The following is a 72089-nucleotide window of genomic DNA, read 5'->3' on the forward strand; positions in this document are numbered from 1 at the left end:
ATCAACAGAAAAATGGAAGACAAAACCTCAACTTCCGGCTTCCAAAATGGCCACGACGATGTCACTTCTGGTGGACCCGATGACATCACTTCCGGTTTCCCAGATCACTTCATTCCAGTCATTTCCTGCCAACCATTTCCTGTCCAAATAATCCTTTTTGTATATAAACACCATTTTCATTCAGTAAAATTGTTCACTTTAATTCAGCTACATTGAATCGATTTGTTTCTTTATTGTCTGCATGACAATATACGGGGACGGTCCCAAAACTTTATGATTGACTGTGTGATATTTTTTATTCGCGAAGACTCTTTCACTATATATATATATATATATATATATATACAATAACTATATGTGTTATGAAACATGGTATGCTTAACTGAATAATGATCATTCATCCATTATGTTGATGAAACCTATGGTAATAAGATTCTTGTTAGGCGGGGGGGTGGTTGGTACAGTATGTCTAGTAAGTTGGTGTAATTTCAATAATGACTTATATTTGACTTTCAGAGATAGAGAGATATAACTATGCATGTTTACAGTATGTTGTTCTGGAAGAGGTTGTAGAAACAGTGACTGAATCAATAATAATCTAAATGTCAATGTTGTTGTCTATTCAAAATGTAATTAATTCTTATTTCACACTTTTAGGTCGTTCCAACTGGATACCTGATAGATCTAAAAAATTATTGGTGCTAAAATTGATGAATTGATACACATGTATCAGATGGTTAGAAATCACTTCACCTCATGACTACCACCCGGGGCCTTATGGATAACGCTGTGCATAGAATTCACACTAAAACATGGTGTATGGACAAAAGCGGAAATGTTCGTACGCACAAAAAAATCCAGATGCATAAATCTGTATGAACGCCAACTTCCACGTTCTTTCGCTCCATAAATCCCGGTCAGCATGAAAAGTAACGCAAATGCACGTGCCTGCTGATACTCCCCAACTCCTCCCAGAATTATACCTATTTGAATATACAAATCAATATAAATAGCCCTTAAGCTCAGCGTTCTGAGAAAAGGCAATGGCAAAAGCACAAGGGAAAACAGAAGAATTTCAGTGAATACCAAGTGGAGGCAAGGAAAAATGTACTATTTGTTGGTTTAAGCAGTGGTATAAACAACAAAAGGAAGCTGATCGAGTGACATAGAGTGTCGGAGAAACTCGAAAGCTCAAGTTCACAAAGTTGCACAGTGCCCAAAATAAAAAAGAAGTTGTCAGATATCAAAATCGCTGTGAGAAGGTGAGTCGTAACACACCATCTGAGTGTCATATTAAAGCTTATTAGGGTACAGAGAAAAGAAAAAAAATAGGTACACAGTGAGAAAAAAGTTCAAAATGTAAACTTTAATCTCGAAATTTCCACTTTAATCACATAGTTTATTTTGTCATTAAAGTGGAACATAATAAACTTCATCTTAAAATCGTTTAATTTACTAGTTTCTCAAATCCCATTGTAACTAAAGTAGCAAGTTAAATGCTTTGTTTTGTATGTGTTCTTCTGTGTGCCCTATGTGTGTGAATCACTACGTGCTTCTTAAATGGACTTTCTCTTCCTCCTACAGGACACAGAATCCATTATATACGTGATATTACAGTTCTCTGGATAATTTGAATACTGAGATGTATAAGCATGTATTAAACATGGGAACATGGTGGCGCAGTGATAGTGACAAACTGGTGTCCCATCCAAAGATTGTTCCTACCTCCCGCAAGATGCTTACTGTGCCGTGCGCTACCTTCAATGAAATTATTTATTGTAGTAGTACTGTCTCTTTCAAACGTACTAACCCCCAATTCTTGTCCTTCCTTTTCTTTCTCCAGGTACCCAATCGCCACACAATCAGCTCAGTAATAGACATTAAGCCATCTGAAAGCTTAGAACTCTGATTCTTCAAAACTTTTAAGGAACATTGAAATATCTTCATAGTACATGTTTAATTATTGTATCTATCTATCCTTCCAGTGTCGTGCCAGCCCTGGCAAGAATACAGCATGAGGCAGGAACAATCCCTGAACAGGCTGGCAGCTCTTTGCTAGCGCTGTGACAACATGTCCTCACATGTTTGATTATTAAAAGTGTAGATTATTTAAATGATGTTAACATTTTATCAGTGTAATGTAATAAACATATGTTGCTGCATTTCATCTTAAAAATGATATCGTCATCATATGTAAATACGTGCTTTATAAAATGGCACAGGTTATTCAATATTATAACTGTATCACAAGTTTACAGTGACATAATTGTACTTATAGTTGCAAACAGTTCTGTAAGGAGCACTTGATGGACTGATTGAGTGCATTTATAGTTCTTGGGATGAAACTGTTTCTGAACCGCAAGGTCAGTACAAGAAAGGCACTGAAGCGTTTGCCGTATCAGAGCAGTTCAAATAGGCAGCATGGCTGTTCTGTGCTAGATGCTGTATCCTGATAAGTCTCTTTCTAATAAGCTGCTGTAGAGCTGTGATTCCACACTCGGATACAGTTCTATAAATATTCCGAGTGGTGCAGTGAGAGTATTATGGAAAAAGATGATCTGCTGTGGCTACCCCTAACGGGAGCAGCTGAAAGAAGAAGAGAAGGTGCAGTGGGAGTAACAATGCTAAACAGCTATTGTATTAGGAACAGTTTGGCCATTCAGTGGACCATTATATTGTTACAGGTTAATTACAATCAGATGCCTTAACTAATAAACAATATGCGGTTAATTTCAGTGTATATGAAAAAGCCGTGTCAGGGATGTGTATCTAAAACAGAAAGGGAAACCACACTGGAACAAAAGCACTGCGTTGGGTGCCGCCAGTTTGCAAAACCGAGCAGAGAGCTTGCGTACGCCAGGGATTGAACTAGCGTGAAAGTGTGCATGGCTTTACGCCAAGTTTAGGTTTTATACATCGCGATTTGAGTGTGGAATTGGGTGTACAGTATGCAACATTTTTGTGCGTACACAACGTTTATACATGAGGCCCCTGGAGTACTTCTGCACACTGTGTTGTTATCATATGCAAAGGCCTGGACACATTCATCTAGGTCTGTGAAGAGAAGCCATCCCTATGTTTAAGATCTCTATGTGTTGGCACACAAACTCAATCAATAGGTGGACAGCAAAGGGATAAACAGCTTGCAAAAAGGATGTGTAGCGTGTGAGCCAATGAAAACTATATTCTTCAAGCATGTTGAGTTATAAGTGTCCTGTGTGGAAGTGAGCTTACCTAAAGCCAAACAGAGATATTATAACTAACCACTACATTGCAGAGATTCATAGTATCTATACAAATTGTTTAAACATGTAAAAATGTTAGCAGATACAGTATTTGAAGGTTTCTACACTGTTTGCCAGACATATCTGTAATGTTACAATTAAAACTCCTGTATTTAAAAAGTAAAACAAACAATCTTCACTTGTTAACTTTGAGGGTTGGTTTGGCCCACCAAAAACAATAATGTTACCAGGCCATAAATGGATGCCTACTGGCTCTTGGTATTCCTGCACCTCAATGCTCTGAGATCCTTCTCAACATTTTTTTTTCCAATAAATATCATGCTCTCAGAGATTTCCCTTAGGAATCTGTGCTGCCACCTGTCAGCATATGAAGTGTACTTTTTGCTTTCCTGGAAGCTTAAAGGGTTCTCATTTTTAGTGCTATCTAAAATCTATGTACAAATCCCCGGCTCCTTTTCCTGGTATTGTTATGTTCTAAAGTTGTTTGCTGTTTCTATATTTTGGTAGATGTGTTCCTTTTAACATTGTTTTACCTGATAGCAGTTTTCCATTATCCTTCATTAAACTCCAGGATCCCAGATGGCCATGATGTAAGCACACTCAATGAAGTGCCATTCTTTTTATTATAAAAGAAGATTTGGAGGAAAACTGTATTATGTTGTATTATATAACAAAAACTACAGTGTTCTTATGTTGACGTTCCTTTTCCAGAAAGTTGTTGACATTTTTATTTCATGTACAAGTTTTCTTTCTTTTCCAGCATACTTTATTCTATTGCTATAGTGTAGTGCATATTTTATGCTCGCTTACCAGCTAGTTTATTAGTCAGGCACTCAGGTCTGTCCACATAGGGGAAGGACAGTAACACACAAGCCCTTGAAGCATAACACTAAAATTTTCAATTATTTATTTTTTAGGTCAGCAGTTTGACCTGTTAGGGGTTTTAAAAGCATGTTTTTTGTTTGTTTTGTCTCATTTTCCAGGTGATTTCACCAACATGTTGTGTGCCTTTTAATTTTGATTTACTTATTGATTTAGTTTATGCCAGATAAATCTTGACAGAGTTATGAGATCCCACCACAGACTGTGCCTTCTTACAGCACTCCTAAAAACTAGCAATTTACTAGGACTCCCTCATTCTTCTTTGTCATTGCTTTCTTCCTTGTCTTCCATGGGAAAACCTCCACCAATTTGTGCAAAAAAGTGAGAGCTTTAGTAAATCATTAAATAGACTGAAAAGAAAAAAAGAAATTAGAAACGCTATAAGTGCAGTACTGAAAGTAAAAGCAAGCTATTCAGAACACAACAAACAGGAATGCAATTAATCATCCTGTATAAATTAACTATAATATGCTAGCACAAAGGAATTGCATCTCTCTCATATTGATTTTAGGTCTGAGAGTCAGCTATCCATTTTATTGTACCAAAGACAGCTTGTGGACACTAGGCTCTAGCTGTTAATGGAAAAGTGATTTTAGACCATGTTTAAATTTATCAACAAAAGCAGAAAACACTTACAGGAGTGGTCACTCATCACAGTATAAGTATAGTGGGCAGATGTTGTTCTTTGATCAAACTTAATCTTCAAAATGTATTTGTTCTTCATCTTTCTGGTGATGCTAAATGTACTATAGTATTATACTGTACATTTTGGTCCCTTTGGCCTGTGTTGATCAATTGTTCGTTGTTTCTACTTGTAGAAAAACAGGTGTATAGGTTCACAGATTTCCTCAGGACATTTATGTAGTGAGCATCATGCTTGTTTAAAGCTGCTAACTTAATTTACAGAGTTTGATCTGTAAACTCATCAACTTATGGGGGTATTTGTACAAAATGAAAATTGATAAAACCTACTTAAATATTTAATTATTCATAAGGCAATTCCCATATAAATAATTCAAATAAATAAATGATATAAATAATACTTGAATTAAAACTATAATTTCCATAATGTGAACAGCTGAAATGAAAGCATTGCTGTATCATGACTAAGATTCATAAATAAATAGATAAATATATAAAAAGATTCACACACTAGTGAAAATAGTGGCAGAGAGACCCAACTAAAGCTTCTTCTCAACAAACACAAAATACCAAAATGTTAAAACAAAATGCTACAAAACACATGCTACATGCTGCATGTTTACTAACTAACTATCTACTAACAACATGCCACCCAAAAAAAAAGGACACGTCAAGGAGGACAAAAGACACAGACACTCAAATTGTATATAAGCAACATCTCCTGGAAGAACGGTCAGCTCAGCAAGTAAACATCAACAAAAAAAAGGCTGAAAGACAAAGAAAAATACGAGCAAATAGATCGATTGTAAAAAAGAAAACGAGCGTCAGAATATTCCCCGTATTGATTTGGCTCTATCCTCTAGTAATTTACCCTTTACCATAAGAAGGCGACAATTTCCAGTTACATTAGCCTTTGCCATAACAATTAATAAAGCTCAAGGGCAAACCTTAGAAAAAGTTGCCATTTACTTGCCAGAACCAGTATTCAGCCACGGTCAGTTATATGTTGCATTATCAAGAGTTAGAAGTTTTACAGATGTTGTTGTCAACGTTGTAGATGGTCCTGAACAAGAGTGTTTACAAAAAATGTTGTCTATAATGAAATTTTATTGAAAAATTTCCTGAGGTAAAAAAATAAAAACATTTTCCTAAATATCTTCTTCAGATATTGTGTATTACAGATTGTTATACAGTTTTACACTAAGGCAATATTAATTATATTTACTGTATTGTTATATACGTTTCTATTTTATTTTTAATATTATTTTACTTTAGGCTTCTTGCAAAAATATTTTTAACAAAAAAATTAAGACAACAAACAGAATGAAGTCAAGGTCCCTTGCCATTTAATATAGACTGTTCCTACTAATGTTTATGCAATACTGTTCTAGCGCCCGTTATTGTAACGGGCTTAATGTCTAGTTAACAAATAAAATACTAATAGACCAAGCAAGAAATAAACAACTGCTTTAAGTAATGATAACATTTATTTTATAGCACATTTTCATAGAATCCATGTAAAGAAGTTAAAGAAAATATAATTACAAAGAATAATAAAACACAATAAAAATGTTATACATAAAATAATAAAAACTAAATGCAACATTTATGGGTGGCACGGTGGTGCAGTGGGTAGCGCTGCTGTCTTGCAGTTAGGAGACCCGGGTTCGCTTCCAGGGTCATCCCTGCATGGAGTTTGCATGTTGTCTGCGTGGGTTTCCTCCGGGTGCTTTGGTTTCCTTCCACAGTCCAAAGACATGTAGGTTAGGTGCATTGGCAATTCTAGACTGTGCTTGGTGTGTGTGTGCCATGTGGTGAGCTGGCATTGTGCCCAGGGTTTCCTGCCTTGTGCCCTGTGTTGGCTGGGATTGGCTCCAGCAGACCCCCTTGACCATGTAGTTAGGATATAGTGGATTGGATAATGGATGGGTGGACAACATTTATTTATATAGCACATTTTCATACAAATAATGTAGCTCAAATTGCTTTACAAGATGTCAAAGAGAAGGTTAAAAGAAAAGAAAAACAAATAAGATTAGAGAATAATTTTAAAGAATAAGTAAAAAGAAAAAACAAATCTGTATGATCTTAAAAAACCAGACAAATATCAAGTAGAAGAGTAGAGTCCTTAAGTACAATATCATGATGTACGGTAAGTCTCTAAAGATAAGACCTATGATAAGGTCAGATGACTGGGAGGAGAGAAAAAAAGAGAGAAAGAGAAAAAACAAAATCTGCAAGGGTTCCAAGGCTAAAAGACCGCCCGACCCCCAGCAGTCATTCTGCCTAACATAAATTTTATTAATTCATTCCTCTTTGTTTCCAGGTTTCATATGAGGTGATTTGAAGAAGTCGCTTTTGTGGACAGCTGAGGCACCTTCATTCCAGCATCATAGGTGGCTGCATTGTGCCTTAATCAGGTGGTGGTGGCACAAATCATGACCACAGAAGAAATGGAAAAGACAGAATAAAAAAGTAGATTATTAAAGATTCCAAATCCCTGAAGAATATGAAAATTCAAGGCCTATATAGTCTGTTATGAGTACAACTGAAGTACAAAAAAAAAAAATTAAAATGGATTTTTAGCAGTTTTTTTTTTTTAACATTCTCCACAGTAATAGCCTGCCAAATTTCTATTGGTAAAGCATTTAAGATTTGAGGTGCATAACAGCAACAGGTCAATTTACCACTTCTTTTAAGCTTGGCTCTTGGAATAATAAGCAGACCGCATTCAGAAGATCTAACACTACAACTTGGAGAGCAGGGGACAGGAATTCCAAAATATAGGAAGCAGCAACATTATTTAAGGCTTTATACACCATTAGTAGTTTTTAAAAATGAATTCTAAATGACATGGGTCACCAGCGTAATGACGCTAAAACAGGTGAGATGTACTCTTTCTAATTAAGGTTTTGGCTGCTACATTCTGCATTACTTGAAACCTAAATGATTAGAGGCCAATGTACTCCTAAGCACTGCTCATTTTCTACAGGCCTCCGTGCTAGGTTCTGGGCTACCTGTATTTTCAGACAGGTAGCAGGCATCAAGCTAATCAAGGAGGAAGTTAGTTGCTTGCATCTCCTTGTCTGAAGGATCTTTTTTGGCCTTATGCTAGTTTTTCATTACCACACCCCACCTTCTCTTGCTGTATGTATCTCTGAGGTCTTTCCCTAGGAGTCTTATTGCTCAGTCTGTCAGAAATAGTATTTGAAATAGTTCTCAATCTGGCATTATAAATTACCAGGCCTTGATGTGTCCTTCACCAATCCCATGCAACTTCTATCCTTAACAATCCATTGACCAGCTGAATGGCCCACTACAATACATATTACCTAAACACAGGTATTTAATTTATGCCAATTTCACAGTTTCACATGTAACATATATTCCAACACAACTAAAATTCATTTTAAGCAACTTTCACTCTCTATTAATATGCTCTAATTTACTGGAGAGGTTAATGAAAAAAATATTTTCCAGCCAATTAAGCTTCATTTGACAGATCAATTATTTTTACTTTATAAAGTGGCCATCATGCCAAATTACTTTACATAATAAGATGCAAAAAATATCAATAAAAAGCTATAAACAGCAGCAAGAGCAAAATAATTATAAATAGATTTATCCTTTGGTAATAATTATGCTCTTCATCTTAGCAGTCATTTTGGAAAAAATCTAAAACAAATAGTGCACATTAAAGAACAAGAAAATAAAATTAATTATTATGACTGCATGATGCATGTAATTCCTAAAGAATCAAACCTGTTAGATAAAGTAAGCAATGTTCAAAATTGAAAATTAGAAAAAGTGATCAACCTGACAAGTTACTGGATAAATATACTATAGAGTGAATTCTAATGTTTTAAGGAAATCATAGCCTTGGGAATACTCCGGCCTTCCTTGTCAGGCCCTGAATCTCTAAATACAGAGGCAGTTGCTAGTCCACTTATCCAAAACAGTAAATTCTAGCCTTGTCTTCCTCCTGTCAGGTGAATGCTTCTACTCCTTCCTCTTTCCTGTATAATTGATAGCCATTTCCTGGGCAAATGGTAATAAGGCTTATCTGTGAGATACATCTGGATCGACCAGAAATCACCTCTGTTACTTAGAAAACTGCAAATGTAACTGCCTAGAATTCTGTCTAGTAGCCCCTGGCTTCCATGCTCCCATCAGCCAACCCATAAAGACCTCAGCATCAAGGGTAAACTCCAGTTTGCCCAGTATAAGGGATGTCACTGCCTTTGACGGAGAGCACCTTTTCCTATGCCACTTCCTTAGGCACCATCAAAGTTTGCTGGGGAACATGTTCATAGCAACCAGGAGGTGTGGTCTCCAGTGCTTTTCTTCTGCCTTTAGAATACACAAGCTTTGGTGATCAAGCACTCCAATATACCGAATCAGCTGCTAATTACTGTCAAACATTAATAGCTAATGTCCCATATGTCAAGATCTGGGCCACCTATTGCATATGGGTCAAATGTTCCCTCAAAGGTCATGCCCGCTTTTCCCTTAAAGACCTGTATTACCGTTATCCTTAAAAAGAGTAATCTTCCAGGTGCTACAGAGTACATGCTGTGTGGTAAAATGAAGCAGCAATGGCACCCTTGTTCCCAAAAAGTGAAATGGTTAAAGGTTTCATTAGAATTAATCTTTTGTATCAGGTTAAATTAATATAATATTAACATTATGTAATGCTATTATATATTGTCTTCAAGATTAGTTACAAATGTTTGTCTGTTTTTTCAATTCAAAAATACTCTACTGTATAAAATGGACATTATTAAAAATTAAAGAATAGGAATATTAGTGCCTGACCACTTTTTTCCTTCCTCCACAACATATGTTTTGATTAGCAAGTACCAGGATGAGTGTCCGATGTCATTAAAACATGTCACTTACAGTGCCTTCAAAAAGTATTTTCAGATCCATTCACTTTTTGGGATGTTACAGCCTTGTGCTAAAGCATTTCAATTCATTTTTTACGACATCAAGCAACACTCAATACCCCAGAACAATAAAACAAAAACAGGATTTTAAACATTTTTCCTATTTTATTGAAAAAGAAACTTGAAATATCACATTGACACAAGTACTAAGACCCTATGCAATGACACTTGAAATCTTTCCCAGGAGCATCTCATTATATTGATCATCACTGAAATCTCTCTACAACTTGTTTAGAGTCCATCTGTGGTCAAACGGAAATGACTGAACATTATTAGGAAAGGCACACAGTTATCTATATGATAGCTCTCAATTGGTAATGTGTATCAGAGCAAAAACCAAGCCATGAGGTTGAAGGAATTGCTTGTATAGCTTAGTGGCAGGATTGTGTCAAGGCACAGATCTGGGGAAGACTACAAAATATTCTACATTATTGAAGATTCCCAAGAACACAGTGCCTTTATAATTCTTAACTCTTCCTGGAGCTGGCTACCTGGTCAAACTGAGCAATCATGGGACTATGGCAAGGGTATGAGAGGTGACCAAGGACCTTATGGTCATTCTGACTGAGCTCTAGTGAACCTGTGTGGTTATTGGCCGAGCTGCAGTGAACCTGTGTGGAGATGGAACAAACTTCCAGAAGCAAAACCATCATTGCACTGTACCAAACTGGGCTATATAATAGAGTGGCCACGCTGAAGCCCCCCTCAGTAAAAGAAACATTAAGTCTCTTTGAATTTGCAAAAAGGCACCTAAAGAACTCAATGACTGTGAGAAATGACATTCTCTGCTCTGATGCAACCAAGAGTGGCATCAGCCATTCAAATTTTGAAAACAGGTCTTACAGACCTGAACACTTCACAAGGGTTACCTGAGGCTGTAACTTAGCAAAATGTGTAAAAAGCAATGGGGTCCGAATACTTTCTGAATCCATTGTATGTTATGGTTTAACAAAACTTAGGTGTTATTAGTTGTTTGATTTTCTCCATTCATGTGGAATTCTTTTTCCTCCTTGACTATTGAGTTTGTTGTCACTGAATCTTTGTTTTATTTATCCACTGTATCATTATCTACAATACTATTATAATCCTGATGTTTGCTGCAGGTGTCTTTATAACCATTACTTAGTTTTTTGATTTTATAGTATTTTTGAGGCCAGTTGGGCTTTCTCATTTAAACATACGGATTAACTATTAAGCACAATAAGCACATCCATAGGGCGCCAAAGGAACAGAGTTTTCCCTTCTAGCTATCCTGCCTTTAACTCTTTCACTGTCACATTCATCATCCAATTTATTTTTTGTACTTGTCCTTATCCGCCGTGTTCAATTTTAATCTGCATTGTAGAAAAAAGTTTTGCTACTGTGAGTGACTAAAATTTAAAAGTTTGATTTGAAGGTGTCATCAGATATCACATTTGTTTCTATCTCATGGTGTAAGAGACAAAAACCAGGGAAAGGGGCAGCCACCCGTATAATGTCCCCTGGCTGCAAAATCTGTAAATTGATAGCACTGATGTGCACAGATGAGAGTCAAAGATAGAATTGATGAGTTTTGTAGAATATGGTGGCTTTAAAGGCCAGAAAGGGAAGTGAAATCATCAAGGGCAGAAGCGGAAGGGTCCTCTTCCATAGGCTCAGACCCGGACATGATGTTATCCAAGGGCCCAAGACCGGAAGTGGCATCATTGAGGTTGGAACCAGAAGTGACATCATCAGGGCCAGGCAGAATTTCCCATGAACGGTCTGCAGGAAAGTGAGAAAAAAGGTCAACACACTCCGCCACCCCCTGGTCTGCCACTGAATTATTGCCATTTATACCCTTTAGCTGCCTCCCATGCGCACATGTGTGACAGTGTAAACACGGTTGATGGGGCTGACTAGCATTTAACTCTTAAACTGATTTTTGTGATTTGTACATCATTTGTTGCACCCTAGCTAACATATGACATAAAAATTGCATCCATCTGTCACATAACATCTATCATCAATTTTTAAATGTTACGTATTTATCTGTTTCCTCTGATTTAATTGAGTCCACAATCCCATGAAAAAAATGTGTAAAATATATTTGATATGAAAAAGAACTTCTTATTCTGTGGGCATTCGTCACTGAATATTCCCTTCTAATGGACAATTCATAGTGTGACAAAAGCAACTATATCAGCACTCAACCCGGCACAGACAGATGCAGGAGACACATTGATAAAACAAATAAATGTTTTTATTTTATTTTCTTCACCTGTTGGCAACGCCTTCCCTGCTCCCATAGGCATAACACAGTCCTCATAAGCACAATCCAACACAATTCTTCTCTTCTCCACCACTCCTCTCCAGCAAGCATCATCTCCCTCCTCTCGACTTTGGCTCCCAGAGTGGTGGCTGCTGGCTTCTTTTATAGCCCACCCGGAAGTGCTCCAGGTGTTTGATGACCTATTGCACTTCCGGGCGGAAGAGCCACCCACACGGGCTCAGGAACCACTGCAGCACCCCTCTGGTGGCACCCAGATCCCAACAGGGATGTAGAGAACTCCATCTCCCATGGAGCCATGTGGGAATTCAAGGCACCACTGCCACCCAGGGGGGCTGCAATTTAGCATCCCAGGGGAGGTACTTTTCAGTCCCTGCTTGCTCCCCGGGATCATATAAAGAAGAGGTGCCCTGGCCAGGCAAGGGCCTGGGCCATCCGCCACAATAGTAGGTTCCCAGCCTACTTCTTTCAGAGTTTATCATTGTGAAAACTTAGATACATTGATCACTGCATGGTATTTTTCAAATTTTTTAAAATTATCTGAAACAGTCCGTTATGTGGGCACAATGAATATCATAATAGTTCTCTGGTAAAATTATGAAATAAAGAACAATATAGGAGAAAAAGGTTTTTACAGCAATATCCAAAATGGCATTCATTTTCACGGCCGTTTGCCCAATGACACTGTCATACAAATTCAGAATTAAAGTATGGATTTTTACAAGTGCTTTGTAATTTTTTGTTGTTACATTTTTATTTTTTTCTAGAGTTGGCAACTTATAGACCTTGATTGAATAGAGCCTTCAGGAAATTTGTAGGGCTAGAATATTGTTTTGCTTTGTCCAGCACACCATCTGATGACTGTTTTGTTTGCATGCTTTATGTGCTTGATGGCTTGGCTATATTTCACAAGTACCAGCTGTGTTACCCTTGTTTAACTGGCTGTCTCGTTGATCAGCAGCTGTTTTAAATCCTAGAGGTCATTCAGTTTTGTGAGTTGTTTTTCCAGTGCTACAAATGTCTCTAACTGTCAGTGGTCCAATTTCCCCTGAGCCAACCAGAATACTTTTCTTTTCTTTGGCACCAGTGAATTCAGCCTACCCTTGACTTTCTCCTCTTCACTTTTTCTATGCGGTCTGCTAGTTTCCAGTCAATGAATAGCTACAGTGTACCATGTGTAAGTGCAGCTACTTAGTTGTCATTCTTAGAAACTGCTCTTCTCATTGATGTTGCTAAATCTAGTTGCTCAACAACTGCCCCCTCCTGCTTGTCTGAGCTGCAGGTGTGCCCACCCAACCTTAGCTTCTTTGTATGTTTTTGTCACTCTCTTTGATATAATGTCTTTATTTTTCTAATGTTCTTTCTCACCAACATCATTAATGACATTTAATTGCACACTTACATCAACGTTCTGCCTACACATGAGGTCCACTTTTGAGTTCAAGCCCCAGCAGTTTGTATGTATGTGGATTATGAAAAATGCACTGTACTACAGTATAATAAAGAGATGTACTTTGGTAGAATTCTAAGACTAAAATACTGTAAGTGTTGTGGTTGAGTGAGGTACGACACGAGATACAAAATAAATTTTAGGGTGCCAGCCAGGTCACCCCATTTAATAATGGTGCCAGTAGAATCAGGAATAGCACTCGGTGGTACAAAAACACAAGGCTGCAGTGCATGTGTTAATTAGTCAGGTCTGGGGTAGAGCTCCGATCTGTGCTGAATCTACATCGAAATGAGACACTACCTTCCAGGAGTGCCTCTGATCGGAAGGAAGATGCCCTTATTGGGCATCTCCTCAGAGCAGTGGTAACATAAAACATGATACTGGCAGCAACAGTGCCCCCTCTCATCCTGGTGTGGTACTGCTTTCCTCACATGAGCCCAGAAGGTGACCCTCTGATGTACATGTGTGATAATGTATGTAGCTGCGTTTTCCCAAAATTACTAAAGTTCAGCAGCTTCAACTCAAAAAATGGGATTCAACAAAAGCCTGACGAGCAGAAATCATTCCACAGGCAAAATATCTTCGTTTTTAAAAGTTTAGTTAAGTTTTAAAGTAAAACAGTTCACACAAAAAAGGAAAATTAAAATAGGAAAAAAATGGAAATTAATGTTAAGAAAAGTTAAATTCTAAGCTTAATCTTGTTATATCTCAAATCATTATTATTTACTTAACATTTCTGAACCATTTCAAAACAGTCGGAAAACTGTATGCTTTTCCCATTTCTAAGTTTAAAATGAGTCTTTTAAGCCCCTATGTACTGGGACCTGTACTAAACAACAACTGAGCTTATTATCACACAGTTTCTCAGTTACAGTAAGAAGGTTCTATCTCTTGCTAACTTACAGGGGGAAAAGACTATACCATAAGTTATGACTATCAAATAAATTTATATTCTATTCAAATTAAGCAAACATTAATATGAGTTTAACTTAAAACTTTAACTTTCTAAGATTGGCTCTTACATTGTATAAACCATTATTTTTTGTGATAAAGGGATCACTGAACTAAAACAGAAATGTAAGCTTTTTATTTCTTTATTCAGTAGCCATATGGTGTGAAAGCTCTAAAAAACAATTACACTCATTGATTAAAAATGGGGAAACACCCAAGCCTTTCTGTAAATTTCATTGTCATTTCCTAAGGTTAATTTGCAAAAAGCACTGCAATAAAAAAGAAATATTAATACCGATTTAAATATAAGCATCATAAATGATCCAACTAAATAAATGATCCACTTAAAAAAGAAATTCAAACATTATGTTATAAGAATCCAGGTGATATATTTCAGGTTGTGTTGCCATTGACCCATGACATTATGCAGGGAAACAAAGAAAAGTTATACTGCCATAGAATTATTTATGATGGTATGAAGACTTAATTCTAGGGAATAAGACAAACAAGGTAAACACAGCCAAAGTTTAAAAAGCATACTCTGGTGATATTTAAACTTTTATCTTTAATGAAGTAAAAGATATAAATAGGCACACTTTTGATAGTATTTTTACTACCAAAAGTGTAATAACATGCACATTCTCATATAATACGCTACCATGGCTGTCTGTTTGTCTGTCCAGGATTTTAAATCACCTGTAGCTCGCAAACCGTTGGTGCACATAAACTATGTGACGTCTATTGTCCGCTTTCGGGGTGATGATTGACCTCCAAGGTTATTCCTCTTTTTATTTTTATTTTATTTGATTGTAGAATCAACTCTTGGCAGCGGCCAGCAGGGCTATGCGGCGTGTGTGTATGGGCGCCATTCTCATCCCTACCACTTTCGCTGTCACTTCCTGTACCTCTTCATATCTTAAATCATTCTTGAGGCAGATTGAAGACTTAAGTGCCAGCTTAAGTGAAAAATTAATGAAAACATACTAAGTAACTGCAACACAAAAACTGACTTAATCCATTTTAACGCAAAAAGATGGCGACGAAAGAAGAAGAGAAGCGGGCTGCTAGGGTGGAGAAAAGAAGAGCTGCTTAGGAAGCAACAAGTACATCAACCTCTGAGCAAATGAATGATAAACATACAGAGAAAGAGAATGAAAACTATAAGTCAAATGTATTCACTACACGTTATTGTGCAGTACACTGTTACTGGTAAAGCTATAAAAGTGACTAGGTACCTATAATAATTAATCTCTAATTTTTCATTTATAAACAAAACCAGACTTAAAGACTGAGGAGTTAACCCACTAAGTCTGCATTCCCTATTTCAAAGCAGAACCCTGATCTAATTAGCAACATTCATGCCCATCTCTTTTTCCACTCAAGTAAGCAGACCAAGCGTAGTATCAAGTGTTGCCAGTTCCCGGTATATTCTAAAAACCCAGAAAGCCAAAAGACGTGGTTTGGTACAATGCCAGGCAGGTTCAGTACATGAGTGTAATCAGTCAGGGAGGTTTTGTGATATTACATGTAGTGGTACTTTTGTTAATTAAATATTAATTATTTTTTCATTAATGTTAAACTTACTTTCACAAACTGACACACATTAAAATGCGTTACTTCACATGAGATTTTGTGGTTCCTGGTAACAAATACATTATGCAAAATTCTAAAACTTTTCCAACCTAAAAGATAAATGCATCTTTTCGAGCCCTCTCTGTCATATATAATAATATGTACTACACAAATATTCTCTCAAATGTAATCTGATCATTTCATTTTTAATGTGTAAAGATAAAAAAATGTATTCTCTGACAACTTATATATGTGACTATAGTTATAAATAGTCAGAAAACTATAATTTATTCATATGAAAATTATTTTGCTTTAGGACATTCCAGAATTTTTTACATTTTTGTCTGGTAAGAACATTCATTTGTTCACTTTTGATTTATATTACTTAATTGACAGGTCATGCAATTGAAAACTGTTAAGATTTATTTATAGTGCTAACTGCAAGAAAGAAAGGGAAAAATGAGTACCATTATTTAATTTTCTTGCTATTTAGTTATCTCAATTTGCATATCTTAACATTATTACTTAGGATATCTGACTTTGATCTTTGCTTGGACTACTGGGATTTCATTAATTAAACCTTTAGAGACACACAGTTCAATAATATCAGTAATTTAATATGGAAGATTCTGTGGGGTTGTTAATGGGCAGTAGGGAAATTCTTCACCTGGGAGAAATACATTTCTCAGATCAAGTCATATATTTTATTTAGGCAGAAAGACCAGCTGAAAACAGATGGTCTTGTACAGGTAACTCAAGACAAAAGAATGGGGAAATCGGCGAAATTTGCTGAAAAATTATTTAGTATAAGTGGTATTAAAGTTTAAATAATATAAATCAGAATTTAGGGATTAAAAACATTACTAAATAGTATTGAGGTCTACAGATTATTATTGCTTCATATACAGTATAGGATAACTTACTAACAATGCAGGTTAGGTGCATTGGTGATTCAAAATTGTTCCTAGTGTGTGCTTGGTGTATGGGTGTGTGTGTGTGCCATGCGGTGGGCTGGCGCCCTGCCCAGGGTTTGTTTCCTGCCTTGCGCCCTGTGTTGGCTGGGATTGGCTCTGGCAGAGCCGCGTGACCCTGTAGTTAGGATGTAGCGGGTTGGATAATGGATGGATGGATGGAAATGCATAGTGCTTTTTAGCATCTTTTATTTATATACCTTAAAGGTGGATATATAGTGTACAACTAACATTATTTAGTGTGATAGCAAAGCCTGTTTCTGAGAATACTTTTTTTGATATAAATCAGGGCAGAAAATGTTACTTCACAGAGCCAAGTCGAGGCAAATGGCAAAAGTACGTCAGTTGCAAATTTTTGAAAGTTTGGGGTACTCTACCTTAGCTAATAACCAAAACTCTGACAACGGGGCTGAACTGAAAATTGCTTTCATTGTGCAGTTACTTGAAAGGTTCAGAGGAGCATTTTGTTGGTCTGATGACAGTTGACTAGCGGGACAATAGCGGCACGCTTAGACGCTGTGGCTGTTTACTCTCCGACTCAGAGTTTGGTTTTTCCACCCTGCCTGGATAAACACACGTATAGCCGGCAGGATATTTTATCTATCGGCTTACGGAGTGAGAGTTGCTCGACATCCGAGTTTCTTCGCGTGCACAACATTCTGGATGACATCGCACAGACACCGGGCTCTCCGTGGATTACAATCCCAGCTTCGAGGAACGGCGGCGGCGCCGCAAAGAATGTAAACAAAAGAGGGGGTGCCAAAGCGCCGTGCTAGCGAGGCTAAGGAAGCAGCCACACAAACCACCACTTCCAAGCATTTTCTCCTCAAATGTGAGGTCACTGGCAAGAAAACTGGAATCAGTAGAAGCTGTAGATTGCAATGGAAAAGATCATCATGGACTGCTGCATCCTGCTGATCACGGAGACATGGCTTAATCCACTCATACCGGACACAGCGATCAAGATAGCAGGCTACACAGCACATCGGCAAGACAGGACCGAGAGCTCTGGTAAGAAAAGATGAGGGGGGCTGTGCATTTATGTGAACAATAGCTGGTGTACGAACTCCACCATAGTCACCAGACACTGCTCTCCGGACGTGGAGTTTATGACAATTAAATGCAGACCCATATACTTCCCCCGTGAACTCAACACTGTACTTCTTACTGCTTTGTATATAGCACCAGGTGCTAATGCTAACTCGGATCTGGGGCTTTTGCATGAGACCATCAGCAGGAAACAGAGCAACTATCCTGAGGCTGTTCACATCATTTCTGGGGACTTTAATCATGCAGATCTGAAACTAGTTCTCCCCAAATTCCATCAACACATAAAGTGTGCAACCAGGGGAGTAAAAACACTGGACAAGCTGTACACAAACATCAGACAGGCCTATAGGGCTAAACCCCTGGCATACCTTGGCCAGTCTGATCAAACGTCCTTGCATCTGATTCCTGCATATACCCCCCTCAGAAAACAAGCTCCCACTATGACCAGGACTGTTATCATATGGGCCAAGGAGGCCTCCCAACATTAGCAGGACTGCTTCCAGAGAACCGATTGGGAGGTTTTCAATCACCAAGACTTGGAAAACCACACTACGGCAGTCCTGGATTACATCAGGTTCTGCATGGACAACGTCACCAGGGCCAGATGCATAAGGATGTATCCTAACAGGAAGCCCTGGATAACGAGGGATGTCCAGAGTCTGCTGAAAGCCAGGAATACTGCTTTCAGGTCTGGGGATGGGGCTCTTTACAGTGTAGCCAGAGCAAACCTGAAGAGAGGCATCTGAGAGGCCAAGGCAGCATACAGAAAGAGGATAAAGGACCATCTGAGGAGCAACAACACCAGGCAGGTGTGGCAAGGTGTCCAGCACATCACCGGCTACAAATCCAGCAAGTCCTTGGCCGCTGAGGGAGATGCTTCTCTGGCAGAGGAGCTGAACATCTTCTTTGCCCACTTTGAGGCGACACCAACAGCAGCTCTATCACAGCCGCCTGTTCACAACAGCAACATACTCATGGTGGAAGAGTGTGAGGTGAGGCAGGTGATGAGGAAGGTGAATCCGAGGAAGGCTGCAGGACCCAACGGTGTGGCTGGACGGGTGCTGAAAGACTTTGTGGATCAACTGGCCGGAATCTTCACTACTAGCCATCCCCCACAGCTCCACCCATGTAGTAATGAAACAAGACAGTCAGGAGAGCCCTGCCCGGCTCCCCAGTCCTGACGCCAAGCTTCCCCCTCCCCTCGGCCTGCAGCCTCTGTTTCAAATTAGCGCAAATATATCACTGCTGCAAGCTCCCTCCATCATGCTATTCTGCTGATTTCTCGTCGCACTGCCTGCTCATGAGCCCACCTCCAACTCGTCCCTCGAGACTTTGTCGTCTTTGCACAGTCCAGATGCACCTGTGACTCACGTAGACTTTTCATTGCTCTGTGCGGTGTTGGCTGCCTTTCTATATATAATCAACCAAGACACTTGACCACGGTAGTAGCGAGGTGGGAGGGGGGTGTGCACAAAGTGCAGGAGCATCTAAGAAGACGCATGTTTGTCACGGATGCGAATTGCTGTATGTAGCGTGTAAAACAGTTTGCTATGGTGCACGCGGTCGTGCGTCATAACCGAAAACTTGGTTTTTAAAGACTGCTTACTTGATTGTGTATACAACTGTAGGTGAATGAAAAGATGTAACTCTGGAGAGGGCAACATACAATACAGGGTTTTACACCCTGCATACAGCGATTCACATCCGCGACAAATATGAATCTTCATAGATGGTGCTGTCGCATTCACCCTCGCACTCGAAGAATACACACTGCCTGGTCATGTGCCCGGTTGCAAGAGCAACTGACAGAGACCCGGCCACCAAGTCTAAGACCATGGGAAACCCCTCGGAAACTGTTTTACACACTGCATACAAAGATTCACATCCACCACAAACAAACTGTTTTACACGCCACATACAGTGATTTGCATCCGTGACAAACATGCCTCTTCTTAGATAGTCCTGCCGCGTCATGTGGTGCCTCTGTGTGAACCAGTCAGGCACAGAGAAGGTCAGCTGCTGAGAGAGCGTCTCGACTGTTGCAGGGCCTGCAATGGTGAAGCAGGTGAGACGATAATGAAACAGAGGCACAGGGCTTATTGGTTTTTAAAGACTGCTTCCATCATTGTGTTTTAACCTCAGTTTTAAAGGATTGTTTTAAGGATCCCATGGGATACGCCTCGCAAACTGTTTTACACGCTGCATATAGCGTATAGCGTATATATAGAATATAGAATATATATATTCACAGATGCTTATATGCGAGTTTCCTCTTGGGAAGAATAAAGTATCTATCTATCTATCTATCTATCTATCTATCTATCTATCTATCTATCTATCTATCTATCTATCTATCTATCTATCTATCTAGAATTTCAGAATGTTAGTAAATCTAAGTAATCTTCCTTGTCTGAACCCATGCTGACTGTTCAGTAAAACACCTGTTCTTGCCATGTGTTGCTCAGACTTTTCCTTAATAATTCCATCCATTAATTTACCTGTGATGCATGTTACATTCACTAGTCATTGATTACTTGGATCTGCCCGACCACCCTTTTTATTTAATGGGATAATATTTACCATTTTCCAGTCTTTCAAAATTTTCTCACTCTGCTGTGACTTCCTAAAAATATGCATCATGGGTTTATAAATGTACTGGCCAACTTCCTTAAGCACTCAAGGATAATGAATATCTTTCCTGGTGATTCTATCCTGATTTTAAAGAGAAAAATGTATATTTGCAAAACGATAAATTATATTCACAAATATTGAAATTAAAAGTGAAAAGTTACTAAATTTGTCATTTTTGCAAAATATCACATGATTATATTATTTACTAATCTACAGAAATGCTACCTTATAGTTTTAAAATTAAAAATGTCATATTAAAGAACTTGCCCATTCCCAGTCACTTTATTTTCTTTACTGAAACTATAGCTTCTTTGGAGCAGTGGGAGGATTAAGAAAAGAAATGTCATTATTACTGAAAATAATTTTTTTTCTTGAACTGTGAAAGATATAATATGTGTTGATGTATTATCTGAATATGGCTAAAAAACTATTAGTGTTAGCTAATGATTAAAAAAAGCATGTACAGAGGCTAAAAACTATAAGAAGCATCAGAAAGCAAAAAGTAGTTATACCTGATTGAGCAATAGATAGATAGATAGATAGATAGATAGATAGATAGATAGATAGATAGATAGATAGATAGATAGATAGATAGATAGATAGATAGATACTTTATTAATCCCAAGGATAAATAGATGGAGGAATACTTTGAGCTATGTTGTTAGGGTTATAACATGTTCTTTTAATAAAGGTAGCCTTGGTAGCATAAAGTATTCAAAACTGTGGAATAACCTACTGTACCTACTGATATTATACATACTCCAGCATTCTTCATTTTTGAAACAAGGTGAAATTTTAGTGCAGTATACTCTTGTTAGAGCTGCTACTCTGGCTGCTCATGTTGTCTTTTAATAATTGTAGCAATCATTTTGACTGGTTGTTACTGAGTCTCTCCCCATTTTTTTTTCTACTGTCACTGTCATTTTCATCAAATTATTTTGCCTACTCTATTAACATAATTTTAGAGTGGATGTGTCATTGTCAATGATAGATTCAATGACATTTGTCATAATCTGCTGGGTGATACAATGCAGAGCGTTGCAACTAAAATTTTATTTTCTCCTTTGTCCTTTGGTTATTTTAATAAACTAAATGGGATTTTAAAAAGACAAAAAGGAAATATTTGCATGTGCCTTTAAACAATTGCCTCCAATCAATAATAAACTGGAGCAGTACTGGGGCTCTTCTGCTTTCATGGCCTCACAGCAGAAGTTACTTTATACTCCAGGCTGCAGAGGAAGGTTTTGTCTGAGATGCAACCAAAGAAACATGCTAGATAGAAGGGTCTGAAAGGATTAAGTACATTATTTAAAACTGCATGAAAAAAAGTAATTTAACTCAAGACCTTAATATGCAATGATGAAAAACTAACATCTTACTGATAAATCCAGTGTTGTTTGGTAAAGAAGTTCAGTGGTATAACATAAGTAATCTTTAAAATAAATAAATAAAAATTAAGTAAACTTTGCAAATTCACAGTACACTTGATAAGAGTTAAAATGCAGCTGCTTAAAATTTCAGATTACAGCACAATATACAGTATCGATCACACCAGCTGAAAGTACAGTATGTGAAATGTTTCATATGCAGCAAGAAAAAGACAACATTTACAGTGCCATTTCACAAAGTATTAAAGAGAGTGAAAGGTCACTGACGAAAACAAATTTAGATTTATTATATTCAAAAATTTTATTTAATATTTATGTATATTAATTTAATTTTTTAAACGTAACTAGACAGTTTGTTTAGGTTTTCATATAGTTGATAGTAAATCTTCATTTATAAGATGATGCTTTCTTGGATATTAAAAATGAAAAACTAGATTATGGCGAGTGACGTTGGTCCTGAAGGGCCACAGTGACTGCAGGTTTTAGTTGCAACCCTAATTTCTTAATGAAATGTCAATCATTGCTGTTGAGGCACTAATTGCACATGCAACATTTTTTGCTTCATTTTATTGGTCTCGCTTGTTAAAATTTCCCACCCTTAATAACTTATTTTAGTTTTAAACAGCTGCATTTACTGTTTCTAATTGCTTTTTATTTGCAATAAGATGCAAATGACAAAAGGAACCAGAAATTCTCCATCTGTCTTATTTCCTTTTACACCTGTGTATATTCATCGTGAACTGTCTGCTTTACTGAAATATTTAGAAAGAAACTGAGAGAAAAAAGTGAAGGAATGACAGTTATTCATCCATTTTAGACTTCAAATCATTTAGATGATATCCTTAGAAAGGAAAAAAATCAACAATTTAAGAATGAACTCACATTACAGAGTTCAAACACTTGCATATCCCATGTGGTCTGTGTGTGTATACTTGTCTTTCCTATCACTGTGCTCATTACAATATATAAAATAATCATTAAGCTTCATTTAACTTGTGTTACTGAGATCTTGAATTGGTAATAGCAATTTTAGCTTTCTGTTTTCTCTGTGTCGTTTTTGGTTTATTTTCTTTTTCTCGCTCCTAGTCATTAAATGTTATTTTACATATTTTGTGAATACATAAGTAGAAATTGTACACTGCAACCATGGCTGTTTAAATTGTATGGACTGAAGTAAATCTGGCAAGGTATTTTTTTTAGGAAGAAACCCTGTGGGTGCAGTGTTTACAGTGGCAGATTTCACCAGTTTTCATATTTTAGTGCACTGTTCCCAGACATGTCTTTTCAGACTATCATGTCTGGTTTTGCAAGACTAAGTATTGACAAAAAGACATAGAACAGTTGGAAATATTTTATGCAAAACTTAAACTAAAAATGTATGATACCTAGTTGGACTACAGGAATACAATAATTTATTGCAGTTAAAAATAATTATAATAAAATGTATAGTAAAATTTGAAAATGTATTCTACTTTGGATACCCTATCAATATGATTCCTGTCGGGGAGAAACACCTGTAGCCCCAAACACCAATCCTGGGGCCTCATACATAACATTGTACGTAGAATTCACACTAAAACATAGCATACGGACAAAGCAGAAATGTGCGTATGCACAAAAAAATCCAGATTCATAAATCTGTGCGAAGACCAACTTCCACGTTCTTCTGCTCCATAAATCCCGGTCAGCGTGAAAAGTAATGCATGTGGATGTGCCTGCTGCCCCACCCCAACTCATCCCAAAATTATGCCTCTTTGAATATGCAAATCAATATAAATAGCCCTTAAGCTCAGCGTTCTGTGAAAAGGCAATGGCAAAAGCATAGGGGAAAATAGAAGAATTTCAGCGAATACCAAGTGGAGGCAAGGATAAACGTACTATTTGTTGGTTTAAGCAGTTGTATAAACAACAAAAGGAAGTTGATCGAGTGACATAGAGTGTCGGAGAAACTCGAAAGCTCAAGTTCACAAAGTCGCACAGTGCCCGAAGTGAAAAAAAGTTTTCAGATATCAAAGTCGCCATGAAAAAGCGAGTCGTAGCCCACCATCTGAGTGTCATATGAAAGCTTATTAGGGTACAGAGAAAAAAAAAAAAATAAGGACACAGTGAGAAAAAGGCTTTAAATGTAAACTTTAATCTCGAAATGTCCACTTTAATCACATAGTTTATTTTGTCATTAAAGTAGAACATCATAAACTTCATCTTTAAATCGTTTTATTTACTAGTTTCTTGAATACCATCGTAACTAAGTAAGGCATCTTTTTAGCACCTGTCTAATTAGGAGCCTCATCTCACAACCATCAAAATTAAATAATTAATAACAAAATTGAGGAAATAAATTGAACTAACAGAAGAAATTAGCAAAGGCCATTTACAAAACAATTAACTAATAAACAAAACACCTGACAAAGCAAAATAATAAAAAATATCATATATACTCGCGGAAAAGTTCTCCCACAAATAAGCCAGGACTTGATTTTACCATATAATTTCTGGTATTTTATAATGTCGGTCATATAAGTCAAATGCGGAAAACTCACGCTATTAGTCCAAGAAATTATGATATGCTAACGCCCACCTGAGAGAGTAACCACGGAGCACATGACCACATGGTAATACCCAAACTATTCCAAAGCAACGTTTGCACTGATTTGTGTTCTTTGTATCTTACACCCTCATACACCTTTATTGTAAGAGCATTCTATGAGCATTCGATCAGAAGAAAATATGAAGCTGGTTTTAAATTAAAAGTCACTAAAGTGGCGCAAGAAATTGGTAACTGCGTTGCTGCAACAAAATTTGATGTGTCTGAGAAACTGATGTGAGATTGGAGGAAGCAAGAAGTTGTAATTAAATTAATTATTATTGTAAATTAAGTGTTGTATTTTTGAACGGGCGTATATACTGTAATTAAGAATGAGCAAAGAGAGTTTATCAATAGAGTAGAGTAATACCTGTGAGAAATAGGGTGTTGCAGTCATATGTGACTAATAAATAATAAATCAGTCATTTCAGGTAGTAATAGCCATTTGTAACATTACTAATATCTTGGCTATGTTTTTAAATCAATTTCATGGAACCTCGGGGAAAAAAGTATCAATTTCTACTAAAAATGTGAAAATTTCTGGATGATTTCAAATTTGTGTACCATGGTATATGATGCAATTTTTTTTAGCAGTATGGAGAATTTGTGATTAATGCTGTTGCCTCGTGGCTCCAGTGAGCCCATTTTCTGTTTCCAGCTTAACAATCTGATTGGAGTCTGCAAGTCTTCCTACGTTTAGATTGTTTTTCTTTTGTTACTTCCCATAACCCTAAGGTGTACGTTTTAGGTTAATTTGTACCTCTGCCCTGGAGAGACAAAAATCACTATGTTGTGATTGCAAACATTTTATTAAAAAAACCATAGTGAACTGTTTTCTGCTGCATGTTTTGCTCACACCAGCTATGGTGAACTGCAATTGAACTCCAAACTCTTTATTACCTACAAATCTGGAACTCTATTTATAGATGTTACATACAGAGCAACACTGTGAGATTTTATTTAATATTTAGCTCGTAATGTTATGTATAAGTTAAGTTTACACATATTTTCTTTTTTTATTTTACCTCAGTTTTTAACTCAAATGTTAGATGCAAGCATTTATCTCAAGGAAATTTGATTAACACTCTTGACAAGATAAAGTGTTTTGCATTGTGTCTGGGTACAATAATGACAGCTCTACAATAATGAAAATATTGGGCAGCAACCAGGTCGTCCCTTTTAATATTTACAGTTTCAAACCAAATAAACACCCTTGGGCGTGTTAGCGCTTCAGCACCAAAAGAAACTAAAGGTTTCAGCTGGTTAGACACTGACACTTGGGTCAAGTTCACTGGAGCTCTGTCTGGTGGGTAGCTCTTGCATGCCTCCTTCTGGGATCCCTAAGTTTTTATGGAGTGTGAACTGCAAGGGGCGGACTCGGTTGCCATTACTGGGCAGTTTCTTGGCACTGTGGAGAGAGAGGGAGATGGCAATATTAGTGATAGTGCTCCCTCTCAATTGTTATTAAATACCGTGACAGAACCTTTAAGATGATCCTCTGACGTACATGCTTGACAGTTAATATTAAAGATTCTGGGTCAAGCTGTCCATCATCAGAGTAGTTAGCTAAATATCTGTATGTAACATCATGAAGTCCAGAACCCCACCTGGTGTTTGGCTTAAATTATGGATCGTCCAAGAATGAAGGAGAAACTCCATTCCATCAGAAAGATTTCATCCAGCTGGACCTGAAAGGCACTGTCAATGCATTGACCTGACTTCTGAGTCAAAACAAACCACTAGGAAGATAAGCTCCCTCTCTCTTCTTCTCTTGCTCTTCCACACAGATATTTCCTTATGTGCTATTCTTCAGCTTCCATTCCCTTAGTGGGAGTGTTGTTTAAGATTTGTCACTTTACAACAACTGTGTATTTAGTGTTTTACCTCCAGATGTTATTCAATGTCATTTGTTATAGGGTTTTACATCCATACTTTGCTATTTTTCATTGTTATTTATTTAACATCTATATATATAATTCACTAAGGGCACGCAAGACAGTGAGCACAAACAAGACATAGAGCGCACGCAAGACAGAGAGCCACGCCTGCCAACTCACAGAGTCCCGCCCACCAACTCTAAGACCATGGGATACGCACTACAGAGCTCTGCCCGCCATCTCTAATCCTACTTCCGCATCCACTGTTCCTCTTGATCAAACAGCAATAATTAGCAAACAAACAAAGATAACTGGCAGTAACAGTGCAAAATTCACAATTGATATGCCAGTTTGAAAAGATAAGTTTTGAGGGTAGTTTTAAAATGTGTTATTGAATCGAGCTGATGTATATGAGGGAGAAGAGAATTCCCAAGTTGAGGAGCACTATGAGAGACGCTCGAGCTCCCATAGCACAGAGTTTGACATGTGGTACAGAAAGTACAGCTGCAGATGAGAATCAGAGTGAGTAAGACGTGTATCAGTCTGTAGGAGATCTGTGAGGTTGTGGAAAGCTTTAAATGTTAAGAGTTGTATTTAGTATTGTATTCTGTAGTTAACATGGAGCCAGTGAAGTTGAGAGAGAATAGGTGTAGTATATTCAGTGGATTTTGAACAGCAGGTTATTATCCAGGCAGCAGAATTTTGAATAAATTGTAAGCGATGGATACGTTTTTGTGGGATGACAGATAGAATATCATTACAGTAATCTATACGTGAGGTGACTTGGGCATTAACCAATACTTTAGTACTGTGTTGCGTAAGAACAGGACAAAGTCTAGAAATGTTTCGTAGATTGAAGAAAGCAGTCCGAGAAATGTTACTTATACGGGAGGAATTATTTAATAATAATAATTATTATTATTATTTAATAATTGCCATTATTAGTGTATAAATGGATATAAGTAATTGCATGTAAATGATTCGTCAAAATCTGTTGTATGTAAACGATACTGTTTAAAACGTTATTGTGTTTTCATCAGAAAACCCGGTTTCCACGTCTACCTGTATTAGTTTAAATGGCACTTTTACCACTCGCAATAGGGTGGACGTGCTGACTTATCGTGTCGACTGGGCAACACAGTGAATGCGGCGTCTATCTATATATGTCTATGTTTTCCATAGCCTGCTACAGGAAGGTACTCTCTCAACCATTGGCATTGGTTTCACTCCTTGGTATTTTCGACGGTGGTTTCCTAAGCCTTTGTTATACTGAATTCCTTTCTCACCGTTTTCTGTTCCTATTCTTACACCGCCGTATGCTACAGTGGGCTTCAGCTAGTACATTATATATTTGTTTTTATTATTAATATTGTGACATGTGAATCACTGTCTTGTACCCTAAAGGTGAGGATTAGTCTAAGGATTTCAGGAAAACCAGCTTTATACAGCTTGAAACAGGAACAGCAAGGTTATTGATTGCAGCGGGAGCTACCACTCTACTTACTACACACAGACACAGCAAAAGGGCAGGGCTGGGACCAATTCAGTGGCCAAGTCATAGTGTTCCCCACATCACCCACTGGGTGACAGACGCAATGCACAAGGAGGTGGGGAGTTTGCTGTTGCCTCATTGGTGCTGCGAACATGCAAGGTGCTATGAACCAGCGGCTGCTCGGCGACAGACAAGTCAATCGTGCTTGCATATGTCGCCCTATTGAGGAAGGCCTCAAAAGAATTAAAAAATCTCACAATATTAGTTATTATTCTATTCTATGCTTTGCTTTGCTTCAAATTTCCATGCTCAATATATTTCTGTCTACACATCTGAGGTAAGTACAGGGCACCTGTTGTGGATAGGCTGCCACTGCTTTCCTACAGGGTTTGCAGCTATGGAGGAACGCCTTCAGTAGTGAGTAGGACAGAAAGAAGTAACTCAATATTGGTAAGTGGTGATAAACTTGGTGTATTCTCCAGTGTCTATGGGACATCCAGTGACACATGGCCAGTCTGATTAAGCCAAAGCTAGTGAATCCCTATGTGGAGCAATGAGGAGTGTTAGGCCGTGCAGTGATTACTAGTAATCAGTTCTAAAGAGTAAAGTATGGGTTTTCTGTGTGTGTGAGAGTAGGGTTAGGTATATTTCGCTTTGTAGTAGTAAGTTATTTGTAAGCCTCTCCTTCCCACTCATTTATTAGACGAATGATTGCACTCTCCACCCTACTATTAATTTTACTTGATTTTTTCACCCCATCTTTTCTCTCCTTCATTTCTGTGTCTTTCATAAGTTATTATTCTTTAAATTATGTTTAGATTCTTTGTTTAATTCTCTTTTTCCACGAAATTGTCTCCTGGTTTGCTTTAGCAACTGTATCATGTTGTTTCAATAATCAAAATGGCATTTACTTTACTCCTAATTGATACTTTTGGGTGGGAGTTGGGGGTTTCTCCTGGACCAATCATATTTTTTTTGTTTGTTTATATTCTTTATAAATCTTTGTAACTTTTCTTTTAATATATTAGGCTTTTCAATATTTTCTTCTAGAAAGTATTTTTCATGTTGCATATTTCTGTATAACTTGTCTCATTCTTATATCAGATTGTTAGTGTTTGTACATCCTCTTTGATTTCCTATTGTTTGTTAATTTTTTTATAAGTTTATAAAGTTCTAGAAACTGTGTTATTTCCTTTTTTGTATTTTATTCTTGTTTAAAATGTGTCCTATGTATTTTATTTTCCTCTAAGAGTTAGGGTTAGAATATAATTAATAACAAACTTGATGAGTCCAACAGAACCAATGATAATACAATCTCAAAGTTCCTGTCCAGAGCTGAGTCCTCCTCTCTGGCGCTCTGTGATTTTATACTGGACCAAGTGGTTAAACAAAACAAATGGGTCTCTAATATATAGCCTATATGTTCTGGAGTTTAATTGCATACTAACATTTTCAATTGCACTCCCCTACACTTTCATTTTTAATAAGGAAGTAGCTCTGTAAAAGGTTCTCCATGTTATTTACTTAATAATGAAAAATAATAATAGTAAACCAGCCTATATGCACTTACCACATTATCCTTAATGTGCCTTTCTCCCTGCTTCCTGATGACCCAGAGAAGCCTCATATAATCTTTAGAACAACCTGTACAAATTCACATAGCAGAATTACAACATTTAGAGAACAGGAAATCTAAAATAAAAATAGATTTCTAAAAGTAGCTACCTGAGTCATTCCTGAATAAATCTCATTTAGCATGTTTGCTGCAGGTGGCTTTGTCACTAGGCGTATGGTTAGACAAATTAAACAGGAAGCAGCAAAGTGATCTTTTTAAAAAAGTAGTAAACGAGCTATTGAACTTTTACCTGAAATAGTAATTCCATTCATGCAATGTTGACACTAACCAAAAGTAAACATATTTCCGGTAGCAGAAGGAGCAATGGATGTCTACTGCCACTAATTAGATGGACCCTTTGTTTTAGACAAGATACATGAAAATTTACTTTGAAACTTGGCTAGTTTCAAATACAGTGGAATGAGGCATACAAACAAATTAAAATACATACTGTAGATTATAGATTCTGTAGTTAATCATGAAACAAATACATCTTTAAAATTATGGCAAAATCTATACTGGTTTTTTAAATGTAATTATTATTAGATTTTCCTTGAATTTCCCTTCAGTCTCTAAATACATTCGAGATAGTACTTAATTTACCAAATAAATGCTTTAACAACCTCTAAAAAGAAGACAATAAACAAAAACAGGTCTTGGGAGCTATAGAGTAGCTGCATTCTCAAAGAAGGAATAAAACAATTCTTGACAAAGGAGCGGTGCCATAATGGAGGTAAGCATCTAGAATGGCCGGGTCATTTGAAGATGGTATACAATATGTTTATAACTGTCCATGTTTGTTGAAGCAGAAGGGGCACAGTAATTAAGTTTGGCTATAAAAATGAGAAAGTAGGTTTGAAGTGGAGAGTAAGCAAAATTTTTTAAAGGAATACCAAACCTGTTATTTCAAAGATAAATGACACCAGCCCACAGAAAGAGTATAGTGAACTGTATAATAAAGATTATGCGTCTCTGACAAAGGCAAAGGATAGTACTTTAAGACTAACAGAAATTTTGGCTGCAATCCGATTGAAGAATAGAGCAACATGCTGCTCTTATTGCCAAAACAGAATGACTATGATATATAACATAAAATTGTATGTCCTTTACAGCAAGCAAAAAACTGCAAATCAGTAACAGTAGTGCCAAAGCAAATGGAGGGGGTCAGGTTAGGAATGTTTTCCCTACTCTGTGATGCCTAAAATAATCTACCATTAGCAAGAGCGTGACATTCTTTGGCAGTTTGAACCTGGAGCAATTGATAGTCTTAACTGACGCTGACACAGTGAAGAAGAGTTGATGTAAAATGATAAGTACTTTTATTAAAGCAAAGTCTTCAACAGTAAAGAAAGTATGTTGCAATCAATTCATAAATGAATAATCTAATAAAAACAGGTACTAAGTGAAGATATAAAACAATCGATAAAAAGATCCATAATAACTGAGGCAGGAATCTCTCCATTCATTTAAAAATAAAAATTGAACCACAGCACATCATTCTTAAACTGAAACCTCTGCTTATCCCTTCAGTGCTTGCAGCAAGAGGAGATCAAGATCAGTCCACCATTAAACCTGCCTTGGGTCCCCATCACCAGTCCTTCTGTTTCCATGATGTGCTGTGTCAAGCACCACACTCGCCTCCTTTACCCAGTCCTGTAGTGTCTGTGGGAGACACAGCATAATAATAATGGGCCATTCCTATTCCCACGTGTCACTCGATTTGAGCATCCCCTTTAGCCTTGATGAGCATTGACTATTCCATTCCTGCCTCCCACCTCTCTCTTCACCTCCATTCATTCTTTCCTGTTCTCCATCTCCATTTTTCTCTTCCTAGACTCCCTCTTAATCTGTATCCAAGCACAGGTTCAGCAATCACCAACTCCAAGGCACCTGAAGTGAAACACTTGACTGACCAGCTATACATGTAAATGTATATGTGATCAGCCAAACACCCCAGTTACCCTCGGAGTGGCTCGTGCATATTTTCACATGCACCTGCCTGGAGTCTGTGTAATCTGAATTATTTATCTCACTTATAAACAAACAGCACCATGAACCTTTCTCATCACAAAGGTTCTAGTTCTACCTCAAAGCCACAGTGGCCCATTTATAAAGTGGATAATGGATAAGCACTGGATAAGATCTATGAAAGCTGCTGGACATCACCTTGAGCATCTTATAAGAGATCTGTGCTCACAGTGCATTGTCTTGCTTACACCAATCATATTAAAGTATATCAAGATTTTCTTAATGCTTCTAGATCAGTTTATTCTTTTAATATTATCAGTGAGGACAGAAATAAACCGAGCACTCTTTTCATTTTCATTAATAAGTTTCTGCACCCTTTATCTGCTACTGTGATTGGTTCTGTTACACTGATTTTTCTTCTTTTCGTTTAAAATAAAATTGACAATATATATAAGCAAATTCCTTCATATCCGAATTTAATATGTTATCAATGTGCTCTAAGACCAATGGTGCCTCTCCATTTCAAAATTTTACTCTCACTGAATCATCTTATATTCATGAATTGGTCATAAGATACAATGCTCCCACACACTTTCTTGATCCACCACCAATAGCACCTCTCAAAACTTGTCTTCCACCTCTTTCTTGACCTATTTCTCAGATTGTTAACAGTCCTCCTTCCTCTGGTTTGGTTCCTCTCTGTTTAAAAACTGCAACTGTTACTACAATTCTTTAAGAACTCTTCATTGATTCTTCAGTTCTTTGCAATTGCAGACCAATTTCCAAACTTCTGCTTTTGTCAAAGGTCTTGGACAAAGTGGTTGCCTCCCATTTACAGGCATACAGTATATGCTCAATAACAGCTTCCTTCAGCCTTTCCAGTCAGGCTTTCACTGTCATCAAAGTACAGTAGTACTAGGGTGTTGTACCATGTTAGCCATTATGAATGTAGAGAAAAGCCAAGCAAAATGACACCTTTTATTGGCTAACTAAAAAGATTACAATATGCAAGCTTTTGAGGCAACTCAGGCCCCTTCTTCAGGCAAGGGGCATGAGTTGCCTCAAAAGCTTGCATATTGTAATCTTTTTAGTTAGCCAATCAAAGTACAGGAAACACTCTTCTTAGAGAAGTCGGTGATTTTCTAGTTAATATTTTGCTTCTTATTGATCTCTGTGCTGTATATGATACAATCAATCAAACTATTCTACTCTTCCATCTCCAGTTACATCTTGGAATTTGTGACATTAGTTTGGCAATCATAATGTACCGATAGGCAGCAATTTATTTCTATTGGGAAACACAGATATGTTACTTCTGCATTTACTCAAGGTGTTCCACAAGGCTGTGTTTTAGGTTTCTTCCTGTGTATCATTTACATTCTACCCATGGCCTCCATTATTTGTCAGCATGGCTTACAATTTCATTTCTATATTAACAACACACAAATTTACTTTTATACCAGTCCCATCCCACAGGTCAGGTTCCACCTTCCTCCTTTAAGCTTTGGATGGCATCAAACTAATACTGAACAGTGAAAGAAAACTCACATTATTCTTGTTGAAGCCAGAGCTGCTCTTTCTCAAAGGTTAATGACTTCTGTTTTAATTTAGACAGAATTACAATCTCCCCCTCTAGTGCAGTTTGTAGCTTTGGTGTTCCTTTTGATCCTACACTTTCTTTTCAAGGACAATTTCTTCTATGACTAAAGCAGCATTCTGTCACTTAAGTGACGTTGCCTGCCTCTGTTCTTCTCTCAGCTTTCATGACACAGAAAATCTTGTTCATGCTTTTATCACTTCTCATTTAGATTACTGTAATGTACTTTTTTCAGCTCTTCCCGTCTAATCTTTTAATAAACTGCAATATATACAAAATTCCTCAGCCAGGTCACTATCTCGCACTAGGAAATCTGTACATACTGTATCACACCTACTTTATTTCAGTTACACTGGTTTACTATAGCAACTCATGTAGAATATAAACTATTTGTCCTCCTTTTTACATTTCTGAACTTCTCTACCCCTACAAACCTGCACATTTACTCATATCCTCAGGCAAGGGTGTTCTTTCCATTCCTGTAACATGCCTGTCTGCTGTGGGAGACTGGTCTTTCAGTGTTGTTGCTCCTACACCATTGACCAAATTTCTGCAGCATCTATGTGACTATAAAGTGTATCCTCATTTATGTTCAAACTCTCTGAGGAGTAACTACAGACACAGACTTTCTGAGGGCCTTTAAGGTTTGTTTTGATTGGCACTTCTCCATGTGCCTAATTCTTATGGAATTGACCCACTCTGCCTTCCCTTACATCAGGGGTGTCAAACTCCAGGCCTGGAGGGCCGCAGTGGCTCCAGGTTTTCATTCTGACCCTTGTCCTATTCAGTGACCAGTTTTCACTGCTAATTAAATTTAGTTTCCCTTCATTTTAATAGCCCTGTTTTTAAGGATTCAGTGCTCTGAATTGATTCTTTTCTTCATTAAATTAAAGCCAAACAGAAATGAGATATGGAACAAGCCAACAGATGACGAGCTAAATTGGGGCTTCAAACTCCAACCAATTTCACTCCATTCATGTTCTTAATGAGAAGTCAATTCTTGCTATTAATTAAACTCGTTATTTAATTCCACAGCTTGTTGCTGCTCTCATTCTGCCACAGCAGACATTTACAAAACAGTTGATTTTCTGTTTTTCCTAAGAACACTGTCAAGGTGTTTTGGTGACCTGAGAGATCAACCTTACTGAGACCTCCACCTTTCATTATTTTTGAGATGTTGTGTGATGGGTGCAGGTGAGCTGGTCATGTGGCGGCTCGTTTTGTGTCTCATTATTGTATGGCTGCTAATTAAGAAAAAAGAAACAACTAAGGGGGCCTGAGTCAAGTTAATTAAAACTAAGGCAAAAGAAGTTAATTAGTAGCACAAACTGGTCACTAATTAAGAAGATATTTAGAATGAAAACCTGCAGCTACTGTGGCCCTCCAGGACTGGAGTTTGACACCCGTGCTTTACATGGACACTCAGTTTGTGGCTGGTAAGACTCAAATAGGGGTTTGTAATGCTCTGTACCACCAAATAAAACACATCTACCGTGACCTGCACCAGACCCACAGAGCCTTAATTGTAATGACCTGTAAACTTTTGACTGATAGATGTCTAAATGAACGGTTCCAAATGTTGGCACATGACTGAATTGCTTTTCATTTATTCTTTCAACTCTTTGTGTATTTTTTACTCTCTTTTTGGTTTCTGCTCATTGGATTAAAGACTTTTAGATATACACTTTTGCCATCTTTTTTACCTTTTCTCTTTGTCATCCTTTTTTAAATTTACATAAATAATTTTTTGTATTTATAAATATTCTTGTTTTGAGTTGTCTAATCAAACCAGAGTTCATGGCTTCCATCTTCCAAAGCAAATCTTTACTGAATCAACAATCTTTTAATGGAATTTTGTATCTCAGAATTTTTTATTTATTTTTTTGCTTTCCGATTTTATTTTGGCCATTCCTTTAAGTTTCTTTACTTTTTGATTCATGAATTTTTTTTTTTATTTTAATGCTTTTTTTCTTACTTAGTACATTTCTTTGTTTATACTTCAGTTTTCTGTGTCACCAGGGTTTTTTGATGGTCTCCTGGTTATGACTTTATCTTGGTTTCCTGACTTTGCTCAATTTCCTGTTTCTAATTTTTAAAACAACTGCTGCTGCCCTGTGCAGTCAGTACATTTGCTTTGCATATGCTTGTAAAAATACATATATCAGTCTTTGGCTCAGAACATACATATTGGTTTATCAAGAAGGGAGACTTCAGGGTTCTTCACTGAAGCTTGCATAGCTTTCAGGCTGCACCAGACAAAGTCTAGCTCTCACAAATGAGATTTTATTATCTCATAAGCTGTTCAGATTTGGAGGAAAGCCAATTTACAATTGCATTTAGTGCAATAATCATGTTTGGAAACACATGTCTTTAATAATAAAGCTCTTAATACTGGTGAGCATCCCATCTTTATCTGTGTTGGTCCGCATTAGGTATTCATACACTTGGTGATCTTTTTGGGCATTGAGGGTCTCTTTTCTTCTGTGATTTTTTCCTCTTTTTCACTACCTTTCTGCACTTTTTACTTTCATCTACATTGTCCTCAAAATATGTGCCATCTCTTTGTCTTCCCTTGTCTCATCTCTTTCTTTTTCCAATTTTGTGTTAACAACCAGTTTTCAGTTAAAACCTGTCTCAGTGCTGTAAGTGCATCACTGAGATGCCAGTAAAATGCCTCTCGCTATTTCTGTTAAGTGGGATTCAGATCTACACTTCTTTCGCCTTGAACAGATTCAATCTTTACCAAAATCAAAAAATGTTCCAAATGCTTGATTAACCAGTTCATTCAGTATAGAAGTGTCCATAGAATTTGTACAATTCTAAGATGATGTTTAACCTCTTATCTATTTTGTAATTTATGCTCTGTTAAAGTGCCTGGATCCTTTTTTCATATCCTTTGGTCCTGCCCTTCAGCTGCATCTTTATGGACCTCTATTTCCACTTCTCCTTGCTCATTTTGTATGTCTTTATACCTTGCTCTCCCCAGCTTTTTTTACTTCCTCATTTTTCATCATCCTCCTTTTTATCCTCTAATAAGAAATTCATTTCAGTGAATTTCTTACATTCTAAAATCCTCCATGAAACTTATAGGAAAAAGCAGACAGAGAGGTGCGAGTGGATTTAAGGTGGGCTGGACTTCCAAGTTTTTTTCGCAAGCTTTGGTAATTCTAGTGTTAATTTATTTGCTATTTAAGATCCAGAACCGTTAAATCAGGGCTGACCAACTTCGATCCTAAGGGGGGGCGGAGTGTTTTGGTGGGGGATGGGAACAGTGGTTTAAGATTTTTGTTCCAACCCAATTGCTTCATGAGAAATGCATTGCTAGGGATAGGGGTTGATTTGTTTCGAACCTATTTCTGTAAAACTTGAGTTATTTGTATGGAATGTTATTTGATTTTAATAAAATCAATAAAATGAAAAAAAAAGAAATAATTCATTGCTGATGAAGCATTACTGTCCCATTGATATTTTTCTGCTTCGTTTTAGTTGTCTCGCTTGTTAAGATTTTGAACCATTAATTGCTTATTTTATTCTTAAACAGTTGTATTCATTGTTTTAGCTGTTCCTTATTAGCAATATGATGCAAATGACAAAAGAACTAGTAGTTCTTCATCTGGCTTGTCTCCATTTCCACTCATGTGTGTTCATCATTCTTCATCTTCTTTTTCTTTTGGCTGCTCCCGTTAGGGGTTGCCACAGCGGATCATCTTCTTCCATATCATCTTGTCTTCTGCATCTTGCTCTGTTACATCCACCACCTGCATGTCCTCTCTCACCACATCCATAAACATTCTCTTAGGCCTTCCTCTTTTCCACTTTCCTGGCAGCTCTATCGTTAACATCCTTTTCCCAATATACCTAGCATCTCTCCTCTGCACATGTCCAAACTTTGTCTCCCAACCTTCCAACCCGAGCTGACCCTCTAATCCTGTCCATCCTCGTCACACCCAATGCAAATCTTAACAACTTTCTGGTCAGTGCCACCATCTCCAACCCATATAACATAGCTGGTCTCACTACTGTCCTGTAGACCTTCCCTTTCACTCTTGCTGATACCCGTCTGTCACAAATTACTCCTGACAATTTTCTCCACCCATTCCACCCTGTCTGTACTCTTTTCCTCCTCTCTTCCAAAATCCCCTTTATCCTGAATTGTTGATCCCAAGTATTTAAACTCATCCACCTTCACCAACTCTACGCCCTACATCCTCACCATTCCACTGACCTCCCACTCATTTACACACATGTATTCTGTCTTGTTCCTTCTGACCTTCATTACTCTCCTCTCTAGAGCATATCTCCACCTCTCCAGGGTCTCTTCAACCTGCTCCCTACTATCGCTACAGATCACAATGTCCTCAGCAAACATCATAGTCCATGAGGACTCCTGTCTAATCTTGTCTGTCAACCTGTCCATCACCATTGCAAATAAGAAAAGGCTCAGAGCCGAGCCCTGATGTAATCCCACCTTCACGTTGAATGCATCCATCACTCCTACTGCAGTTCTCGCCACTGTCACACTTCCCTCGTACATATCCTGTACAACTCTTACATACTTCTCTGCCACTCCCAACTTCCTCATACAATACCACAACTCCTCTCAAGGTTCCCTGTCATGTGTTTTCTCCAGGTCCACAAAGACACAATGCAACTCCTTCTGGGCTTCTCTATACTTCTCCACCAACACCCTCAGAGCAAACCTCGCATCTGTAATGCTCTTTCCTGGCATGAAACTATACTGCTGCTCACTAATCATCATCTCCCTTCTTACCACAGCTTCCACTACTCTTTCCAATAACTTCATGCTGTGGCTCATCAATTTTATCCCCCTTTAGTTACTACAGCTCTGCACATCCCCCTTAATCTTAAAAATCAATACCAGTACATTTCTTCTTCATTCCTCATGCATCTTCTCATTTTCCACGATTCCATGAAGTAATCTGGTTAAAAACTCCACTGCCCTCTCTCCTAAACACCTCCATGGTTCCACAAGTATATCATCTGGACCAACGGCCTTCTCATTCTTTAACCTCTTCTTAGCTGTCCTTACTTCTTCCTTGCTAATCCTTTGCACTTCCTCATTCACTATCTCCACATCATCCAACCTTCTCTCTCTCTCTCTCATTCTTTTCATTCATCAGCCTCTCAAAGTACTCTTTCCATTTGCTCAACACACACTCCTCACTTGTGAGTACATTTCTATCTTTATCCTTTATCACCCTAACCTGCTGCACATCTTTTCCAGCTTGCTCCCTCTGTCTAGCCAATCGGTACAGGTCCTTTTCACCCTCCTTAGTGTCCAACCTCTCATACAACTCATCATACACCTTTTCTTTAGCCTTCACCACCTCTCTCTTCACTTTGCACCTTATCTCCTTGTACTCTTGTCTACTTTCTGCATCTGTCTGACTATCCCACTTTCTCTTTGCCATCCTCTTCCTCTATATACTCTCCTGTACTTCCAAATTCAACCACCAGGTTTCCTTTTCCTCCTTTCTCTGTCCAGATGTCACGCCATACACCCTTCTTGCTGTCACTCTTACTACTTCTGCTGCAGTTGCCCAGCTGTCTGGTAACTCTTCACTGTCACCCAGTACCTGTCTTATCTCCTCCCTAAACTCAACCTTACTCGGAAGAAAACTGAAAAGAATGTGAAGAACTGAAAATTACTCATCCGTTCTAAGCATTCAAATCAATTGGATGATACAGTACATGTATAAGTAGAAAGGAAAAAAATCTATAATTTTAAGAATGAACTAACATGGTACAGTTAAAACACTAACAAGCCATGAAATTAAATAAGCTTTATTATTAGTGATGATTGGCTTCTAATTAAGCAACTGGGTTGAAACAAAAAACACTGAAGCTGCCCAGGTTCGGAGCTGGCCACTCCGGTCTAGATCTTAAAAAAAAAAAAATGTCAGAAGCAAGCACTTCAGGCAGTTTCTTACCTTACTTTGCCAACTGCAGAAATTATAAACTTTTTAACATGTACATGCTTTTAAAACAAGTATTCAAACAGAAGCATAGTAACATACTGTAATATTCTGAAACTTAATAGAATTCAGGGTCATGGGGGTGGAGTCTATCCCAGCCATAGATAGAGCAAGGAAGGAACAAGCAATGCACAGAGTAGCAGTCCATAGCAGGGGAACAATAGAATGTAAACTACAAAACCTTCAAGTGAATATACAGCTGCACAAGTGGTATTTTCTTCTTGTTACTTCAGCATTAACATATATAAACTGTATACTTATTTGCTGGAAGATTTTGAAGTGTATACACTTAGATTTGTCTTCATCTGCTTCATCTACTCTCTAAATGTATTAACATACATTTAGACAAGACAAGCTCCACAGTATGTTTCTGTTCCACATTTAATGTGCAGCATTTTTCTGGTGATTAAAGTTGAATGATTAATCAACTACTCACTGTGTCTCATCTTTTAAACATTTTAAACAAGAAGTGTTCTTGCTATGATGGTCTCTTCGTTTTCTGATGTATATTTGGTTAACACTGTCTCAGATAAAATAGTAATAAAGTATGAATGAGTTAATAATAGATGTTATTAAAAATGAGGATATAAAATAACTTTTGACATTGATTTACACATGCCATTAATTTTAAGACCTTCTGACATTTAAGAAATATTAAAAAAAACAACTTTGTCTCACTTAATGCTTATGAGTTATGAAAAGAAAATAATAACCCAGTGGGCTAAAAAAGCAAAACCAAGAACTTATTTTGCAATTTCTTTCTTTCTTTCTATTCTTTCTTTTATTTTATTTCTTTTTCTTCATTTGTTTTTTCAGTGAGCTAAAAATAAGTGTAAAAGTGTAATAGTGTGCTATCAATATTACTGCATCCTATGTGTATGTGTGCACTTATGTGTGAATTCACAGGTGTAATGCTATAAATCTGGGTTATATACTGAGCGCTTTTACTTTACTTTCTTTAGGTGAAAAAAAGGAAAAAAAAAACAGACAAAAGACACTTTTAATTTTGTTTTTGTTTGTCAGGGCATGACTATTCATTTGCTGCTTTATTTCGATTGTTAGCTTTACTTTACTGCGTCAAGCAGAAGACCATGAGGAAGAGGAGGAGGTTGGGAGCAAGTGCTGATAGCTTGTTGCCGCACCCACCACACGATGCATCATGTGGATTAGTAAACTGAGTGCAGTGGGTGTCAAGAAGATCACTTTTGATTTTGTGTTCATCTTGCCAAACCTTAACAGTAGCCAGTTTGTTCTCTCAGTGTCAGTGTTTTTGTATTTTTTTTGTTTCCTGGAAGCTCATGCCTCACGGAGCTGCAACTTTCTAGCTTGTAAGAAGTTGTCTTCATTGCACTGAACTGCAATAATCCACTTGATTGAGCTGGGTGTTCAGTTTATAGTGGCTATTCTGATTTTGATTGGCCATTTTCTCAGCAAGGCTTTATAGACTGTTTAATCCTCTTTGTCTACATGGCTTTTGATAGCTGTGCAAGAGCAACTTGTATGAATATATGGTAATGTTGCAGAATTACAATACCTTGTTTTACTGTGATTTTGTCTAGACCTTATGCACATACTGCTGCAATTTAAATATTACTAAAGAGCTACAGATGGGGCAAATGAAAAAAATACTTTTCATTTATTATACATTTTATAGTTACAGAGAGGTTGCAAGAAAAATGTAGAAATCCAATAGCTTGTGCATGGTTTACATATTTGCATTGTTTTCTGCTTGCACTACTCGACAGATTTACTTTCACACTTCTTTACTGTTAAAGAACTTTAAAAGAGCTCTCATAAGTAATCCTGTAGTTTATTATTGTAACAGTGCACATGGGACATTCCCTTTACAGTGCAGTCATGACACCATCACTTAAACAAATGTAGTTTAGTTTATGGCTGATCTATCCTTTGTGTGTCCGCTCTGCAGTACAAGTGGGAGCGCAAGTCCTGGTCTTTGATTCTGGATGGCCGGGTGAGTGAGCATGTTGGCAGAGATGGATTATAGATTGCTATATGAGAAAGAGCCATATTTTGGTCCCCCATTTTTAGCCAAACATGAAAAAAAAGGTTGAAGGATGACCAATAGTCTACAATTCTACACTATTTTTAACAGTTGTGTCACAGTGCACTAAGAAGTGTGACTCTAAGAATAGATAGATACTTTATTAATCCCAAGGGGAAATTCACAATAATCAACAGTCATGGATAAGCAGAACAACAATAAGCATGGTGCCAACACATATCTGAACACATTTTTACTGTTTGTGTCTTGTTTTTTTTTTTTTTAGAACTTTTATTGTGTTTTAAGTTTTGTTTTTTGTATTGCCACATATTGATGAAATCACTGTACATGCAGTGAATGCTATATTGTTAGGTGTCTTATGTTATGAACAGCGTGAGCTGAACTCTCTTTTGAATGGCACATCAGTAGACCGTGGTCTTGCTATTCTGAAATGTGTTTTCCGGTTGGATGGTGGTTGGTGGCTAGCTTGTGGTCCAACAAATGGCCCCTTGTTAAGTATGCAGCATTTAAAAAATTGACCTCGACATTCTAAAATGTTGTAGTAAGAAGCTTTCATCAAAATGTTTTTCAATAACAATCTGATAGCACTTTCTGACATATCATCTGTGGCTAATTGCACATTAATACAGTAGGCGTATTATGTAGGAATTTCTTTATTTTGTTGCTGGCATCTCTGGGTGTTATCATCTATGGCAGTTAGGTAATATATTAAGAATTAGTAGAAACTGTAGTGTTTGTCACTCGTTCAAGTAGGATGTGGAAAACCCTGAGAAGCCAATGGTATGTAATTTATGATGTACTGTACATTTAATTGAGGGTGAAAACACATCGAATTTCTGAGACACAAGTTTTTTTTAAGAAATGACATCATGATGTCACTTAAAATCATTGTATGATTTTTTTCATTTTATAATTTGTATGGAAACTGATCAAAGGCAAAACTCACAGAGTTATTTAATACATTTTGTTTTTAAGTTTAAAAAGTGCTTATTTAGTTGATGGAAACGTAGCAATTGAAAGAAATTGGGAGCAGTCAAGAACTAAAATGTAATTACTTTGATTTGTTAAGATCAGGAATAGTTATTTATAGTAGGGTATTGCAATTAAAAAAGAAAACTTTTGTAATTGATTTTTTTTTTCTATTAAATACCACTTCATTTAATTTGTTCATGTTAGTGGTTGGCCACTGAAAATCCATAACATTGGGTGTACTTTATTTAATTTTACAAGGCTCATTCACATTAGAGGAAACTGTATAAGTTCATACTATTGCAATAAAGCAACTGGTGTTTCTTTATTTAAACTTAAGCAGCAATAGTGCATGTCAAACCTGCAGCACGCAGTGACTACAGGCAACATGCCCAGTCAGAAACCTTTATTTCATTAGTGATAAAGGATGTATTACCTTTTAGATTTACCTTATCTCTATTTTAATTTAAAACATTCACAGATTTCTTCATTTTAATATACCATTCCTTTCATTTTAATATACTAGTGATCCATTTTTCAAAACATTCCTAACTTGGTTACAAAAATAATACTTTTTTTTCACAAACAGGAGCAAAATCGGCGATATTCATAAGGATATGATGTTAGGCATTGGAAGAGTGGGGTGCTTTGTATTTTTTATTAGTTTTTTGCAGCTTTTCTAAATTTATATGTTGAAAACAATAGCATGCTTTTCATTGTAATCATTTTTGTGTTAATCAGTAATATAAAGAAGGCACTGTGAATTTCTTTGACTGATGAAGAAAGAGTGCCATAAATAGGCAAAGGCACTGAACTCCTATTGTGCTAATTATAAACACTCCAGGTTACTTCTTTAATCATAGGAATCTGCAATTACTTTTTTTTTTTTTGTAAAAATTCAAAATTCCATCTACTCTCATAAAAATAAGAAAAGTTAAAAAAGCAATGGGTGTTCACTTAATTCGAACTTAAAAGACCATCATTTCAATAAACATTTTTTCATTTTACACTTAACTTAATTCCAAGTTAAAAGACCATAATTTTAATAAGCATTTTTTTTTTACTTTAAACTTAACTTCTGCTTACATTGGGTGGTTTCAGAAGCTTTCTGCAGCTGTAAAATAAACCATATTTAAAGTTACTGTAGATCCACTACTGAGCTTGATAATATGCTAAACAATTAAACCATAAATGTAAGCTTTTGGACTGAATCTAAAGACGCATACATGTACTTTTGTAACTCTTTCTGATCAGTTTTTTATTTGTATTTTATCTTTTGACTTCCAGCTCAGTTGGGCGCAACATTTAACCTGGTGTCCCAGTTCAAGGAACAGGCTTGCCTTGAAATGGAATGTGATTCAGTGGGAACCAGACGTTACCCTAGAAGTACATATGGGCTGCAGTTTAAAAAGGACTCCTGGCTACAATGCCTGAAGTTGGAAAAGAGATGTGTCTTAAAAAGTACGGTTTAAGAAAAGGTAATCGTGTGGTAAAACTAAAGAGTTGTCAAAAACAAAACTAAGATCTTGGCCAAAAAGTCAGAATGACATGACAAATAGCATATTTAACATTGCCTTCTTATTTCTGATATTGTACATCTATCACAACCTCAGACTCTTCAAGTTTATTTAAATTAAAAATAAAAAACTAAATACTGGATATCTGACCACAGGTTTTTTTGGAGATGTTGGAAAAACTATAATGACGTGCATCAGCCTATCTCAGCCTAGCTTGCATGTACTTTAAAGTCCACTTTTTATACATTTACGCTTCCATAATAGTCTCACTATGATAATTGATTACAATCTTAAAAATGGTATAGAATAGCTGCATTTATTTGACCATTTCATAAAATACTACATATTTTTTTCTAAACCATAAGGTTACTTTAGATGGAAAATTTCGATCACTACACTTTTGAATGAGGCCTTCAAATTTATTTGAAATATTAATATAAATGATGTTTATTCTTTCCGCTTGAAAGATTTTCTGCTAGTGTTGAGTGTCAGTCACGACCAAGCAACCAAAAAAAAATTGCAGACGCATATAAATTGTGTGTGCTCCTAAAACATATATCTCTTCTGAACAAAAGAATGAACAGACAAATAACAACATTTATTTCTATAGCACATTTTCATGCAAAGGATGTTGCTCAACATTCATTAGAACACGTCAAAGGAATAGTTACAAGCAAAGAAGTCCTTTAAAACATCTGCAGCTTCATTGGAGAAATGTTAAAGTAACAGTTGAAATCCACCTTAACAAAATTAATTAACTTTTAATTCTAACTTTTTTAATTCTCCTCAGCATCCGTTTGCTTAAATGATAAGATTAAAATTCTTTGATCTTTTTATGTCTCATACATTGCAGTCTTGGAATTGTGCAGTATCTCATGCCCGGCCTCTTGCCATCTCCTTGGGAACAAGATGACCAAACAGCACAACAGCATTCTAGATGTGGCCAGACAAGTACAATGTACAGTTTAAGCTGTTGTCTTGTAGTTCGCACAGCACCCTATATAATCGAAAATTTTAATAGCCTTTAAAAAGGAATTAACACACTGACTGTTGACCACCTGTGAGGCAAGGCAAATGGATAAGAAAGATGAAGAAGGCAACGGAAACATGACTGCCACTAATAGTTTTAGATTTGGCCAGCTGTGCAAAACAAAAAGAACAAAGGACTACCTCAGTAAAGAATGAGAACTGGAAGACTTCAGATTTAGTCCATAACTTTGCTTTTTTTTTAGATAGCAAACTTTATACCAGTCTGTTCTTTTGAATACGTTTTGCAAAATAAAGGCTGTGTGTAATAGTCACTGTCTAGAAACTACATACACTATCATTAGATAATAAATTACCCACTGTTAGGATGTAATGCAGATGAATAATTGTAAATAATCTTGAAAAACAGATTTAAGTTGGACTCAAAGGAGCATGGAATTATATATAATGCAAAATCACTACTTTTAAAACACCAGTAATGGTGCACTGCATGATAATGTTTAGTAAATATGCTTGACTTGAGCATTCCTAGCATTCCTACATCTTTCTCTGTATGTTTAGCATTCATTTGCTCAGAGGTTGATATGCTTGCTGCTTCCTGAGCAGCTCTTCTTTTCTCCACCCTAGCGACCTGTTTCTTCTCTTCTTTCGTCACCATCTTTTTAGTTAAAACTGATTAAACAACAACATTTATTTATATAGCTCATTTTCATACAAAAAGTAGCTCAAAGTGCTTTACATAATGAAGAATAGAAAAATAAGACACAGTGAGAAAAATAAAACAAGTCAACAATAATTAACATAGAATAAGAGTAAGGTGCGATGGCCAGGGGGGACAGAAAAAACAAAAAAACTCCAGACGGCTGGAGAAAAAAATAAAATCTGTAGGGATTCCAGACCACGAGACCGCCCAGTCCCCTCTGGGCATTCTACCTAACATAAATGAAACAGTCCTCTTTGGATTTAGGGTTCTCACTGAAGGATTTGATGATGATGGTCACGTAGACTTCTGGCTTTTAATCCATCCATCATTGTTGGAGCATCATGATGCTTTGAGTAGGTGGTGGTGGCACAGGCCGCCACCACAAAGAAACCAGAAAAAGAAACAGAAGAGAGAGTAGGGGCCAGTACGAATTTTAGAGCCACCATGAATAGTTATTATGATGTATTGAACATACAGAGTATCAGGATTAAGTTAAAGTGAAGTTATGAAAAGGTCATGTTAAAGTAATGTGTTTTCAGCAGTGTTTTAAAGTGCTCTACTGTATTAGCCTGGCGAATTCCTATTGGCAGGCTATTCCAGATTTTAGGTGCATAGCAGCAGAAGGCCACCACACCACTTCTTTTAAGTTTAGCTTTTGGAATTATAAGGAGACACTCATTTGAAGATCTAAGGTTACGATTTGGAATATAACGTGTCAGGCATTCCGATATATAAGATGGGGCGAAATAATTTAAGGCTTTATAAACCATAAGCAGTCAATTTTAAAGTCAATTATGAAAGACACAGGTAACCAGTGTAGTGACATCAAAACTGGAGAGATGTGCTCAGATTTTCTATGAGTTAAATTAAATCAGTGTTTGTGTTTCAATTACTAAGTACATGTTCCTTAATTTTTCACTTAAGATGGCACATGAGGCAGATTGAAGACTTAAAATTAAATAATAATTTAAGATATGAAGAGGTAGGGGAAGTGACGGCAAAGGTGATAGGGATGAGAACGGCGCCCGTGCACACTGCCGAGAGTTGATTCTACAATAAAATAAAATAAAAATAAAAAGGAATAACCTTGGAGGTCAATCATCACTCCGAACGCGGATAGCAGACTTCACATAATATCCATCCACCCATCCATCCATTGTCTAACCCGCTGAATCCGAATAGGGTCACAGGGGTCTGCTGGAGCCAATCCCAGCCAACACAGGGCACAAAGCAGGAACCAAACCTGGGCAGGGTGCCAACCCACTGCAGGACACACACAAACACACCCTAGGGCCAATGTAGAATCGCCAATCCACCTAACCTGCATGTCTTTGGATTGTGGGAGGAAACCAGAGCGCCTGGAGGAAACCCACGCAGACACGGGGAGAACATGCAAACTCCACGCAGGGAGGACCCGGGAAGTGAACCCGGGTCTCCTAACTGCGAGGCAGCAGCGCTACCACTGCACCACCGTGCCACCCCCTTCACATAATATGTGTACCAAATTTCAAGTCAATAGTTAAAACGGTTTGCGAGCTACAGGTGATTTAAAATCTTGGCGAGACAAGCGGACAGCCACGGTAGCATATTATATAAGAAGATTTTTTGAAACCGCACTAATAACATGGAAACATGTGCCCTTTTGCTTTTATTATTGCAGTTGTTATTATTTTTGTATTCCTCAAGCATCATAAGCAGTTTATTTTGTCAGTTTAAATTGCTTATTATTGAAACTTTGGACATTTTTCCCATAGAAGTAAAATTATAATAGACACTGATGATGTTGACTGTGTCCCTGGTCATTGACACCAAACTTTTCTAAACATTAGAATATCTTGTCCAAAAACCTTTTCCTCTGTAAGTAAGCAAGTATGTTACAAAAGGAGGTGCTAACATGACAGAGAGAATGAATAAATCTTAAAGCTGACAAAGAAACTGGTTAATGGAAAAAAAGATATTAAACCCACCTGAAAAACTGAATTGCATTGATATTTCCAGTCCATAATCATAACTGTAAGAACAAAACATCTATAAAGTTACCACAGAGAGTACTGTTCTTTGGTGCCTTCCAAAGTGTTTTCCAACCCCTATTAAATTCTGTAAAGGCTTGCTGCTTCTACCTTTATCACATCTCACACTAAGTAGCAAATCAGGGGGTCCAATAAGTTGGACCCTTATTTTTTTTATTAAATAAAACGACTATGTTTAAAAAAAAAAAGAGAGAGACAACTAATTACATCATGATTAGCACCACTGCTGTAAAACACTTGAAGACTTTTTTAGAATTCAACCCTGGTCAGTTCCTGTGTAGGGTGTGAACATTTTTCCCCATGTGTACTTGGATTTTCCTTTTGACGACTGCAATTTTCATTGTATATCCCAGAAAAATGCATGTTTACATGATAGATAGATGGATTAAATCAGTACACTATTTTATTGTATTGTCATAACAACACCAGTTGCAAGAAATTAAGTTTGTTAAAAATCATAAAACATCAATACAGATATGCAACATAAGAACACTAATTATTTTCCAGCAACCTCCAAAACAACTAAATTAGCAAAGGTACATTTGTAATGAAGCTGGTAATTGAAACTGTTCTGTTATATGCAAACTTGGGTATACTTTTCCTTAAATTTGGGTGTAACCGATAACAATAACAAAGAAAAAATATGAAAAGGCAGGAAAATCTATCAATAATTAAAGCAGGTTTTATATATATAATATATATAAAATATGTGTGTGTATTTGTTTCACTTTAATGTTGAATCCTTTTGATTTTTTTATATTTTACTCATCAATGATATCCCACAATGCAGAGAAAATAGAAAAAGAAAAAAGAAATTGTTTAAAGATTTAATTAAAAAACTCAGACACAATGTACAAAGTTAGATGAGTCATATTTCTTCCGCTAGGACTTGAATGTGCTGGGAAATTAAGAAGCAACATATCATGTAAAAGAAATGGCAGATATCCCAGAAGATACCTACTTGATTGGATTCTGTGCAGTCAAAAGGAACTGACAGGGGAATCAACAGCTCTAGAGGACTGCGACTTACCAAGGGCATCAGTCAATAAGTTCAGCAAACCAAGTACGCCAGGATTGTTACAGTATTGACCAAATTCATTCATAGAGTTAAACAGGAAGTTTTTTCTTTAAATAATAAGTGTCAGTCTTCTGAAGTGCAATGATGGCTGAAATAATTATAATAAAAAATGCATCAATTTTATAAAATACTTAGTGAAATCTTGTGGACTTTAATAGTACACACTGTATGTATATTTTAGCATCCAGTTTTTTTTTTTCAGATTTTAATTTAGAATGCTCCTTCCCTACGGATATACACAAAATATGAAAACCAATAACGCAGGCGAGGTAATGAAAATTGCTATATGGAAATATATTGGGCCAGCATTTATCAAGTTTCAAGATCAATCCAGATCATAGACACAAACACAAAAAAGTGAAATTTGATTTCTTTCAGCATAAGTCACTTTTACAAATGAGCTTTGTGAATAAGAAATGTGATTAAGAATGTAAATTCAGCATGTCAGTGATATATAGTTATAAAATATGTTTTTGTTAATTTTATTAGTATTAGACATTACAATTAATTTTGAAATAGTTTCAGAAAGATAATCTTACACTCTATTATCTTAATTTAATTTTTATTAAAACTGCCTCCATTTGGATATACTTTGTTCATTCCAGTATACATTTTTACAATACACAAGAATGCCAAAGGTTATCACTTTTATTGCCATACATTATTAAGGTTAATCATTGTTAATTATGAATTGTGTTTTGTACCGAGAGAAAATGGGCAGATTAGTGGCTATAACTGCACCATTGAGGCTGGATCATTGTTGGATTCCAAGTTTAGGTCCAAGTGTTGCCTCAATGAACAACAGAACAAGATCAGTCCAAAGTTTAATTACTACACATTTAGTGTTGCTTTGGCCTTGTGCTTTTCCTCATTTTGTTCAGCTGATAGCCTGTTAACATTTCCTCACCAGCAATTAATGTCTCGTCTTCAATTAATTAACAATGTGTAATTACACATTCCTCTCAATTTAAAGGAGCAGAGTAATGGGGAAAAGTTCATCCTCTTGTAAACATATTAAATGATAATTACAATCATTAAGTTGCATAAAATAAAAATGTGTGTCACTGTCATATTATAAAAGTTATTCACTTTGAGTGTTTGAAAAGGCACTATACAGAAAGTAACGAGGATGAGAGGCACAGGTTACTGCATACCTGAATAATATCTGAAGCATAACTGTGTCTGTTTAACTCATTTAAAAACTATGTAAATGATGCAGAAGAGTTGACACTTGTCATTCATTATAAGCCCAGCTTTTTCTGATTGCCAAATTAATCCAACAGTCATCAAAACGTATGAAAGACCTACTCCGAGAACAGACAATATTCATAAAGAATATCTGGTCACAGTGAAAACATCACAGTAGAGCAATAGCTCTGTGTAATATATATTGGGAGAGATCTCATATCAGATCTGGAGGATACTCGCAAATATAACTCCACAACATTCCAAAGGAATACAGCATGAAAGAAACTGGAGGCATCTTTCAGTGTGCACTTGTCAAACCAGTGGCCAATTTACTTCTTAACTAGAGACACCAACTCTGCATCTTTTAACTGAAGATTAATTGTTAAATAAATGTTGATCTGTATTTTTCAATCAATAAATTATTTCCATGCATTGTTTGTCGTTTTCTATGCCATTGAATTAAATATATTTGATTCAGTATTCACACAGTATAGTACTTCAGTTCAAATAAAATGTAAAAAATACGACCCATGTTTCTTATGGTATATAACCAGTTTATCATGTATGTAACTGTCTGATTTATTTTGTAATAGAAGCAACTGTACTAAGTCATTTAATCCTGCTTAAGTGCGCGTCTGAATTATTACACAACTTTGTTCCCCTTCTCCATCTCCAAGAACCACACTGCATCTGAACCTAGTCTTAGTTTTGGTCCTCTGCGAGTCCACAGTTCTGGGTCACACTTTTGCAGCGCTAAGCTTGAAAATTATTCTTGTTTTACTTGGTCTATTTTTCAAAAACAGCCAATTATCAAAATCTCAGTTTTGTCAGGGTTCAGCTATGAAAAGTTATATGCCATCTAATTTTTTTACATCATTAATGTAGGGTGCAATGGCCTTAAAATTAAACCTTTGAGGTACCCCACAAGTCATAATAAACACAAGGAAACTTCATTACCATAAATGTTTGATTAGAGAAATATGAGGAAAAACAATGTAGTGAAATCCTAAAGATTCCAGCCCATTGTTTGTTTTAAAAGTCACAGTTAAATCCAAAAGAACTGAAAGAGACATTCCCAGCATCTTCACTCATTATAATATCATTGGTAACCATAAAAAGGGACATTTCTGTGCTATGATTCCACCTCCAACACCTTCTTGGCTATGTTTTTTTCTAATAATTCACATAGAAATGGGAGTTTGGAGATTGGTCTATAATTACTTAGGTCTGACAGGTCCAGGTTCTGTTTCTTAGGTATGGGCTGAGCAACATCTGTTTTAAATTAATCAAGGACCACACCTATGTTTAAGTAATTATTCACAATAGGTAAATATATATAAAAAAATACTTTTTAAAAACCATGGTTAGATTAAGTAAAAAGTGTACTAAAAAGAAAAAATAAGTCTCTTATACATCACTAGTAAAATAAAAAGTGGGTGCTTTTGCTAAGATTTTATTGCAGTGCCCATACTATAGTTTAGTTTTCACATATTTAATAATGGAGTCTCCAATAACCAGGGGCCTCATGTATAAACGGTGCGTACGCACAGAAATGTTGCGTAAGAACTTTTCCACGTTCAAATCGCGATGTATAAAACCTACACTTGGCGTAAAGCCACGCACTTTTCCACGGTACCTCATACCTTGTCGTACGCAAGTTCTCCGCTCGGTTTTGCAGACTGGCGGCACCCAGCGTCAAAGCAATGGTACTGTTCCTGTGTGGTTACTCATTATTTTCCTGACGCGGCTTTATCAATACACTGAAACTAACCGAATATTGTTTATTATTGTAACGCATCTGATTGTAATTAACTTGTAAGAATATAATGGTCCAGGGAACAGCCATAGTATTCCAAATACCATAACTGCTTTAGCGTTGTTACTCTCACTTCTCCTTCTTCTTCTTCTTCTTCTTTCAGCTCCTCCTGTTAGGAGTTGCCACAGCGGATCATCTTTTTCCATATTACTCTCATTGCACCACTCGGAGTATTTATATCACTGTATCTGAGTGTGAATCACAGCAGCAGCTGATCGGAAAGAGAATTATCGGGATACAGCTTTAAGGACACGCTGTCTCAGCCACTGCAAAACGTTTTAAAGCCTTTCCTGTACGGACCTCGCGGTTTAGAAACAGTTTCATCCCAAGAACTATAAACGCACTCAATCAATTGCACCTTGTAGAACTGTTTGTACTTATAAGTACAATCACCCCACTGTAAACTTGCATTATAGTTATAATATCGCACAACCTGAGCCACTTTATAAAGCGCATATTTACATATGATGACAATATCATTTTTAAGGTGAAATGAGAGCAAAATATGTTTATTAAATTATACAGATAAAACTTTAACTTCATTTAAATAATCTATATTCTTCACTGGGAGTGTCGTGAAGGATAGAATAATTAAACATGTACTACGAAGATATTTAAATGTTCCTTAAACATTTTGAAGAATCGGCGCTAAGCTTACAGATGGCTTAACTTCTATTACAGAGATGATTGTGTGGCGATTGGTTACTTGGGGAAAGAAAAGCAAGGACTGCAGTGACGGCTACGCCAATATATATCTATACTAATAAAAGGCAAAGCCCTCACTCACTCACTCACTCACTCACTCACTCACTCACTGACTCACTGACTCACTCACTGACTCATCACTAATTCTCCAACTTCCCGTGTGGGTGGAAGGCTGAAATTTGGCAGGTTCATTCCTTACAGCTTCCTTACAAAAGCTGGGCAGGTTTTATATCGAAATTCTACGTGTAATGGTCATAACTGGAAGCAGTTTTTCTCCATTTACTGTAATGGAGATGAGCTTCAACGCCGTGGGGCGGAGTTTCGTGTGACATCATCACGCCTCCCACGTAATCACGCAGTACATAGAAAACCAGGAAGAGCTCAAAAAAGCGCTTAAGAAAACATGCATTATATAATTGAGAAGGCAGCGAAACAATAAGAAGCGAGCGAGTGACATATACAACCATATTCATGAGTTCTGCTACTTCGGAAACAAAGCACGATGTAAACCTACACTTTAAATTAAGTTCATAGACAGGCTGCCGCTGGCGTTTGTAATTTAGTGCCTGCCCATATAAGGCCGTCCGTCAGCGGCAATCCAATAGCAAACTGCCACGGGTAAATATTCACGGGTGAAGGACTGTGCTTATGGAGAGGAAGATGAGATGGTCAGGGTGGTGTTTGACACAAACTCAGCGAAACTGCGAGAGAAAGTTTTAAGTGCCAGGACTAAGGTAACATTAAATACAGCCACGGACATAGCACGAGATGGCACCAGCACAGCTGGGAACCTTCGATGCATGTACACCGAGTGGCTCACGTGAACTGACGCACTGCACAGATAAAAAGCAACAGTTCCAAAGAGCTGAACAAAACCGAATTACACAATTGAAAAGGCAGCAAAAATATGAAGCGCCTGATAAGCATATTCATAAATCCAGCTACTGCGGAAACAAAGCACACGGTGGAAAAAGTCAATGTCCCGCTAAAGGAAGACAGTGTAAAAAACCCGTGCATGCAGTGTGTCAGGTCTCAGATAAAGAAGAAGACGAGCTGTTTATTGATGCAGTAAGAAACGAATCGATGAATGAAACCTGTCATCTTTACAACGATTGACAAACATGGAATGTAACTTGAACACAACACATCCTACAAATACGAACCTGATTGAAAGAAATAATGATAATCAAATCCTTGATGACAGCAACACTCAGTAACACTCACAAAACAAATACTGTATATTGACAGTCATGTTACGTTATTTTTAAAATGTTCCCTTTTCTTTTCTACCTTTTTAACACACTACTTCTCCGCTGCGATGCGCTGGTATATATATATATGTATATATATATATCCCGCTCTACATACTCGAATAATGGATACTTTATTCGCCATCAATGATTGTTTTGGTAAAGCCATACTCAGTGTATTCATTAGATGAATGGTAAAAAAGTAAGAGCGAGGGGAGGATGACTTATTGAGGCATGCAGGCTGTAGTGCGTCAACTCTATCTGAATTGCGCGATCACATTTGAAAAATATATCTTTTCAAGTTCTATTTAGTCCATATGTGTCAAACTCAAGGGTCAGGGCCACATCCGCCCGGCGTAATTATATCCGCCCGAGATCATTTTATATACTGTATTATTGTTATTAAAGCCCGGGTATATGAAGCGCTGGTAACACAATAAACTACAGATCCCATAATGCAGCGCTTCAGCTGCCTTGCATCAGGGTAACCTGAATGCAATTCAGAAGATACAGAAAACAGCATAATTAAATAAGAATCTGACACTTCAGCGGACGTTTTAACCCGTGCACAATCACAAAGTGATTTCAAGTGAAGCTGCTTTTATGGGAGACACAAATGCACCAGTTCACCTTGCCCCACTTTCCCTGTTGCCAAGTACTGTTAAACCAAGTCGTCACTACGGTGTTCCCAAATACGCACTTTGCTGATAAACTGAGCGCACTGCGCACTGAGTTTGCACGGCGCTTTGGTGACTTTGATGAACAAAAAGTCCGTCTACATGCGGCTCGAACCTTGTGCATGTTTGGTAGCACATATCTGTGTGAGAAGCTCTTCTCAGTGATAAAGACTAACAAAACAGCACACAGGAGTCGCCTCACTGATGAGCACCTGCAATCCATCCTGAGAATCTCCACAACACAGAACCTCACACCAAACAGAAACGAACCTGTGGCCAAAAAAAGATGCCAGGCGTCCAGCTCTAAAATGACATATGAGCAAAGACAACTGAATGATTTGATTTGTTATTGCACGTAAGAGCGGGAGTCAACCGTTTTAACAAACAGCGTATTGCACTGATACGAAATAGCTGTGTGTGTATATATGTAGATATGTATGTGCGGGTATTTTGCTAGTTGAATATAAATCAGAAAGAGAAAATAACAACACAGCTAAAAACGCAGCGACAAATTTCGGCAAAGGTTAAATGCTTGTGTCATGAGCACGAGGTGGCTATGCAGTGTCTGCAACAGACGTGGCCATCCACCGTGCATAAGCTACCTTATTGACATTGGTGGGCGAAGGAGCTGCCGATTCTTCCTCTGCCCAGGTTCACCACAAGCCTAGAGCCGCCCCTGAGTACTGCTGCAATAAATTATTTCATCGAAGTGAAACCCATGTTTAATAACGTGCTTTAACTCCTATCATCATAAAAATGATATCACGTATACATCTCAGTATTTTAGTTAGTCAGAGAGCTGTAATATCATGAATGTAATGGATTCTGTGTCCAGTTGGAAGAAGAGAGCCGGTTTAAGAAGCAAGTAGTGATTCACACACATAGAGCACATAGAATATCAAATACAAAACAAAGCATTTAACGTGCTACTTTAATTATGATGTGATTTGACAAACTGGTTAATTAAATGATTTTAAGATGAAGTTTATGATGTTCTACTTTAATGACAAAATAAACTACATGATTAAAGTGGAAATATCGAGATTGAAGTTGACATTTCGTGCTTTTTCCCCACTGTGTGCCTTTTTTTCTCTGTACTCTAATAAGCTTTCATATGACACTCAGACAGTGGGCTATAACTCGCCTTTTCACGGCGACTTTGATATGTGACTTCTTCCGGCACTGTGCGATTTTGTGAACGTGAGCTTTCAAGTTTCTCCAACACGCTATGTCATTCGATCAACTTCCTTTTGTTGATTATACCACGGTTTATTTGAACAAATAGTATGTTTTTCCTTTGCCTCCACTTGGTATTCGCTGAAATTCTTATTCCCCGGTGCTTTTCCCATTGTCTTTTCACACAAGGCTGAGCTTAAAGGTGATTTATATTGATTTGCATATTCAAAGAGGCATAATTCTGGGAGGAGTTGGGGCGTTACATAAAGCGTGTGCACGAGAGTTACTTTTCACGCTGATCGGGATTTATGTAGCGGAAGAACGTGGAAGTTGGAGTACGCACAGATTCCTGCATCTGGACTTTTCTATGCGTAAGCACATTTTGGCTTTTGTGCTTACGCCATGTTATAGTGCAAGTTCTACGCACGCCATTATACATGAGGCCCTAGGACAACCTTACTGGAATCAAGAGATAGTGGAAGGAAAGAGGTGCAGGGATTTAGTGATCTGAGCTGATGAACACAATTGCCTAATGCTAAGGGGGGATCCCATCATCTTCTCCAAGAGGCTGCAATCAGTCATTTTTCCAAAAACTGAACCAATTTCAATTCAATAGTGGAAAGACATTGCAGAGTCTACCTGCCCAACATGAGTTTGTTATGTGCATGACCACCAATTCTCAACTTTAAAACTAAAGCCAAAAGGTCCTCCAGATTGACCTTTGAGGACCACATACTACATACTGTCTTAGAGGCAGAATATTGAAAACAAGTCATACATTGTCTTGAGAAGTGGGAGTGCAATCCTTTCTTTTATATTCCAGACAGCTTCCGATATTGCATGAACCGACTTCCAGGATCTTTAAAGACCCACAAATGGCCTCTAAAAAATGGACATATTGCCTTCATTGGTGGTTTCTATTTGGTGCTTACCAGATTCACCTACTTACAGTTGTTTGAGTTTCTTCTTCCTTATTTTGTAATTCCTCATTCTGTTTGCCAAGTTTTAAATCTTTTACCATGCCATGTCATCTTTTAGAAGTAAACCAAGAATACCAAGCCTTCAACTACCTACAGAGGTATGAACCTTTTCTTTTATGCTCATATTTATTTTGTCAGGGACTAGCTGGTATTTATAATGCCTGTGACTTGTTCTGGTGTATAGAGGCCATGTATTACATTTAAATGCAATATTTCCTACATGTTGCTTCTAATGGGATGCTTCAGTAAATTAATATATTTAAAACATACATCTTTACATTAAAGATCTTAGCAATACTCCCTTCTGGAAAACAGTACAGGCCCATTGATAGATTCAAGAGATTTAAGGATAGCTTCTACTTACATGTCATAATGTAGCTGTAAAGTCAATCATAAGAATTCAAAAATTGTACTATATTAAATAGTAGGTGCACATATATAATACTTGCACATACGTATGGTATATATTGTGTACAATTGTTTATATATGCTGCATGCTTAGGATACTTTTTACTGGATTTCTGCCTGTGTTGTAAGTATGCATTGCAAGCTGTACTATGTACACACGACAATAAAGTTGACTTCACCTTTATGTATAATATTGTTTTTGATAGTCACTGTACAGTATGATGGGGGTAGGAAATTCTGTATTTTTGTAACAATAAAGCTGTTTTGTTCTGCAGTTGTCCTTAAGGCTCGTTGGGCTGGGAGAAGTTTGGTTATTGGGGTCTACAGTTAGAAATTACTGTTGTAATTTGTTCCTTTGTTTTTTAAACTTTAGAAATTCATTGTCTCATCATCTACTGAATCTAAAAGACAAGTGCTATCTATTTACAGTAACCTCCAGGTCAAAATTTTTAGCATCAGCAAATTCTTAGAAGGGAGTTATGTGTTATGGATTGGCTGGAATTTGACACAGAAAAACTGTTACATAGCCCACCCACATATCAATCTTCATTTTACTCTAATAGAACTTATTATTTACTTCAGTGGAAAAATTTTGAAATTATTATGGCCATTGATACCAACTTCCAGTCCTTGACAAATGGCTATGTCCTCTTAAATGTCAAATTCACCACTCCTCCTAAGAATTAAGAAAATTTATTTCCTCACTAAACTTAATTCTTTCAGTTCTTTCAATTTCTTAGTATCCAGGCCATCTCACAAACCAAGACAAAAATAGGAGATTTGGAGTCTCATCTCACTTTTCTGAAGAATACCAGACCTAGGGTGTTAGACTCATTTCATTAATTTCAGATCACCAGCACAAGAATTGCTTCATTGTGCTGAATTTAATATTAGTTTGAACTCACTATTATCTACATTGTACCAGATCCAGAATATAATTAGATATAAATTGTCATTGTGAAGCAGTTTTTTCTATTCCTGTCATCAGGGACAAATCCAGGAACCTTACAATTTCATTCTTTTGATGACCACCTAAAATATGTAACCATAGATGAGGATGGGGATATACTTCAAGTACAATGACAGCTGGGCTGCAGGCATAACAGGGATAGATTCATACATATTGACATTGGTAATGGAACATTTGAAGCTTCAACATTGTTCATTTGGACCATTTATTTCAACCTTTAATATTTTTTAGATTTTAAAAGTAACATTGAGATAGCATTTGATAAAATTCATTTTGCATGCTGAAGATTTTCTTTCTCTCTACAATTCCTACCAAGAGATAATGCTGCTGGCAGCAATCTGACTATTGATCTTCTGCAACTAGGCTGTCCAGAAACTGCCAGGATTTTCCTTGGCTATGATTATTGTGAACTGCTGGACTCCAGGTTTATTACTTAACATTGCAGGCAGTGAATAAGCTATTCATCTGTCATTTTCAGATACTGTTTTATAAAGTTTAATTGACTCATTTTGACCGGAGTTATCTAAGAATTCTTCACTAGACAGGAGTGCTGTTCCTAGAGACTCTCTTAGAAACTTTGTTTACAGGTCTCTTATAAATGTTAGCACACTCCCTGTTGTGGACAGTATTTTCTTATTACAGACATCTACTATACAATAACTTATCTCTGAGGTGTATCCTTGAGTAAAATAGCTACATCCTCTACAGTTATATACACATGTACGGCATGAAATTCTAAATTGGTCGGTATTCATGCATGGAACTCTTTTAGGTGTTTTAGGCAATGGAGTTTTTTTTACCAATATAAATCATAAATGTCAAAAAGCTTATTTTTATTTTTTCTAATTTTAGTGTCATAGATGGTGCACATGGATGGGTATCCTGGCCAGGATGGAGCAAGATTTTTTACCTAGATGGGAGACCAACCCTTCAGAAGCACAAGAAGGAAGGCAAGAATCATCCTGCCTTGGTCAGGCATGAGATGCCAGTGCAGAAGCGGGTATGCTGTTGTCCCAGCTGTGCTAGACCAAGGAACAATATCCGACCGGGAGGTCAGTGTGATGGAAGGACAGGGGGAGACAACCTGCCAGGACCACATGCTCTACTGATACGCTAGATGGCAGCATCCTTGGGCAAGGCTACCTGTATGGACACTGTCCTGTATGTAACTGTAGTCCCATGTGGCAGTCTTATCAGGTTCTGTGGGTGCCACCAGAAGGTGCTTCAGAGATCCATGATCCCAATTTTGTGGGGTTTCCACTTGACCCGGAAGTGCTTCCAATGAGCTACACCCTGGCACCAGAAGTACTCCTAGATATAAGATAAAAGATGCTGCTTGACCTCATTCCATAGAGACAGGTGTGAAGGACAGACAAAGCTTGACTGGGAGGTGTGGAGACAGTCCTTTCCCCCCCCTTTCTGTTTAATTTATCTCAAGAACCTCTAGCCAAAGCCACATATAATTCTAAGTTGCTTACTTTCATTATAGTTCATAATTCTAACGACTTGATTTGCCTATATGCAGATGACATTCTACCCCATTTAGGCTCTGCTCTTTCTGATACAGTACTTTCCATCTTCTAAATTTGTTTTAAGTCTTTTGAACATTTATCCTCACTGCTACCTGTTAATGATTTCTAACGACAAGCCTCCATTCCTTCTTCATTACCAGTGTCCTGCAGCCTCATATATTTAGGAATTGATATATCCACTTATCTTACAGACATAGCCACCCATATTTATCACCTTATACTCCCTAATGTTGGGGCCTCTGTTAAAGGTTAGTCAAAGCTACCTTCCTCTTTTCAGTATTAGCTAGCAATTATTAAAATAAATATTGTCCCTCATTTTAACTCCATATGGCATTGTGCTGTGAAACTCTTAGCCCCTACTATTAAATGACATACCCATACTCCCATTTTTCTCATCCCTGCCTTGTCAGTTGGTGGCAAGGTGTGCAAATTTCCTCTCTGGCAGCACCAGCGAGTCAGCCTTCTGTCTGATCTGTTTGATAGTACAGGTCTTACCTGCACACCTCTTGATTTAATCTCACAATTGTCCCATGATCATGCTGTACTAACTGTTGGCTAAATATTTTTAAAACCACAAATACCAGTTTACCCAACTCAAAATAATTCCCAAACTTCACCCTACCCTAAACCCCAATACTTGGTTTCTCAAGAGTCTTTCTCCAGATCCACTTTGTCATTTATGTTCCCTTGGTTTATCTGGCAATTTCATCCATATGTTTTGACATTGCTGTCCTGTTTTCTTTTTCTGGTTACATATAATCCAGTTTCTCTCTCCCAACATCATTCATCTTCCTCAGTCTCTGCTCCTGTTGGACATTTCAAAGATTATCTCATCTCTCCCACCGAACTGCTCCATCTTGGAACTATATTGGCTAAATTACTTCTTTCCTTTCAATTAAAATCTCCTGATCTTCTTTTTAGACAATTGCTGTTCTTCCCTTTTAAAAGTAATTCTTTTGGAACTCTCTACTTCTTGGATTAATGGAACAGACCAGCCATAGAATTAGTCTATCTCAGTTTTGGAAATGTTGATTTTGACTCTTCTGCTAAGCACTATGGGGATGTAGGAGAGCTACTGGGTACAGTTTGGGGTATATAGTTTTCCCCATTTCCAATAGGCCTTTTTTCTCTGTCTGTTAGATAACTTTAATCAATAAAATAGTGGTTGCCATCAAATAAAAGGCTTATAGATGTAATTAATATGAATCAGATTGTGGTCAGATTGATCTCAAAAAGAAAATCATAATATTTGCAATGCTCAATCTTGTAAATGTTTTTCCTTTTTAGACTTGGATTTTATTTCAACTCTTTCTTGAAATAATTGAGTGAATCAAAATTAGGTTTCAGAAATGAAATTTTTACTTGCATGTTTTTCAAAGAAATAGAATATCAACAACAGACTAAAAAAGTTAATTTCATAAGCTTTTATCATGTAGTCTAATTCAATCCAATTCAACTCAGTTTATTTTTGTATACCGCTCTTCACTGAGTGCAGGCTCAGAGAGCTATAATAAATTCACAGGTAACTGCAATTACAAATTTTACGCAATGCTAATTATATAGTGAGATCACTTAAAGACACAGATTAGTTTAAACAGACAGGAAAACAAAAATGTTTGAAACTGATTAACATAAATGGAATCCAATAAAATCAAAAATAAAAATTAAGTTGTTGAACTATGGCTATTTGACAACAGAGATATAATATAATCCATCCATCCATCCATCCATTATCCACCCTGCTATATCCTAACTACAGGGTCACGGGGTTTCTGCTGGAGCCAATTAATATATCATATCATATCATATAATCTCTTATTTATATTTCTCTTCTGGTTCGTCCTGCTTCCTCTTCAAAACTGGTCCCGTCCACATGCTGGTTCGTCCTCTTCCAAACCCCTCCCCGCGCTGCCTGCGGCCTCATGTACACCCCCACGCTGCTTTTCTCGATTCCTATTCCTCCTTCAGACTACCGCGTTCCCCAACAGTAAAATGAACGACAGTATCTTCTCTTTCGATGGGTTTTTGTACATCATCTCTATTCCGGGATCTGGCAATTACCTGTTCCTATCAGTGGGTTATTTCTTGACACAAACGGTTGAAAAAGGCAATGCACTCTCACTACAACATAGGGCAGTAGTTTTCATTGCATCACATTGGGACAGATTTGGAGACATTCTTCCTGTTGTTCTTTCCAACGCAAGTTGGGTTATCACAACAAGTCATGAGTACTATCAATACATGCCAACATCTGGAGTTTATGGTGGTGAAGCTGAAATTCAAGCTCTTTCTGAGATTCTCCATGCTACCATTGTCATTTACTTCAAACACAACTCCAACATCCCACCTTGCATTACATTTGCATAGATTTGCGTTAATCTACAACAACCAGTCTTCAGCCACAGTCAGTTGTACGTGACTTTTTCTATGGTTAGTTCTTTCGACTCATCTGTCGTCTCCAGCAAAACACCTATGCACAACTGCTTCTTTCAAGAAGTATTTCTTTCTTTTTGATTTCTGAATTCCTTTCTCAACGTTTTCCGTTCCTATTCGTACACCACTGTATGCTACGGTGGGCATTGGCTAGTATAATATAATATAATAGTGTGAAGCCCAATTTAAAATAACTGTGGTGTGGTATATCCTGGTTGGTAATGTAGTCCTCAATGGACAGACAACATAGAGTTTTTATACATCATATGAAACCCAATCTACCCTTAGTAGCCATCAGAGTGTCCTCTACCTGAACTAACTGAAGTTCTTTCCCCTTCAGACTGTCATGAACTGGGGAAACAAACAACTTAACTGATTAGCCTTGTCTGATGAATGCCATTAGAATATTTTAAGTATATAAACAAGAGGCCAGCAAAAAATGTAAAAAATACATTGCACTTCAGTAATTTTTATATGAAGACCATTCCGGAAGAGTATTGACATGGGCAGACGCCTATATAACGCCTCTGCTAGGAGAGGACAGCCGCCCTGGTTGCTATGGGGGTTACGGGAACCGAGCTGGGAAGCTCAACCCTATAGGGGCCCGTGGCCACCGCCAGTTGACAAGTTCTGGTTTCTGAAGCCATGGAAGCCAGCAGTTATGCCACACCAGGAAGTGTTGGAGAAAGGTAGTCCAGGGTCATCCGGAGTGCTTCCGGTTGCTCAGCCGGCACTTCCGCCACACCAGGAAGTGCTGGCGGAAGTTTAGTCAAGGGGCACCTGGAGCATATCCGGGGCAACATAAAAGGGGCTGCCTTCCAACAGTCAGAAAGCTGGTGTCAGGTGGAGGAAGGCAAGGCTTTGGAGTGTGGAGAGAAGGTGGCCCGAAGAGGACCATTGTGAGGCCAGAGAGAAGGGTGATAGGTGCTGGAGCACTGTGTGCTGTGCGGGACTGTGTTGAATTTTGTACATAGTGTAAATAAATCGTTTGTGATGAACTGAAGATGGTGTCTGTCTGTCTGTGGTCGGGCTGGCTTTCACAATGGCGACAACGGTGGGATTCTCCACCTGTTTCAAGGCAGGGACCCATAAAAATAATTCTGTGAGCAGCCCGGCACAGCAGACACCCAAACACACGTGTCATGACAGCACGGCCTGCATACGCACTGCAATGGAGTCACCCAGGGGTCGCTACTGGTTCGCGGAGACATTATCTCCGACCTGATGGAGAGAAAGAAGATTGGGAGAGACCTGAGAGAGGTTAAATCGCCGACAGTCGTCGTCATGGTGGATACCCGGGTCGGCTTGGAGTCTCGAAGGGCCACATGGAGGAAGGTTACTCCGGAAGACAGCTGCCGGGAGGTAAGTCCGCTTCCCAGAGGCAGGCAGCCCAAGGGGGCTGGTTGTGCAGGACCCTGTTTGTATTTTACAGGGAGGGACAGGCTGATCCGGGGAGCGACGCTGTGACGGTGGCGATGGAGAAAACGGGAGAGGAGAAGCCGATGCACGTCAGGAGGAGGCAGTGGCAGAAGAGCCTACAGGACTTGCTCCGCCCCATCGGGTCGAGGAAGAAGATGCCGAAGGACCGGAAGTCCCTCCCTGAGGCCGGAGAGGGATTGGATGGTGTGTGTTGTGTGCCCGCTGCTGATTGGATGGAGGTGGGACCAACAAATGTCCATCCAGAAAGGGACCCAACAGAGCCTGGAAGGAGGTTTCGTGATGCACAGTCGGCGAGTAGGACCGATCAACTGGTAAGTCCACTGTTGGGCTGCCAGAGAAAAGGGTGATTGGTGCTGGAGCACTGTGTGCTGTGCGGGACTGTGGTGAATTTTGTACATAGTGTAAATAAATCGTGTGTGGTGGACTGAAGACGGTGTCTGTCTGTCTGAGGTTGGGCTGGCTTTCACGGTACATATTTAATAGCTTTGTGTTTTGTACCTCATGTTCATTATTATAAGTCAATATTTATCTGTAAAACATTGGCCTATTTAATATACTAAAAGAACTATATTATATGTTTTATCATAGTAGTAATGTCCATAGGTGCATGTATATATTTAAATGTAGGCATCTGATAGTTGTATAAAATGCTCTATGATAAATTTAACAGATGAAACTTAAAATGTTATTGTAAAATTGTTTGCTTTGGACACTATTCCTACAATAATTGGAACTATTTCCATTTAGAGTGTGCATAATGATTAAAATATCTTTATTCCCTAGCAAGCTTAACTTTTTCTAGATTAATGTTGTATTTACAATGGTACTTTTAAGAATACATACAATAAATTTACAAATGTCACTTTCTTCAATCAATTAGAATAATGAATGTGATATAAAAGCTGCAAGATTAAATTATTGTCAAAGAAAATGAACATTTACAATTATTAATTTTTATGGCACCTAAATGGTCCTACTCAAAAGAAAATGTAATGTATTTTGCATGACTTTGACTCCTTTTTGGGGTTAAAGCTGCATTTCTTGCAACAATTTTTAATGCAGTCAAAGGTAGATACAGTATGCACCAGCAAAATTAGATAATAATTACAGCCTCACTGAACATACTAAAATAGCTTGCTCATACTATATATAATTTCAGACCATGTGTATAAATAAAGTATGTGATTGTACTCAGATAAAACATAGTAAATCTTACTTTAACTACATCCAAAGATATTACATTAAGTGATCATTTAATTTCAACTTTAAAATGTATTTTATTCACGTTCAAAAGTTCCTGTCTTAACAAAAATAATCATTGAAACAACTGAAATAAGGAGACAGTCCTCATTTTTACTCCTTATATCTGTAAAAGAGACCGCCTTTTTATCTATCATCATACATTTACTTTTGAAATAACTGCCTTTAAATTAAATCTTAGCTACATTAGCACAGCTAAGACAGAAAAGATGTAGACTTTAATTAATCGTTATGAAGAAGAAATTGTAGTAGTAACAAACTGATCCAATAAACAATTTAAAGATTTTTCTGCTATAACATAAATTTAATGGAAAAGAGATTAGAAGACTCAGAAGTCACTGGCTTATTCATCGGAGTTAAAAAAGAATTCTGTGTTTAGCAGCCGTTAGAATATGCTTCCTGTACACTGTATTTCAAACTACATTTTATTATAAAAGTAAAACATAAAAATGTCTTTTCCTGTGCAGTTTGCCATCATATTGACGGGAAGCTAGTATTTAATATATAGGGTGGTCCAGATCTAATTATGCAACTTTTAATGCAATGCAGGAAAACAATACATGACAAAAGAATTGTTCAAAATATTTTGTAATAAATGAAAATGGACTTAAATTGAATTAATTCACTGATTTTCCATGTAATATCCCATTTGTCCTCCATTCAGTTGGATACAGGATCAGAGTAATAAATAATGAAAATTGCATAATTAGATCTGGACCACCCTGTAGACTAACACCCAGATAAAATAAATACCTTATTCTGTTAGAAAAGAAAAAACAGAAAAGATTCATTGTTTAAAAATAAAATATCCAGATCTCAAACAAATATCAGTATTAAACTGGTAAATATAAATGTGATTGAATGTACATTGTGGTAGACCTGTGTCCTGTACCAGCAGCAGATACTTGCAGCTCTGTAACCACAAGAGGTGGTGTATTGCAGTCCATGCACATATTTAGCACTTTATTCTCTTCGTGTTCTCTTCAGATTCACTCAGAAATGTCAACTAATCAGGCAATGAAACTCTCAATGCAGCCAAGGCGATACATCTCTGCAGCTTCTCTCCAAAAGAAATCATTTGCAACTGTCAGCAGTTGCCAATGTTTCTCTCTAGTGACAAGACTCCTTAAAAACTCTGTCCCAGGAAACTCCTGGTGAAACTCCCCCTCAGATGTCACTATCATACATTCCATCCTTCAGCCCGAGATTCACCAAGAGCCTAACGGAACATGGGTCTCAACGGATGAAAAGATGTTTGCACAATTCTTTGTGGTCATGAATCTGTATACTATCTACAAAAAATGGTTTTATCAAGACCCTTTCATGGAATCAGTTTTTTAGACAAAAGTACAATAATGGGTATAAAAAGGTCCTTTGCATTGTTTGTCTAAAAGAAGATATGTGAGACCAATAATATTATTATTATCATTATTGCCTATATCATTTAGCAAGGATGACATTATTTAAAAAATCAATTCCAGTTTTAAAGATTGTCTTTAAATTGCCTAGGTTTTAAATAAAAATATACGCAATTAAAAATATTCTTCAGTTGCTAAAAAAAAGTATCAAACTTTAAGAATGTTAGTACCTTGCAACCCACGGACAGACAACTGACTTGCTTTAATGAACAAAAATAACATGTTTTCGCTATTCTAACACAATTAGCATAAGTTTTCTCTAATATTAGCATTTGAACACAATTAATTACAGATGATCTAAAAGAGTTCACTGGAGTAATAGCTGTTGAAAATTGGGCTTTGTAGTCATACATGAATAATAAATTATAAATTAGTCAATTTCAGCAGTAATAGCCATTTGCAACATTATTCATGTCTTGACTTTGAACGGCTTTTATTGGCAAATACATCAAATTTATGCAAAGAGTCAATATTTACAATGTTGACTCTTCTTTCATAACTTCGGCAACTCGCTTTGGCATGTTAGCCTCTGGGCCAAATCTTGACTGATGGTGATCCATCCTTGCCTTGGTAATCCTTGGAGTTGATCACAATTTGGGGGCTTCTCCTTGTCCACCCACTTTTTGAGAATTGACCACAGGTTCTCGATGGGATTAAGATCTGGGGAATTTCCAAAAGTTCAATGTTATGATCTCTGAGCCAATTCGTTACCACTTTTGCCATGTTACATGGTGCTACATCATGCTGGAAAATACAGTAGATCATCACCAAATTGTACCTGGATTGTTAGGAGAACTTGCTCTTGGAGGATTTTTAAATACCATTCTTTATTTATGGCAGAGTTCTTGGGCAGAATTGTGAGTTAGCCCACTCCCTTGGATGAGAAGCAACCCCACACATGGATTCTCTCAGGATGCTTCACTATTGGTACAACACAGGATTCATGGTAGCGTTTTCCTTTTCCAGATGTCCCAAACAGTCTTCTGCTGTCTGATCCTTGTGCTTCCTGCAGAACTTCAGTCTGTCCTTGATGTTTTTCTTGGAAAGGAGTGGCTTCTTGGTAGCCCATATTGACACAAGGCCGTAGTCCAAAAATCTTCGCCTCACTGTGCGTGCAGATGCATTCCCACCCACCAGCTGCCAATATCTGCAATAATGGCAACACGATTCTGTAGCTGACTCCTTGGATGTCCTGAAGCATTCTTAACTGCATTTGAACCTCTCACCTTGAAGTTCTTGATGATCCAGTAAATGGTTCTTTCAGGTGCAATGCTCTTAGCGGCAATTTCCTTGCATGTGAGGCCATTTTGATGCTTCATACATTTATTTGGAGGTAACTGTTGCTAACACAAGAAGAAAACGATTTCTTGCCTCTCTTTTATAGCAATCTGTCTGCACCTTCTAATTCAATAGAGTGATTTCATCTATACTCCACACCTTCACCTGTGCTGATGATGTGACTATACTAAAATTAAGTTAGCTGATCATTTTGTGCCAGGGCCAAAATGCAATGAAAATGGGCTTTTCTGATAAGTTAACTTTTTATGCTAATAAAGCTCTTTGGAATTAATTAATATGCATCTGATTAATCTGTACAATAATGTAAAAAACAATGTGAATTGCCACCTCTAAAACTGAAGCCTCAAATTTTGCAAAACACAACATTTATGCCACTGCCAAAACTGTTGGCCAATACTGTAATTTATTTGACTAGATTTTGACATCAAGTTAGAGACAGGAAGCTTGCATAAGTCAACAAACACAGCTCCTAATAGACACACTGTGTCCAGTTCTTAAACAGACATAAAGGATTTTTAATTTCATTAAAACTCACACCTTCATCTTGCACACACTCTTTGATTCTGCTTCTGGTTAGAACTGCATCCTTGACTCTCAATGAGGGATGAAATCTGGCAGGCACTGGAAACAGGGTGAGTGTGGCTTTAACATGGCAGCATATTTTAGCTTTCTCGTAAGCTACACAAGCTGCTGTTCAATACTGAACATTATAGGAGGCCCTTCCACACAAACTTCCTTTCCACTGAACATTGGGATGCCCGCTGCACTAGATGTGAGATGCCTTGCATGGCATCAAAACGCACCATCTCCAGTTGCTGGGGAAAAACCTGTGTTGGTATCACACTGGATTTAGGCAGAGCTACCATCCAACTTATTGTCTGACAACTGCAGACTGCTTTCTATTGATTTAAGAGCTTGCACTTAAGGGTCCATAGCTTGGTCAACAGCCAACAAGGATTGTCAATACCAATGTGTGTGATCCAATAAAGGCAGTCACCTACCACACTGATCTTTCCCACGTCCTGCCAGATTATCATTGTGTCACTGTTGCCAGGTGGCCCAAGGCTCTGTAACCCAAGGCAAAAACCAGAGGTTTATGATCAACAAATGCAGTAAATGGCCTACTTTCAAGTAAGAAACAAAAATGTCAGATGGCCAAATACAAACTAAATAGCTCATGGTCAAAGGTGCTGTACTTGTGCTCATTGGGTCATAACCGTCTACTGAAAAATAGCAAAGACTGCCAAACATCATTTGCCTAATTTTCAAACATCACTCCAATTACATAATCTGAAGCATCAGTTGTAAGGGCAAATGGAGCATCTCATAGTAGGTGCACAAGGATTGTTGCCTCTCTTAATGCATGTTCAGTTCTTGGAAATGCCTCGTCCATTTCTTAGGACCATCTAACAGGGTGTTTGAGAGCGTCTAACATAAATGTTGCATAAAAATGGCTGCTCAAGGATTGAAGCTGTAGTAGAAATTTACCTTTGCCAAGAAAATCTGAAGGGCATACATGGTGTGGGGCCACAGTAAGTCAATCACAGCAGAAACTTGAGGAGGCAAAGGAATTGTACCCTTCTTGGTAAATCAATGACTCATAAAGTCTATTATAGGCACTCTGAGTAGGGACTTGATGATAATCAGTCCATGCAGGCTGAGGTGTTTAAACAAGGCTCAGAGATGAGCAAGATGTTAAATGCTGAAAGAACTGGTAATTAGTATGTCATTTCCAAAGAGGAAATCCAAATCGATGAGGATAGAGACCATTACCTTTTAAAATGTATGTGTGGCATTTTTAAGGCAGAATGTTTTTAATGAGGCTCTAAATTTTTTACAGCACTGGAACCACTGCATGCAGAATGGAAACAAACTTGAACAATTTGCCAACCAATTGAAGAACACTGGTACACATACATCCATGCTCACTCATGAAAGATAAACTAAGAGTTGCAGATTAAAAATAAAATGCTAATTTCAGTGCTGTGTTTTGCCCATTATTGTCAGAAAGAAAGAGAAGTAAGCAAGAGGCACAACTTCAGTATATGATCATTCATCCATTTTCTAACCTGCAGTAGTGACACCTTTCATTTTGCTTGATGTCTCACTACATTCATAATGGCTAACATGGTACAACACCCTAGTACTACTAACCTGCAGTGAAATTCTTTTTTTTTTTTTTCTTAGTTTATCATAGCATTCAGGTTTTCTCCCTAACAGCAGAATACCCATACTCAACTAGCCATTCACTAAAGCGAACCAATAAGCCGCTCTATCACAATATATAACAATATGTGCTAAATGAGAAAAATGCACATGTACTTCATTAGTCTGTAAACATTCAAGAATTTAAGAATAAAAAGATCACTTACTAATTGACCATTAAAATGTGGTTCATGCCATGGTTAAAGTCACTGCCTCCCAGTTACCGAAGCCTGGATTTAAATCCCCACTCAATCACTGTCTATGTGTTGTTTCAATGTTCTCCCTATGCTCTGCACTGGACTGCCTAGTATGTAGAAAGGTCTATGGACAAAATGTGCAACACATATTTTAGTATGAAAGGAAAACCATCAACTTTGCACATTCGTGTAGGCACAGGCAGTCTGTGTTTTCTGAAATATAGTATATGGAAACTGTAAGCCTATTTCTATATAAATGTTTCTTAGAACTGAAGTAATTAAAACATGATTGTTTTTAAAAGAAAAAAAAATCACCAGCATTTTGTTCTATGTAAATGAAAACATTCTTTTATGAATGTTGCACAAGGTTCACCTTCATCTGTTTATGGTTTGACTGACTCAATCAAAAGTAAATATACACCTTTTTCCTAACACGGTCGACTGTTTTCCAATAGTGAGAGATATAGAGGCTCTGAGACTAAATTAGAGGTAGGCATGCTCTGATTGACTTATACTTGTGTAAGTGGTTTAATACAGTTGTATAACATTTGTATTACTTGATGACATTTGTTATGTTGCTTGAAAATAAGACTTAACAGTCTCAAACCTGCTTCTTTAATAGGTTTGATCACAGTAAACAACTCTCACCTCGGAGTACTGCATCCTCCAACCATCCTTCTGCTGATACCAGCATAAGTGAGACATCCCCACCCACAATTACTGCAGCCCAGGTGAGCAGAGAGCTAAAAAGACTTTGTGCCAGCAAAGCAGCAGGTCCAGTTGGTGTATCGCCACGATTGCTGAAGGCCTGTGCGTTGGAACTGGGGAGTCCTCTACAGCGCATCTTCAACCTGAGCCTGGAACAGGGGAGAGTCCCAAGGCTTTGGAAAACATCTTGTATCACTCCTGTCCCAAAGGTATCACGTCCTAGTGAGCTGAATGACTTCCGGCCTGTTGCTCTGACGTCACATCTGATGAAGACCATGGAGCGGCTGCTGCTTCACCACCTGAGGCCACAGGTCCGCCACGCCCTCGACCCTCTGCAGTTCGCATACCAGGAGAAGGTGGGAGCGGAGGATGCCATCATCTATATGCTTCACCGATCCCTCTCCCACCTGGACAGAGGCAGTGGTGCTGTAAGAATTATGTTTTTGGACTTCTCTAGTGCCTTCAACACCATCCAACCTCTGCTCCTTAGAGACAAGCTGACTGAGATGGGAGTAGACTCACACCTGGTGGCATGGATTGTGGACTATCTTACAGACAGACCTCAATATGTGTGTCTTGGGAACTGCAGGTCTGACATTGTGTTCAGCAATACAGGGGCGCCGCAGGGGACTGTACTTTCTCCGTCCTGTTCAATCTATATACATCAGACTTCTAATATGACTCGGAGTCCTGCCACGTGCAAAAGTTCGCTGATGACACTGCTATTGTGGGCTGCATCAGGAGTGGGCAGGAGGAGGAGTACAGAAAGTTAATCAAAGACTTTGTTAAATGGTGCGACTCAAACCACTTACACCTTAACACCAGCAAGACCAAGGAGCTGGTGGTGGATTTTAGGAGGCCCAGGCCCCTCATGGACCCTGTGATCATCAGAGGTGACTGTGTGCAGAGGGTGTAGACCTATAAATATCTGGGAGTGCAGCTGGATGACAAATCGGACTGGACTGCCAATACTGATGCTCTATGTAAGAAAGGTCAGAGCAGACTATACTTTCTGAGAAGGTTGGCATCCTTCAACATCTGCAGTAAGATGCTGCAGATGTTCTACCAGATGGTTGTGGCGAGTGCCCTCTTCTACGCGGTGGTGTGCTGGGGTGGTAGCATAAAGATGAAAGACGCCTCACGCCTGGACAAACTTGTTAAGAAGGCAGGCTCCATTGTAGGATTAAAGTTGGACAGTTTAACATCTGTGGCAGAGTGACGGGCATTAAGCAAATTCCTGTCAAACATGAATAATCCACTGCATCCACTGAACAGTGTCATCTCCAGACAGAGGAGTAGCTTCAGTGACAGACTTTTGTCACTGTCCTGCTCCACTGACAGACTGAGGAGATCGTTCCTCCCCCACACTATGCGACTCTTCAATTCCACCCGGGGGAGTAAATGCTAACATTAATTCTATTTAAATTTTTTTCATTTTTATTACTATTTAATTTAATATTGTTTCTTTGTATCAGTATACTGCTGCTGGATTATGTGAATTTCCCCTTGGGATTAATAAAGTATCTATCTATCTATCTATCTATCTATCTATCTATCTATCTATCTATCTATCTATCTATCTATCTATCTATCTATCCTTTCAGGGTCACTGTGGGCAAATTGTATAGGGGTAGAATGAACTAATTCCAAGTCTAAATTCAGGCTTTAGACAGGAAACAGCCCAGGATGAAGTGCCAATCCATTGCATGACCCCATCACACACTTACTGTATATGAGGTCAGATTGGAATCATAAATTTACCTATCCTGCTTAGCTTTGGGTTAGGAGGTACCTAATTTAGGATACGGAATAACATCATATTTATGTGACCTTATAAATCCTAATTAATAATATTTATGGTATTAGATGCAATGCCAATAACATTTTTCTCTTCATGAATAAATAGCACCATATTTTCAAAATACGTTTTTGGAAGTTTAAATAGATTTGCAAGTTTAATTATCTGTAAAATAATTTGCTGAGGAATATGTCCTGTCCTTTATTATCACAAGGAT

General features: G+C 37.5%; 1 long non-coding RNA gene across 1 annotated transcript; it reads left to right on the forward strand.

Moving 5' to 3' along the window:
• Positions 1-34467: 34467 nt before the first annotated feature.
• LOC120528607 lies at positions 34468-48360 on the forward strand. The gene is made up of 3 exons (XR_005633562.1): positions 34468-34545; positions 43385-43575; positions 48221-48360. It is a non-coding gene; the product is annotated as an uncharacterized LOC120528607 (long non-coding RNA).
• Positions 48361-72089: the final 23729 nt, after the last annotated feature.

This window comes from Polypterus senegalus, chromosome 4 (genome assembly GCF_016835505.1).
Source record: "Polypterus senegalus isolate Bchr_013 chromosome 4, ASM1683550v1, whole genome shotgun sequence".
Lineage (NCBI taxonomy): Eukaryota > Metazoa > Chordata > Cladistia > Polypteriformes > Polypteridae > Polypterus > Polypterus senegalus.